Source organism: Suncus etruscus, chromosome 11, assembly GCF_024139225.1.
Source record: "Suncus etruscus isolate mSunEtr1 chromosome 11, mSunEtr1.pri.cur, whole genome shotgun sequence".
Taxonomy (NCBI): Eukaryota; Metazoa; Chordata; class Mammalia; order Eulipotyphla; family Soricidae; genus Suncus; species Suncus etruscus.
This window is the reverse complement of record NC_064858.1, coordinates 84,615,907-84,685,931: the sequence shown is the minus strand read 5'-3', so window position 1 is coordinate 84,685,931 and position 70,025 is coordinate 84,615,907. Positions and strand designations below refer to the sequence as shown.

At 47.2% G+C, this 70,025-nt stretch overlaps 2 protein-coding genes, 1 non-coding gene and 2 pseudogenes across 3 annotated transcripts; 1 reads left to right on the top strand and 4 right to left on the bottom strand.

The window, feature by feature from the left end:
• Positions 1-18,782: 18,782 nt before the first annotated feature.
• On the bottom strand, positions 18,783-19,120 carry LOC126023053 (SRA stem-loop-interacting RNA-binding protein, mitochondrial-like; annotated as a pseudogene).
• Positions 19,121-27,704: 8,584 nt separating this feature from the next.
• On the bottom strand, positions 27,705-30,085 carry RPS26 (ribosomal protein S26). Its single transcript, XM_049783000.1, has 4 exons — positions 29,947-30,085; positions 29,198-29,443; positions 28,045-28,175; positions 27,705-27,823 (listed from the first exon to the last, which is right to left on the bottom strand). Exons 1-4 carry the CDS (start codon positions 30,083-30,085, stop codon positions 27,788-27,790), a joined length of 552 nt encoding a protein of 183 aa, XP_049638957.1. The 3' UTR covers positions 27,705-27,787.
• A 3,034-nt stretch (positions 30,086-33,119) lies between these two features.
• IKZF4 (IKAROS family zinc finger 4) lies at positions 33,120-54,027 on the bottom strand. The gene is made up of 8 exons (XM_049783999.1): positions 53,782-54,027; positions 51,808-51,901; positions 50,213-50,317; positions 48,756-49,016; positions 45,779-45,946; positions 39,478-39,627; positions 37,916-38,047; positions 33,120-36,141 (listed from the first exon to the last, which is right to left on the bottom strand). The coding sequence occupies exons 1-8, from the start codon at positions 53,866-53,868 to the stop codon at positions 35,381-35,383; spliced, it is 1,758 nt and encodes a 585-aa protein (XP_049639956.1). The 5' UTR covers positions 53,869-54,027; the 3' UTR covers positions 33,120-35,380.
• On the bottom strand, positions 46,650-46,756 carry LOC126023597 (U6 spliceosomal RNA). The gene has a single exon (XR_007500710.1). It is a non-coding gene; the product is annotated as a U6 spliceosomal RNA (small nuclear RNA).
• Positions 54,028-62,975: 8,948 nt separating the features above from the next.
• LOC126022152 (60S ribosomal protein L27a-like) lies at positions 62,976-67,740 on the top strand (annotated as a pseudogene).
• Positions 67,741-70,025: the final 2,285 nt, after the last annotated feature.

The following is a 70,025-nucleotide window of genomic DNA, read 5'->3' as shown; positions in this document are numbered from 1 at the left end:
GAGCGATTTCTGAAAGTAGAGCCAGGAGTAACTCCTGCTGGGTGTGACCCAAAAACTAACAACAACAACAACAATAATAATATGGGGCCGGAGAGATAGCACAGTGGCGTTTGCTTTGCAAGCAGCCGATCCAGGACCTAAAGTGGTTGGTTTGAATCCCGGCGTTCCCATATGGTCCCCCATACCTGCCAGGAGTTATTTCTGAGCAGACAGCTTGGAGTAAGCCCTGAGCACCGCTGGGTGTGGCCCCCCAAAAAATAATAATAATTAAATGTTGGGGCCGAAGTGGTGGCGCTAGCAGTAAGGCATTTGCCTTGAAAGAGCTAATCTAGGACTGACCTAGGTTCCATCCCCTGGTGTCCCATATGGTCCCCAAGCCAGGGGCGATTTCTGAGCACATAGCCAAGAATAACCCCTGAGTGTCACTGGGTGTGGCCCAAAAACCAAAAAAAAAAAAAAAAAATTACAGCCTCAGGCCTATGTGATAGCACACGGCAAACCAACTGGGTTCAACCCCCAGCATCCCATACGGTTCCCCCTCCCCAATAATTTCTCAGCACTGAGCCAGGAGTAACCCCTGATGTCAGCCAGGTGTAGCCCAAATTAAAACACACACACACACACACACAAAAAAAAAAAAAAAAAAAAAAAAAACACACCCACCCACACACACACCCACCCACACACACACACACACACACACACACCCACCCACACACACACACACACACACACACACAGAGTTCAGTTTTGGGCCACACACTGTGCTCAGGACACTTAGGGATCACTCCTGGCAGGCTCAGAATGACTATATGGGTCTGGGGAACAAACACAGGTCCGTACTTGCAAAGCAATTGCCCTACACACTATTATTTCTCTGGTCTATCCTGTTGAATCTTGATAAGATTACAAATCAGAAATGTTCTTTCTTTGTGTGTGTGTGTGTGTGTGTGTGTGTGTGTGTGTGTGGTTTTTGGGTCACACCCGGCAGTGCTCAGGGTTTATTCCTGGCTCCAGGCTCAGAAATTGCTCCTGGCAGGCACGGGGGACCATATGGGCACCGGGATTCGAACCGATGACCTCCTGCATGAAAGACAAACGCCTTACCTCCATACTATCTCTCCGGCCCCTAAATCAGAAATGTTCTAAAAATAATTGGGGGGGGGGGCACTAGTACTGTGAATAGTGCAGTTGCCTTGAAGGTGAATAACCTGTGTTCCATCCCCCTCACCCCCATGCCCCATACAGTTTCCTGAGCACTGCAGGAGTAATTCCTGAGTACAGAGCCAGGAGCAAACCCTGAAGAAGCCATTCATCTTATATTCACTGAGCTAAGTCTAATGGTTCTGAAAGTTTTATTATTGTTTTAGTTTAGTTGGTCTTGCTATTTTTTGGGTATAGAAAAATGGGCTAGAACTGAGCTCTTTGAATACAAAGCATGTAGTTTGCCTTTGACTGACTGCCCTAACAGGGGACCTGGTTCTGAAGGTTGAGGCATTCCTTAATATTTCTTTTGGGAAAGCCACACTTAGCAGCCTTTAGGGCTTCCTCCTGGCTCTGCAGGGATCTCCCATGGAGGGTTTAGGGGATCTATACAGGGTGCCAGTCATCGAACTTGGGTCTGCTGTATGTAAGGCAAACACCCTATCTGCTGTATTATCACTTAGATCTGTTGCCCTCTTTTATTTATTTGTTTATTTGGGTTTTTTTAATTTTTGTTTTTGGGCCACACCTGGCATTGCTCAGGGGTTACTCCTGGCTGTCTGCTCAGAAATAGCTCCTGGCAGGCACAGGGGACCATATGGGACACCGGGATTCCAACCAACCACCTTTGGCAAATGCCACTGTGCTATCTCTCCGGGCCCTATTTTATTTGGTTTTTGGGTTACACTCAGCAGCGCTCAGGGATTACTCCTGGCTCTACTCTCAGAAATCGCTTCTCTCAGGCTTAGGGGACCATATGGGATCCATGGATTCAAACGACCGTCCTTTTTTTTTTTTTTTTCCTTCTATTTAAACAGCTTGATTACAAATATGGTTGTAGAGGCCGGCGAGGTGGCGCTAGAGGTAAGGTGTCTGCCTTGCAAGTGCTAGCCAAGGAAGGACCGCGGTTTGATCCCCCTGCGTCCCATATGGTCCACCCAAGCCAGGGCGATTTCTGAGCGCTTAGCCAGGAGTAACTCCTGAGCATCAAATGGGTGTGGCCCGAAAACCAAAAAAAAAAAAAAAAAACAAGAAAAACAAAAAACAAATACAAATAAGGTTGTAGTTGGGTTTCAATCATGCAAAGAACACCACCCTTCACCAGTGCAACATTCCCATCACCAATGTCCCAGATCTCCCTCCTCCCAACCCCACCCCCGCCTGTACTCTAGACAGGCTTTTACTTCCCTCGTTCATTCACATTGTTATGATAGTTCTCAATGTAGTTATTTCTCTAACTGCACTCATCACTCTTTGTGGTAAGCTTCTTGTCGTGAGCTGCACCTTCCCACCCTCATCTCTTTTTTCTCTGAAAATTATTGCAAAAATGTCTTTCTTTTTTCTTAAAACCCATAGATGAGTGAGACTATTCTGCATCTATCTCTCTCCCTCTGACTTATTTCACTCAGCATAATAGATTCCATTTACAGGAAAATTTCATGACTTCATCTCTCCTGATGGCTGCATAATATTCCATTATGTATATGTACTACAGTCTCTTTGGCCATTTATCTGTTGAAGGGCATCTTGGTTGTTTCCAGAGTCTGGCTTTTTATTGTAAATAGTACTGCAACAAATATAGGTGTGATGAAGGGATTTTTGTATTGCATTTTAGTGGTATAGCTGGATCGATCGTATGGGAGCTCAATTTCCAGTTTTTGGAGGAACCTCCATAATGCTTTCCATAAAGGTTGGACTAGATGGCATTCTCACCAGCAGTGAATATGAGTTCCTTTCTCAAACCACCATCCTTCTGCATGCAAGGCAAATGCTCTACCTCCATACTATCTCTCCAACCCCACCCTCTTTTATTTTTTTTTAAATAATTACTTTTACTTACAAGATTGTTCTGATTTGATTTGTTTTGTTTTGTTTTTGTGGTTTTTGGGTCACACCCGGCAGTGCTCAGGGGTTACTCCTGGCTCCATGTTCAGAAATTGCTCCTGGCAGGCACGGGGGACCATATGGGACGCCGGGATTCGAACCGATGACCTTCTGCATGAAAGGCAAATGCCTTACCTCCATCCTATCTCTCCGGCCCCAAGATTGTTCTGATTTGAGTGAGGGCGACAGATAGAACTGCAGGCAGGTGCTTGCCTTGCATGTGGCTGACCTGGGTTCTTCCCCAACATTCATATGTTCCTCTGAGCACCACAAGGAGTTTTCCTAAAGCACAGAGTCAGGAGTAAATCCTAAGCACGGGATTTCCCCCCTCAAAAACAAAAAACCAAAGAAGTGAGAGATTTTTTATGTAATGAGGAAAAGAACATACTGCTCTTTCTGTGTTGTGCTTGATCCATAAGAAGTTTTTAGAGTGAAGCTGGAGAGATAGAGATAGTCTAACGGGTAGGTTTCTTGCCTTGCAAGCAGTCGTCTGAGGTTCAATCTCTAGCATCTCCTGTGATTCCCAGAGCACCATCAGGAGTAATTCCTGAGTGCAAGTCAGGCTTAACCCCGGAGCATTGCTAGGTGTGGCGCCCAAAACAAAAGATTTCAGACAGTTAGGAAGATACAGCAGGAGTTCAGGTATTTTTTTTTTGGGGGGGCCACACCCAGCAGTGCTCAGGGGTTACTCCTGGCTGTCTGCTCAGAAATAGCTCTTGGCAGGCACGGGGGACCATATGGGACACCGGGATTCGAACCAACCACCTTTGGTCCTGGATCGGCTGCTTGCAAGGCAAACGCCGCTGCGCTATCTCTCCGGGCCCTGGGGGGGTTCAGGCATTTGTCTTACATGTGGCAAACCCCAGTTTGATTCCTGACACTGCACAAGGTCCTACTAAACACTGAGCACTGCCAAGATGCCCCTGAGCACAGACAGAGCCAGGAGTAAACTACCTGTGTACCCTCAACCCCTCCATATCACTCCCACCACCACCACCCCTCCACAAAAACTTTCAGTGCCCAGTACTTAGTTCAAAGGGCTGGTGGACATGTTTTATACACAGAAGGCCCTGGTTAGGGCCCCACACCACCTCTCCAACCACCCACCTACTCACCCACACATACATTGTTCAATGCCTACCAGAGAACAGTGCCTGGAACAGTCCCTGAGCACTGCAAAGTGTGACACCAAAACAAAACAAAAAGCATCTTGAGGGGCCGGAGAGATAGCATGGAGGTAAGGCGTTTGCCTTTCATGCAGAAGGTCATAAGTTCGAATCCGGCTTCCCATATGGTCCCCCGTGCCTGCTAGGAGCAATTTCTGAGCATGGAGCCAGGAGTTTCCCCTGAGACTGCTGGGTGTGACCCAAAAACCACACACACACACACACACACACAAAAAAACTAAAAACATCTTGCAATGAATTCTAGTTGTGTTTATCACCCGTCCCTACCACCACCACCTCAGTCCTCTCCCTTCCTACATACCTAGTGCACTTCTTAGGATTGTCTAAGTATACTTTGGTATTCTTTGCTACTCTGGGAAACACTATAGTCAGTCAACATCAGGACACAAACCCTGGAGAAAGCTGACAGGAAAGCAGTTATTCTATTGGATGCTAGTCTGAGTGAGTAAATCAAGGGAGGCTTCATTTATATAAGCTCACAGCTAGTCTTGATCTTTTTCTTTTTTATTTTTTAGGGCCATACTCAAAGTGCCTAACCTCAAGGGTTACTCCTGGCTCCACACTCAAAAATAGCTCCTGAGAGCAATGCCTTGCATGGAGGACGGTGGTTTGAATCCCGGCATCCTATATGGTTCCCTGAGCCTGCCAGGAGCGATTTCTGAGTATAGAACCAGGAATAACCCCAGAGCGCTGCTGGATGTGACCCAAAAACAAAAACAAAACAAACAAACAAAAAAAAGAAATTGCTTTCGAGCTGGAGAGCTAGCACAGTGGTAAGGTGTTTGCCTTGCACGCGGCTGACCCAGGAAGGATGGTGGTTCAATTCCCAGCATCCCATATGGTCCCCTAAGCCTGCCAGGAGCAATTTCTTCAGTGTCCATTTCCCCCACCAATGTCTCTAGTTTCCTTCCTACCCCTCAGTCTGTCTTTATGACAGGCACCATTTTTTTCTCTCTCTTTTAGGCTCTGTGGTTTACAATACTCTTATTGGTAGAGTTTCATGCATAACACTTTACCTCCTATAAGCACCCCCTTCTCCAGAGTGACCACTTTTCTTTCTTTTCTTCACCGAGTTCCCTTCCTCATCCTGTCATATGCCCTCCCCCAGAGTAAGCTTCTTAATGAAGTTTTTATTGCCTTTGGGCATTTGTTTATCCAGCCTATGAAAGATCATTCTGTGTCTGTCCCTCTCCCTCCCAGTTGCTCTTTTATATTATTGGGCCACCCTCAGCAATGCACAGGAGTTATTCTTGGCTTTGCACTCTGGCAGTGCTCAGAAAACCATATAGGATGCAGGGGATGGAACCCGGGTCAGATGCATGCAAGACAAACATCCTACTGACTGTTCTATTACTGGCTCCAAGTTGCCTTTGTTTGTTTGTTTGTTTGTTTTTGGGTCACACCCGGCATCGCTCAGGGGTTACTCATTGGCTCTATGCTCAGAAATAGCTCCTGGCTGGCTCAGGGGAACCATATGGGATGCTGGGATTCAAACCACCGTCCTTCTGCATGCAAGTGCTACTAGATGTGGCCCAAGAGCCAACAAAAGCCAACAAAACCAACAAACCAAAACAAAAACTGACATCTGGGACTAAAGTGATAGTAAAGCAGGTAGGGTTTTTGCCTTGCATGCAGCCCACCCAGGTTCCCTGAGCACTGCTGGAGTGATTCCTGAGCAGAGCCAGGTGTAAACCCTGAGCACTGCCAGCTCTGGTCCAAAAACAAACAAATATGACTTTCATTTGATTGGTTATTTGTTTGTTTTGTGTTTACCCCCAGTTGTGTTCGGGAGTTACTCCTGGCTCTCCTCTTAGGAATCAGGTATCATGTCTGGCAGGTTTGGGGAGCTCTATGGCATGCCAAGTATTGAATCTAGGTCAACTGTATACAAGGCCCACAGATTGAAAATTTTGAAGATTTTCTTTCCCATCCTTGAGGCGTATTATTGAAGTATAATTGCCATATAATTGACATACAATAAATAAACTATATAATTAATGTTAAAAATCATGAGTTTTGACATAGTTTCATAACTAGAACCACAATCAAGATAACAAGTATGTCCATCACCCATGAAATGAGCCTTTTGGTAATCCCTTTCCTACCAGTTACATAATATGCCTTTTCCTGACACCATCTTGTGTATATCAGTAGCTTGTGTGGACAGCATTAGCTTTTGAGAGCTCTTATTATTTTCATTTTGTTTGGTTTGGTTTGGTTTTTGGGCCACACCTGGCGGTGCTCAGGGGTTACTCCTGGCTCTGCACTCAGTGGTCGCTCCTAGCAGGCTCGGGGGACTAGATGGAAGGCCAGGAATTGAACCTGGGTTTATCCCTGGTTGGCCACATGCAAGGCAAACAACTTACCACTGTGCTATATCGCCTTCCTGAGAGCTCTTATTATTTAAATTGAATTAATTACAGTAATTTTTTTTTTTACTTTTGGCCAATATCTGGTGGTATTCAAGGGTTACTTCTTTTTTTTGTTTGTTTGTTTGTTTGTTTTTGGTTTTTGGGCCACACCCGGTAACGTTCCGGGGTTACTCCTGGCTATGTGCTCAGAAGTTGCTCCTGGCTTGGGGGACCATATGGGACACCGGGGGATCGAACCGCGGTCCGTCCAAAGCTAGCGCAGGCAAGGCAGGCACCTTACCTCTAGCGCCACCGCCCGGCCCCTCAGGGTTACTTCTAGCTAAGGTTTGAGTCATTCCTACTGGTGCTTGGGGGAACCAAGGGCTGTTGGAGATCCTCCCTTCCTCCCTCCCTCCCTTCCTTCCTTCCTTCCTTCCTCCCTCCCTCCCTTCCTCCCTCCCTCCCTCCCTCCCTTCCTCCCTCCCTCCCTTCCTCCCTCCCTCCCTCCCTTCCTCCCTCCCTCCCTCCCTTCCTCCCTCCCTCCCTCCCTTCCTCCCTCCCTCCCTTCCTTCCTTCCTCCCTCCCTCCCTCCCTCCCTCCCTCCCTCCCTCCCTCCCTCCCTCCCTCCCTTCCTCTCTCCCTCCCTTCCTCCTGTCATATCTGGCAGTTCACAGGGGACCATATGGGTTTCTGGGAATTGAAGCCATGTTAGTGGTGTGCCAGGTAAGCACCATGCCAGCTGTACTACTTCTCAATCCTCTCATTCTATTTGTTTGTTTGGTTTTTGTTTGGGGGGTCGCGCCCAGTGGCACTCAGAGCTTACTCTCAGTTCCATACTCAGGGATCACTCCTGGCGGCACTCATGGTGCTAGGGATGGAGCACTGGTTGGCGGCTTGCAAGGCAAGCACCCTCCTCAAAGCTATGTGTATTGCCGTCTCATCCAGGCAACTAAAAACATATCCTAAAAAAAGGCTTATAGTGTAACCGCACAAATGCCAAAAATTATAATGCTTTGGTTTTTGTTCTTTAATTTTCATATAATCAGTAGAACCTGGGATCACAAAGGACAAGGTTTCTAGATTGTGTTCAGTGCAAGCTGGCAGCTTCTTGCTTGTGAGGTGGATTTCTTGCCGGTGAACCACATGCAGGGGCTTAATAGTAATCAATCGAAAGTCTGTGTATATGGTTTGGGGCAGTGGTCGGCAAGCCTCGGATCACAAGCCACATGTGGCTCTTCTGTGTTGTCAGGCGGCCGCTCCAGGAGTTAGGACTCTGCTCCTAGCCTCTGTCAGTGAGCGCCCTGTGTGGCTCTCAAAATAAATTTTAATCGTGGTTTTGGCAAGATTTGGCTCAGTTGGAAAAAAAGGTTGCCCACCACTGGTTTAGGGTATGCCTGGTGGTGGTGATGAGGGGACACTCAAAATCAGTGATTGGGGGCCGGCGAGGTGGCGCTAGAGGTAAGGTGTCTGCCTTGCAAGCGTTAGCCAAGGAAGGACAGCAATTCAATCCCCGGCGTCCCATATGGTCCCTGGAAGCCAGGGGCGATTTCTGAGCGCTTAGCCAGGAGTAACCCCTGAGCATCAAACGGGTGTAGCCTGAAAAACCCAAAAATAATAAATAAATAAATAAATAAATAAATAAATAAATAAATAAATAAATCAGTGATTGGCAGTTGCTACTGATGGTACTTGTGGTACTCTAAGGTTTTGGGGATCATGTATAGACATCATGAATGCAAAGCATATGTTTACATTCTTTGAGCCATTTCCCCAGGCCTAGTAAGAGAATTTTGGTGAGGGGGTGTAAAGTGGGGTGGGGGGTGGAGCACCTGTGGTGCTCAGTGCTTATCCCTATTTCAGAACTGAGTTCAGAAATCACACCTGGAGATGAGACCTCAGGGGACCATATGAGGTGCTGAGGATAGAACCTGGTTCTGGCACTTGCAAGACAAGGATCCTCCCTGCTAAACTGTTGCTTTGTTGTTGCTTTTAAAGTAAAAATAAGGGCCGGAGAGATAGCACAGCAGTAGGGCTTTTGCCTTGCAAGCAGTCAACCTAGGATCAAGGTGGTTCAAATCCCTGCAACCCATATGGTCCCCCCAGGCCTGCCAGGAGCGATTTCTGAGCAGAGAGCCAGGAGTAACCCCTGAGTGCCGCCGGGTGTGGCTAATAAACAAACCAACAAATAAAAATAAAGTAATTAGGGCCCAGAGAGATAGCACAGGTGTTTGCCTTGCAAGCAGCCGATCCAGGACCAAAGGTGGTTGGTTCGAATTCCAGTGTCCCGTATGGTCCCCCGTGCCTGCCAGGAGCTATTTCTGAGCAGACAGCCAGGAGTAACCCCTGAGTACCGCTGAGTGTGGCCCAAAAACTAAAAAAAATAAAATAAAAATTTTAAGATAAGAGGTCAAAGAGATAGCACAGAGGTAGGGCATTTCTCATGTAGGGCCAGGAGAAACCCCTGAGTACTGCCGGGTGTGACCCAAAAACCAACCAACCAAACAAACAAACAAAACAAAGTTTTTAAGTGAGGCCAGAGAAATAACATGGAGGTAGGGCATTTGTCTTGCATACAGAAGTTCGGTTGTTCAAATCCCTGCATCCCATATGGTCCCCTGAGCCTGCCAGGAGTGATTTCTGAGCATAGAGAGCCAGGAGTAATCCCTGAGAGCTGCTGGGTGTGACCCAAAAACCAAAAAAAAAAAAAAAAAAAAAAGTTTTTAAGTGAGGCCGGAGTGGTGGTGCAGGCAGTAGGGCATTTGCCTTGCACACACTAACCTAGGATGAACTGTTTGATTCCCTGGTGTTCCATATGGTCCCCAAGCCAGGGACGATTTCTGAGCCAGGTGTAACCCCTAAGCGTCACTGGGTGTAGCCCAAAAATTAAAAAAAAAAAACGTTTTTAAGTAAATTTTAAGTAAAAATGTTGGAGCTGGGGTCGGAGTGATAGCACAGCAGTAAGGCGTTTGCTTTGAACTTTAACCTGGGTTCGATTTCTGGCATCTCATATGGTCCCCCAAGCCTACCAGGAGCAACTTTTGAGCACAGAGCCAGGAGTAACTCCTGAGTGCCACTGGACATGACCCAAAAACCAAAAACAAACAAAAAAATAATGTAGGAGTTGGAGAGATAGTACAGTGTTTAAGGTACTTCCTTTACACTCAGCCAACCTGGGTTCAATCCCCAGCACTCCATATGGTCTCTGAAAACTTCCAGGAGTGATTCCTGAGCACGGAGCCCAAGAGTAAGCTTTAAGCACCTTTGGTGTGGCCCAAAAACAAAACAAACAAAGTTGGTTTATTTTGACAAGAGGAGGCATCTCCAGCAGTGCTAGAGATCACCAGAGCTTTTCCCAGGAAGCTTGGAAGGCCCGAGCAGTCCCGGAGATGAACCCAGGTCTCCGATCATGCTGAGAATGACCCTCCCTTCCACCTGTGTTGCCAGCCCTAAAGTGAATAATTCAGTGGCATTTAGATTAGTCACCAAGTTGGCAACCATCACTTTCCTACACTTACAAAACATCTTAATTACCCCACAATAAAGTTCCATATGCATTAAGCAATTACTCCTTCACCATATTTTCATATTCCAACCTCTGCAACCTCTAATCTTTGTTTTTATTTACTTATTTACAGAAACAGGATAGCACAGGAGGTAAGGCGTTTGTCTTGTACGTGGCCAATCTGGGACTGACCCAGGTTCAATACCTGGCATCCCATATGGTCCCTAAGCCTGCCAGGAGCGATTTCTGAGAGCAGAAACAGGAGTAACCCCTAAGCCACTGTTTGGTGTGGCCCTAAAATGAAACAAAACAAGCAAACAAACAAAAACAGAAATAGGATCATATAATATGTGATGTTCTTTTTCACTTAGGGTGTTTTCAAGATTTATTCACATTGTAGCATATATTAATTCTTCATTCTCACAGGAACAATAGCACAGTGGTAGGTCATTTGCCCTGCACACAGCCCACCCAGATGGACCTGGATTCCATTCCTGGCATCCCATATGGTCCCTGCCAGGAGCGATTTCTGAGTGCAGAGCCAGAAATAACCGTTGAGAGCCTGAGAGCCACCAGGTGTGCCCCCTCCCCAAAAAAGAAAAGAAACAAAAAGAAAATTCCTGATACATAATTCCATATTAATTAAAAGCTCAGAAAAGGGCCAGAGAGATAGCATGAAGGTAAGGCATTTGCCTTGCATGCAGAAGGTTGGTGGTTGGAATCCCTGAATCCCATATGGTCTCCCGAGTCTGCCAGAAGAGAGAGCAGAGCCAGGAATAACCCCTAAACGCTGCCGGGTGTGACTGAAAAAAAAAAAAAAAAAGCTCAGAAAAGAATAATCTGGGTTTAAAAGCTCGTACAAAGGTTAAAGTGTTCGCTTAGCCTCAACCCATTCTAATACTAGCACCATATATGGGCCTCCTGAGCACTGCTAGGAATGGTCCCTGAGCACAGAACCTCATGTGGTTTAATGCCCCCCTAAACAAGTCCCCACACACCCTAAATAAAAAGGCATTCAGGACCAGAGCTACACAGTACAGTGGGTAGGACATTTGTCTTGTACGTCGCTCTAGGTTCGATCTCCGGCACCCCATATAGCCCCCCCACCCAAGTCTGCCAGGAGTGATTCCTGAGTATTGCCAGATATAATGAGGTGTGTGTGTGTGTATGAGAGAGAGAGAGAGCAAAAGAGAGCAAGAGAGAGAGAGAAAGATTCTATAGAGACCAAATAATAATAATAATAATATAATAAATGCTTTGAACTAGGGGAGAGGTACAACAATTAAATGTGTTATGAGTTGATTCATCATGGTGTGAAGAAAATATTCTAAAACTGGACTGTGGTCACTTGTTCTAAATGTTCTTAAACTGGCTGTGGTTGCTTAGATCTCAAAGTACTGAATACCTTTGAATCATAGGCTATATAGAGGAAACTCAACAGGCCAGAGCACCTGCTTTGCTCCACAGGGTCCCCTAAGTACTGCCAGCAACAATCCCAGAGCACCTAGAGGGAATCACTACTATACATCACTGTGCATGGTCTGAAAACAAAAGCAAAACAAAATAAATAAAACACATTGGATTGTAGGGACAAAAGAGGTAGCATGGAGGTAGGGATTTTGTCTTGCATGCAGAAGGACGGTGGTTGGAATCCCGGCGTTCCATATAGTCCCCCGAGCCTGCCAGGAGTAATCCCTGAGCGGTGTGACCCAAACCCCCAAAAAAAGTTTAAAAAAAAAAATTAAAAAAAATTAGGGGCTGGAGAGATAGCATGGAGGTAAGGTGTTTATCTTTCATGCAGAAGGTCATCGGTTAGAATCCTGGTGTCCCATATGGTCCCCCGTGCCTGCCAGGAGTGATTTCTGAGCACGGAGCCAGGAAAAACCCCTGAGCACTGCCAGGTGTGACCCCCCCCCCCAAAAAAAAAAAACACAAAAAAAATTTTTTTAATTAAAGAAAATAAACACATTGGATTGTAGCAGCCAGAGGAGATAGTACAGTGGATAGGGTGTTTGCTTTGCATGTGACTGACCTGATTTCAATCCCTGACACTCAGGATCCCACCAGGAACGATTCATGAGTGCAGTCAGAAGTAACTCCAGGCTGGAGAGATAACACAGCTGTAGGGCATTTGACTTGCATGTGGCCAACCCACCACGGATCTGGGTCTGATTCTTTTTTTTATTTTTATTTTTTTTGTTTTTGGGCCACACCCGGCGATGCTCAGGGGTTACTCCTGGCTGTCTGCTCAGAAATAGCTCCTGGCAGGCACGGGGGACCATATGGGACACCGGGATTCGAACCAACCACTTTAGGTCCTGGATCAGCTGTTTGCAAGGCAAACGCCGCTGTGCTATCTCTCCGGGCTGGGTCTGATTCTTGGCATTCCATATGGTCTCCCAAGCTTGCCAGGAGCGATTTCTAAGTGCAGAGTCAGGAGTAACCCCTGAGCACTGCCAGGTGTGGCCTGCCCCCCCCAAAAAGGAAGTAATTCCTAAGCACTGGTTCAGTGCTTGAGAGCTGCTTCTCATGAACCTAAGGGGGACTGATCAGGACCAGGGTTCAAACTGGGGTTGGTTGCATGCAAGCCAAGCTCTTTACCCTGTTCTCTCTCTGACCCTAGACTATACACTTTTGCGGTGTGGGGGTTAGGTCACACCTGGCAGTGCTCAGGGGTTACTCCTTGCTCTGCATTCAGAAATCGCTCCTGGCAGGCTCCCAGCATCGGGAATTGAACCAGGGTCCGTCCTGGTTGAATGCATACAAGACAAATACCCTACTACTGTGCTATTGCTCCGGCCCTAGACAATACACTTTGAGTGGATTTGAATTGTATGCTATATCAGTTAAATCTCAATCATGCTATTTGTTCTTTTCTCTTGTTGTTGCAATGACCAGGTATTGTCCATTTTACTAGTGGTACTAACACACAATTGATTGTGACTCCAGGGATCACTAACAGCAGTGACCCAAGTTTGCATACAACATGGGACACTCGGAGAGATAGCACAGCGGTGTTTGCCTTGCAAACAGCCGATCCAGGACCAAAGGTGGTTGGTTCGAATCCCGGTGTCCCATATGGTCCCCCGTGCCTGCCAGGAGCTATTTCTGAGCAGACAGCCAGGAGTAACCCCTGAGCACTGCCGGGTGTGGCCCAAAACCAAAAAAAAAAAAAACAAAACAAAAAAAAAAACACTTGAGTTGTCTTTGGGTCCCAGAAAAGCACTTCAAGAAAAGTGGTTGGGGCTAAAGAGCTAGTAAAGCAGGTTCAATCCTGCCATCACATATGGTCTCTCAAGTGTTGCCAGGAGTGATCCCTGAGCACAGATCCAGGAGTAAGCCCTTCATTTCATCAGTGTCATTATGCATAGTGTATGTGATTTGCCTTTTCCACAAGAGTTGGATTTTTGTGTGTGCTTTAGGAGGAGGGTTTGGGCCACACCCAGTATTGCAGGGGCTTACTCCTGGAGGCCTCAGGGGACCCTATGGGGAACTTGAATCAGTCATGAGCAAGTCATGTCCTACCCTCTGTACTATCACCTCAGAGCACAAAAAGAAAATTTTAAATAAATGGATACCAAAAATACTAGTTGAAGCTTTTAGAAAAAAAGCAGCATTTTGGAAACCTGGAAGCATCTGTTTATGGCAGATACCTGAAGTGAGATGGAAAGTGATAAAAGATAAAATTGGATGTGTTGGGCCATCCTAGATATTACCTTTAGACCAGTTAAGCAGTTTGTACTTTACCTTGAGGGTAAGCAAAATTCTTCAAAAATTTTGCTTTGTTTTGTTTTCAAACTACACTGGCAATGCTCAGGGTTTCTTCAGGAATTACTCTTGTCAGTGCCTGGGGGAACATATGGAATACCTGAGATTGAACCTAGTCATGCCCTGTACTCTCTCTGGCCCCTCTCAGAATATTTTAAGGAAAGGAGTGAGCTGATTGGATTTTTGATCTGATCTGATCTGATCAATTTAGGAGCTCATCCCTAAGCACTGAGTTAGCCCTGAGCATTGTTAGGTGTGTAAAGAAAAGTTTTCTTTTGTTTTTTTGGGGGGCTATTTTTGTTTTTTTGTTTTTTTGCTTGAAGGATTCTCCTCACTGTGCTGGGAAACAAACCCAGACCTCTGGAATGTAAAGCATGAACTCCAGCAAGTCCTTCAACAAAAATTCATGTGGGATCAAAAAGATAGTATAGCTGTGAGAGAGCTTGCCTTACCGGTGGTCAATGTGGGTTTTATCTCTGCCATCTTATATGGTCCCTCAAGCCCCACCAGGGGCATGAGTATAAGCCCTGAGTGTAGGTGAGAGTGGCTCCGAAACAAACAAACAGGAGCCAAAGAAATAGTACAGAGGTAGGGTGCTTATTATCTTGTACACAGTCAATCTAAGTTCAAATTCTGACATGCCATATGGTCCCCCAGGCCTTCCAGGAGTGATCCTTGAACCTAGAACTAAGAATAAGCCCTGAGCATTGACCATTGCTGCATGTGGCCAAAAAAAAAAAAAAAAAAGCAAACAACAAAAACAAGATCCATCCCAGGGCCCCGTATTCTGCAAAAGCCAGGAGTTAGATGATCTGCAATAGAATTTGTTTTTTTCTTGTTTGTTTGTTTTATCTTCTTGGGTCCAGCAATGCTTAGTGCTAATCCCTAACCCTGGCTGTGCTCTGGAATCCATATGGGATACCAGGGATCGAACTCGGGTCAGCCATCTTCAGCCATGTGCAAGGCAAGTGCCTTATTTGATGTATCATTGCTCTGACTACAGACTTGCAATGGAGGTTATGAGTCACCTGGGGTACTCCTCTGGTAAAAGCCACTCTCTCATTTGCCACAGTATTCTTTTTGTTTTGTTTTGTTTTGTTTTTGAGTCACACCGGTGTTGTTCAGGGGTTACTCCTGGCTCTGTGCTCAGCATGGAGGGTAAGGCGTTTGCCTTTCATGCAGAAGGTCATCGGTTCAAATCCTGGCATCCCATATGGTCCCCCGAGCCTGCCAGGAGTAATCTCTGAGCTATGCCAGGTGTGACCCCCCCCAAAAAAAAAAAACCAAAAAAAAAAAAAAGAAATCACTCCTGGGGCCGGAGAGATAGCATGGAGGTAAGGCATTTGCCTTGCATGCAGAAGGATGGTGGTTCGAACCCTGGCATCCCATATGGTCCCCCAAGCCTGCCAGGAGTGATTTCTGAGCATGGAGCCGGGAGTAATCCCTGAGCAATGCCGGGTGTGACCCCCCCCCCAAAAAAAAAGAAATTGCTCCTAGGGCCGGAGAGATAGCATGGAGGTAAGGCATTTGCAGAAGGACGGTGGTTCGAATCCTGGCATCCCATATGGTCCCCCGTGCCTGCGAGGAGCGATTTCTGAGCGTAAAGCCAGGAGTAACCCTTGAGTGCTGGCGAGTGTGACCCAAAAACTACAAGAAAGAAAGAAAAGAAAAGAAAGAAAGAAAGAAAGAAAGAAAGAAAGAAAGAAAGAAAGAAAGAAAGAAAGAAAGAAAGAAAGAAAGAAAGAAAGAAATGAGGAAGGGAGAGAGGGAGGGAGGAAGGGAGGAAGGAGGAAGGAAGGAAGAAGAAAGGAAGAAAGAAAGAAGAAAGAGAGGAAGAAAAAGAAAGAAAGAAAGAAAGAAAGAAAGAAAGAAAGAAAGAAAGAAAGAAAGAAAGAAAGAAAGAAAGAAAGAAAGAAGAAAGAAAGAAAGAAAGAAAGAAAGAAAGAAAGAAAGAAAGAAAGAAAGAAAGAAAGAAAGAAAGAAAGAAAGAAAGAAAGAAAAAGAGGGGCCGGGTAGGTGGCGCTGGAGGTAAGGTGTCTGCCTTGCAAGCGCTAGCCAAGGAAGGACCGCGGTTCGATCCCCCGGCGTCCCATATGGTCCCCCCAAGCCAGGGGCGATTTCTGAGCACATAGCCAGGAGTAACCCCTGAGTGTCAAACGGGTGTGGCCCAAAAAAAAACCAAAAAAAAAAAAAAAAAAAGAGAAAGAAAAAGAAAGAGAGAGAAAGAAAGAAAGAAAGAAAGAAAGAAAGAAAGAAGGAAGGAAGGAAGGAAGGAAGGAAGGAAAGGAAGGAAGGAAGGAAGAAAGAAAGAAAAAGAAAGAAAGAGAGAGAAAGAAAGAAAGAAAGAAAGAAAGAAAGAAAGAAAGAAAGAAAGAAAGAAAGAAAGAAAGAAAGAAAGAAAGAAAGAAAGAAAGAAAGAAAGAAAGAAAGAAAGAAAGAAAGAAAGAGAAAGAAAGAAAGAAAGAAAGAAAAGAAAAAGAAAAAAAGAAATCACTCCTGGCAGGGTCGGGGGACCTTATAGTATGCTGGGAATCAAACTCAGGTCTGTCCTGGGTTGGCTGCGTGCAGGCAAATACCCTACTGCCACACCTCATGAAGCTCAGGGGTTATTCCTGGTCTGTGTTCAGAAATCGCTCCTGGCTGGGGGACCATAAGGGATGCCAGGGAATCGAACTGCGGTCCGTCCTAAGCTGCAAATGGCTGCGCTGTCACTCCTGCCCCATTCTCTCTCTCTCTCTCTCTCTCTCTCTCTCTCTCTCTCTCTCTCTCTCTTCTCTCTCTCTCTCTCCTCTCTCTCTCTCTCTCTCTCTCTCTCTCACTCTCTCTCTCTCTCTCTCTCTCTCTCTCTCTCTCTCCATCTCTCTCCTCCCTCTCTCTCTCTCATCTCTCTCTCTCTCTCTCTCTCTCTCTCTCTCTCTCTCTCTCTCTCTCTCTCTCTCTCTCTCTCTCTCTCTCTCTCTCTCTTTTGGTTTTTGGGTCACACCCGACAGCGCTCAGGAGTTACTCCTGGCTCTATGCTCAGAAATTGCTCCTGGCAGGCTCGGGAAACCATATGGGATGCTGGGATTCTAACCACCGTCCTTCAGAATGCAAGGCTGCTTACCTCCATGCTGTCCCTAACTCTCTCTCTCTCTCTCTTTTTTTTTTTTTTTTGGTTTTTGGACCACACCCAGCGGTGCTCAGGGGTTACTCCTGGTAGGCACGGGGGACCATTTGGGACACCGGGATTCGAACCAACAACCTTAGGTCCTGGATCGGCTGCTTGCAAGGCAAACGCCGCTGTGCTATCTCTCCTGGCCCCTCTCTCTCTTTTTTAAGGTATAAAGGTTTGTTGAGGGGCCGGCGAGGTGGCGCTAGAGGTAAGGTGTCTGCCTTGCAAGTGCTAGCCAAGGAAGGACTGCTGTTCGATCCCCCAGCGTCCCATATGGTCCCCCCAAGCCAGGGGCAATTTCTGAGCACTTAGCCAGGAGTAACCCCTGAGCATCAAACGGGTGTGCCCCCCCCCCAAAAAAAAAAAGTTTGTTGAAAGAAAAGGAGAAGAAAAGAAACTTCCCACAGGGGAAAAACTTGAACTTAGTGTAGGACTACGTTCCTGCCATAATATTCTTTAGACAAAGGGGCCAGAGGGATAGCATAGTGGGTAGGGAGTTTGCCTTGCACGTGGACGACCCAGGATGGACCTGTGTTCAATTCCTGGAATCCCGTATGGTTACCAGATGCTACCAGGAAAAAAACACACCAAAAACAGGATCTAGTCATAAATATTCTTTAGATAAAGCCCTCAAAAGTAGGCTGCTGAATCTTTTTCCTTTTTCAGTGCTAGACCTCAACCCAGGGTCTGATATGCCACAGGCAAGAGCTTTTTCACTGACTATATCCTTGGATATTTTGCATCATTTTGTTAATTTTTATTATTTTTGATGGTATTTTGGGTCATAACTAGTAGTGCTCTGGAGCTGCTCCTGCCACTAGTTAACTTGCATGGGACTGGTCCAGGTTAAAAGTCCCAGCACTGCCAATGACCATTCCTGAGAACATAGCCAGAAATAATTACCAAGTGTTACCAGGTATCACCCCCCCTAAAAAAAAAAAAAAAAAAACCTAAAGGAGTGTGACCATTAGCAAGCATATATGCAAGTACTGCAACCAGATATAAGATTCCTGATAAGTACCAAAGCAGTGAGTATACACTACCAAAAGAGGAAGATGGGGCTGGAGTGATAGTCCATGTGTAAGGATTTTGCTTTGCACTTGGCTGACCTGGGTTGATCCCTAGAATCTTCTATGGTTTCTTGAGCCCCTCTAGGGGAGCACAGAGCCAAGTGGAAGACCTGTGTACTACCTGTTCTGACCCCAAAACCAACCAACAAACCAAACAAACAAATAAACCAACAACAAACCAACCAACCAACCAACCAAAATCTATGGTTGAGCTAAAAAGAGTAGGCAACTTTTTTTTTCCCTCTTATGGTTTTTGGACCAAACCCAATGGTGCTCAGCAATTACTTCTGGCTCTGCACTCAGAAATTACTCCTGGTAGGCTCAGGGAACCATATGGGATGCCGGAAATCAAACCTGGGTTGGCCGTGGGCAAGACAAAAGCCCTCCCTGCTCTGCTATCACTTCAGCCTGAGAGCAGATAACTTTTTGTTTGTTTTGTTTACTTTGATATACAGTGACAATCTTAAAAATATTTCTCTAGGGCCCGGAGAGATAGCACAGTGGCGTTTGCCTTTCAAGCAGCCGATCCAGGACTAAAGGTGGTTGGTTCGAATCCTGGTGTCCCATATGGTCCCCTGTGCCTGCCAGGAGCTATTTCTGAGCAGACAGTCAGGAGTAACCCCTGAGCACCGCCGGGTGTGGCCCAAAAACCAAAAAAAAAAAAAAAAATTTCTTTTCATCGGTTGTTTGTTTTGGTCTTTGAGCTTGAACCTGGAGCTTTACTTCATCAATAATTTGATAATAATCAATAATTCATCAATGATTTTCCTGTTGTAATGCATTATGAAGTTCTTCTTCTGTAGAAAATTGAATCCAGCCTATACCTCTGTGAAAGCCAGCCTCTCTATCAAAAGTAGGGTGCACTTCTGTATGTGACCAAACTGACCAAAGTGTTTTCTCAACTCACTGGCGGCTGCTGTCCAGAGAATTTTTCAAACAAAAGTAATGTGCCGGCCCAAACTTGTAGGCACCGTCATAGCGGCCCTTCCAGTTGAGGCTGCCATCTTTTTTGTTTTTTTTTTTTTTGGTTTTTTGGTCACACCCAGCAGCGCCCAGGGTCTACACCTGGCAAACGCCCTACCTCCATGCTATCTCTCTGGCCCCTAGCAGGTAACTTTTATTTTATTTTATTTTATTTCTGTTTTGTTTTTGTTTTAGGGTTACACACGGCAGCACTCAGTGGTTACTCCTGGCTCTACACTCAGAAATTGCTCCTGGCAGGCCCGGGGGACCATATGGGATGCTGGGATTCGAACCACTGCATGGAAGGCAAATATCTTACCTCTATGCTATCTCTCCGCCCCATTAGCAGGTAGCTTTTTTGTTTGTTTGCTTGTTTTTGGGTCACACCCGACAGCACTCAGGGGTTACTCCTGGCTCTACGCTCAGAAATAGCTCCTGGCAGACTCGGGGACCATATGAGATGCCGGGACTCGAACCACCGTCCTTCTGCATGCAAGACAAATGCCTTACCTTCATGCTATTTCTCCGGCCCTGGTAACTTTTAATGAACAAATTAAACTTCTTTTTTTCAGTGCCATGTATTGAACCCACGGTTTCTATTTTATTTATTTTTATGGGGGAAGAGATGGTCCGAGATGGTCCAAAAACTAGAACAAAAACTTAGATGGTCAATTTGAACAATAAGTAGATAGCCAAAAAAAAAAGGGGGGGGGGGCAGTGAGGTGGCGTAGAGGTAAGGTGTCTGCCTTGCAAGCACTAGCCTAGAACGGATTGCAGTTCGATCTCCTGGCATTCCATATGGTCCCCCCAAGGCAGGGGTGATTTCTGAGTGCTTAGCCAGGAGTAACCCCTGAGCATCAAATGGGTGTGGCCCGAAAAATGAAACAAAACAAAACAAAAAAGTAGATATATTTGTCCAAAAACACTGGAATTAGGAGCGCGAATGGTGGCACAGGACATAAGGCGTCTGACTTGCACGTGCTAGCCTAGGATGGACCAACCGCAGTTCGATCCCCGGCATCCCATATGATCCCCCAAGCCAGGGGCGATTTCTGAGCGCATAGACAGGAGTAACTTCTGAGCGTCAAATGGGTATGGCCCAATAAGCCAAAAAATTTAATAAAAAAAAAAAACAAGGAAGGAAGGAAGGAAAGAAGGGAGGGAGAGAGGGAATGCCTCCATCCAATAAAACCCAAAACAAAACAAAACAAATTGTTCAGATTTAGAGAAACAACTTAAATCTAACAATGCTTACTGGCATTTGGAAAGACATTTGGCAAATTCCTTTCCTTCCTTTCTCTCTCTTATCCTTATCTCTCCTTATCCCCCTTTTCCCTGTTTTTGGCCACACCAGGTGTTGCTCTCTGTCAGGTGGTACTCCGGAGTATTCCTAGCAGTGCTCAAAGGATCATGAAATGTTGGAGATCAAAACCAAGCCTTAGGTGCTGGAGTGATAACACCAAATGGGTAGTGGGTTTGTCTGCCGAGCCAGATTAGATCTCCCAAGCCTACCAGGAGTGATTTCAGAGTGCAGAGCCAGGAGTAACACCTGAGTGCTACAGAGTGTGGCCCAAAACAACAACAACAACAAACAAACCAAACAAAAAACAAAACTTCCAAAACCAAGCTTTGTACATTCAAAGATCTGCACCTGTTATTTTTATTTTTTTATTTTTTGGGCAACACCCTGTGACACTCAGGGGTTACTCCTGGCTATGCGCTCAGAAATCGCCCCTGGCTTGGGAGACGATATGGGAGGCCAAGGGATCAAACCGAGGTTCAGCCTAGTTCAGCCTAGGTCAACCTTGTGCAAGGTAAACGCCCACCACCGCTCTGGCCCCTAACTGTTATTTTTGAGCCAAACTCTATAAAGAATTTGAATTTATCTTTTGCAGCAAGAAATGGTGGTGGTCGTGGGGTGTTTTGAGGTCACACCTGACTGGGATCCAGGGTTCACAGAGGGTGCTGAGAAACAAACGTAGGTTGGCTGTGTGCAAGGCACGTGCCCTACCCATTGTACTATGTAGGGAGGACCTATTCCTGGCTCTGTGCTCAAAAGGGACCTCTGGTGGTGCTAGGGATGAAATTTGGGTTGCTTCTCTGCAGGACAGGCTTTTCTCCCTCCCCTCCCCTTCCCTCCCTTGTTCTCTCTTTCCCTCTCCTCTCCCCTCTTCCCTCCCCTCCCTCCTCTCTCCTCTCTTCCTTCTCCTCCCCACTCCCCTCCCTTCCCCTCCCCTATCTGTCCTCCTCTCTCCTCTCCCATCCCCTCCCCTCTCCTCTCTCTCCTCTCCTCTCTCCTTTCTCTTTTTTTCCTTTCTTCTCTCGGTCCTCTCTGTCTGTCTGTCTGTCTGTCTGTCTGTCTGTCTGTCTGTCTGTCTGTCTGTCTGTCTGTCTCTGTCTCCCTCTCCTGCACTCAAGAATTACTCCTGGCTATGGTGTGTGTGTGTGTGTGTGTGTGTGTGTGTGTGTGTGTGTGTGTATGTGTGTGTGGTGGACCCTATGGGATGCTTGGGGCCACACTTGGTGATGCTCAGGGGATACTCCTGGCTTGGGAGACCATATGGGACGCCGGGGGATCGAACCGCAGTTCGTCCTAGGTCAGTGTGAGCAAGGCAAACGTCCTACCGCTTTCACCACCATTCAGCTCCCAGAGTGATTTCTGAACGCAGAGCCAGGAGTAACCCCCGAGCATCACCGGTTGTGGCCCCAAAATCAAAAAGGGGGGTGGAGCGGTGGCGCAAGCGGTAGGGCATTTGCCTTGCACGGACCTGGGTTTGATTCTTGGCATCCCATATGGTTCCCTGAGCCTGCCAGGAGCAATTTCTGAGCATAGAGCCAGGAGTAAACTCTCAGCGCTACCAGGTGTGACCCTAAAACAAAAAAGAAGAAAAAAAAAAAAAGAAACTGTGGTACATATACACATATACACAATAGAATATTATGCAGCCATCAGGAGAGATGAAGTCATGAAATTTTCCTGCATGTGGATGTACTAGTACGCTGAGTGAAATAAGTCAGAGGGAGATAGACTCAGAATAGTCTCACTCATCTATGGGTGGGTTTTTTTTTTTTTTTTTTTTTTGGTTTTTGGGGCACACCCAGTTGCGCTCAGGGGTTACTCCTGGCTCTATGTTCAGAAATCGCTCCTGGCAGGCTCAGCTCAGGGGACCATATGAGATATATGGAATGCCAGGATTTGAATCGCCATCCTTCTGCATGCAAGGCAAACACCTTACCTCCATGCTATCTCTCCGGCCTGGGTTTTAAGAAAAATTAAGGACATTATGGTAAAAATACTCAGAGACAATAGAGATGAGGGCTGGAAGGACGGCTCACAATACGAAGCTCACCACAGAGTAGTTAGGGCAATAACTACACTAACAACTATCATGACAATCTTAATGAGAGAAGTAGAATACCTGTCTCAAATACATGTAGGGGTTGTGGGAGAAGGGAGATAGGGGGCATTGGTGGGAATGTTGCACTGATGAAGGGTGGTGTTCTTTTTTTGGTTTTTGGGTCACACCTGGCAGCGCTCAGGGGCTTTGATCCACTGTCCTTCTGCATGCAAGGCAAACACCCTACCTCCATGCTATCTCTCTGGCCCCATGGGTGATCTTTTTGTGACTAAAATCCAACTATAGTCATGTTTTTAATCATGGTGTTTAAATAAAGATATTGGGGGGGGGGCGGAGAGATAGCATGGAGGTAAGGCGTTTGCCTTTCATGCAGGAGGTCATCGGTTCGAATCCCGGCGCCCCATATGGTCCCCCGTGCCTGCCAGGAGCAATTTCTGAGCCTGGAGCCAGGAATAACCCCTGAGCACTGCCGGGTGTGACCCAAAAACCACACCAAAAAAAAAAAAAAAAGATATTTGGGGGCCAGAGAGATAGCATGGAGGTAGGGTGTTTGCCTTACATGCAGGATGGTGATTCAAATCCCAGCACCCCATATGGTCCCCTGAGCGTGCCAGGAACTATTTCTGAGCATAGAGCCAGGAGAAACCCGAGAGCTGCTGGGTGTGACCTAAAAACCAAAAATAATAAATAAATAAACAAATATATATATTTTTAAAAATAACAGGCTGGATTACCTTTTTATTTGGGGGCTTTGAGCCACACCTGGCAATGTTCAAGGCTTATTCTTGGCACTTCCCTCAGGGATCACTCCTGGTGGAGCTTGAGGGAACCCTATGAAGTGCTGGGTTTTGAACCGGGAGATGCTGAATGAAAGGCAAGTGCCCTTTTCCAATATTATTGCTCTGCCCCCTGAAATGTTATTTTATTTATTTATTTATTTTTTTTGTTTTTGGGCCACACCCGGCGCTGCTCAGGGGTTACTCCTGGCTGTCTGCTCAGAAATAGTTCCTGGCAGGCACGGGGGACCATATGGGACACCGGGATTCGAATCAGCCACCTTTGGTCCTGGATCGGCTGCTTGCAAGGCAAACACCGCTGTGCTATCTCTCCGGGCCCTGAAATGTTATTTATTTATTTATTTATTTTTTGTGGTTTTTGGGTCACACCCGGCAGTGCTCAGGGGTTATTCCTGGCTCCAGGCTCAGAAATTGCTCCTGGCAGGCACGGGGGACCATATGGGACGCCGGGATTCGAACAGATGACCTCCTGCATGAAAGGCAAACGCTTTACCTCCATGCTATCTCTCCAGCCCCTGAAATGTTATTTTTAATAACCAATCTTGTAATAGTGAATTGGTGGAAGGCGAGAGTAGGGGTAAGGTGAGGCCACTAAGTAACCTAGGTAAGAACTGGTTGTGACTTGGGATCACTGTCTTTTTTGTGGGGAGCAGCTGGGTTTTGGGTCACACCAGGCGGCGTTCAGGGCTTACTCCTGGTCTGTGCTCAGAAATTGCTCCTGGCAGGCTCAGGACCAAGGATCAAACATGAGCCTGCCCTGGGTAGTCTGCATGCAAGGCAAATACTCTACTGCTGTGCTAATTAATGCTCAGGCCCCTAGTATCTTAGTACTGAAAAAGAGCACTACCCTACTACCTGCCCCGTGGTAGGTTCTCTCGTGAGACAATCACTTTTTTAATTTTTTTTTTTTTGGGGTCACACCCAGCAGTGCTCAGGGATTATTCCTGGCTCTACGCTCAGAAATCGCACCTGGCAGGCACGGGGGACCATATGGGACGCCGGGATTCGAACCACTGTCCTTCTGCATGAAAGGCAAACGCCTTACCTCCATGCTATCTCTCTGGCCCCCACTTTTTTAATTTTATAGTTTGGTTTTCAGGTCACACTGTCGGTGCTCAGGGGTTACTGCTGGCGCGCTCAGAAATCGCTCCTGGGACAGTGGTAAGGCGTCTGCCTTGCCAGTGCTAGCCTAAGACAGACCACAGTTTGATCCCCCAGCATCCCACGTGGTTCCCAAGTCAGCAGCAATTTCTGAGCTCATAGCCAGGAGTAACCTCTGAGTGTCACCGGGTGTGCTCCCCCCAAAACACCCCTGGCAGGCTTGGGGAACCATATGGGATGCCATATGGGATTCCAACCACTGTCCGTCCTGTACATGCTGCATGCAAGGCAAATGCCCTATCCGAGATAGCAATCTTTTGTTTGTCTTGTTTTTGAGCCACACCCAGTGACACTCAGGAGTTACTCCTGGCTCTGTGCTCAGAAATCACTCCCAACTTGGGGGACCATATGGGATGCCGGGGAATCGAACCATGGTCCGTCCTGGGTCAGCCATTTGTAAGGCAAACATCCTATCGCTGTGTCACCACTCTGGCCCCCAGAATTTTTTTCTTTTTGGTGCTTGGGCCACACCCAGTATAGCTCAGGGGTTACAGGGGTCCTGGCTATGTGCTCAGAAATCGCTCCTGGCTTGGGGGACCATATGGGATGCTGGGGGATCACACTGTGGTCCTAGGTTAGCGCATGCAAGGCAAACACCCTAACGCTTGCGCCACTGCCCAGGTCCAATCTTTTTTGTTTGTATGTTTTTGGGTCATACCTGGTGGCGCTCAGAGATTACTCCTGGGTCTATAGTCAGAAGTTGCTCCTAGGTTTTTAGGATACAGCATCAGTAGAGACCATTCCTCATAATGCTGAGGACCATGTGGAGTGGTAGGGATCAAACCAGGGTTCAATGTATGCTGAGTAAGCACTTTTATGTCTGGTCTACCTTCCAGTAGAACCCTATTTTCAGCAGACTCCTTTGAGGTAGGATAATTTGCATTTAAGAGTGCACAAACTGGGGCCGGAGAGAAGCATGGAGATAGAGTATTTACCTTCCATGCAGAAGGACGGTAGTTCGAATCCCAGTGTCCCATATGGTCTCCTGAGCCTGCCAGGAGTGATTTCTGAGTGTAGAGCCAGAATTAACCCCTGAGCAAGGCGGTGTGACCCCCCCCCCCCCAAAAGAAGCACAAACTGGGGCTGGAGAGATAGTATGGAGGTAAGGCGTTTGCCTTGCATGCAGGTCATTGGTTCAAATCCTAACATCCCATATGGTCTCCAAGCCTGCCAGGATCGATTTCTGAGCATAGAGCCAGGAGTAACCCCTGAGCGCTGCAGGGTGTGACCCAAATATCAAAATAAAGGAATGCACAAACTGGGGGCCGGAGAGATAGCATGGAGGTAGGGCATTTGCCTTGCATGCAGGACTTGTGGTTCAAATCTCAGCATTCCATATGGTTCCCCCTCCCCCCCAGCCTGCCAGGAGTAACCCCTGAGCACTGCTGGGCATGATCCAAAAACAAAAAACAAAACAAAAACAAAACCAAGAATGCACAAACTGGGGCTTGAGTGGTAGCATAGTGGTAGGGCAATTACCTTGCACGTGACAGACCCAGGACTGATGCAAGTTTGATCCCCAACAAACCATATGGTCCTACAAGCCGAGAGTAACCTGAGTACCGCTAGGTGGCAAAAAAAAAAAAAAAAAAAAGGCAAGAACTGGGTCTAGAGCAATAGTGGGTAGGGTTGTTTGCCTTGCATGTAGCAAACTGGATTCAATCTAGCATTCATGTGAGATCCCATGAGCACTACTTCCAGGAGTGATTCCTGAGTGAGGAGCTAGGGTAACCCTTGAGCACTTCAGTGGTGTGGCCCAAACACAAATAAGCAACAAAAAAAACCTTAGGCAAGGAAGCTTGCCTTGCATGCAGCAAACCCAGGTCGGATTCTCAACATCTCACATCCCATATGGTACCCTATGCCTGCCATGGAGTAATTCCTGAGTGCAGAGCCAGGAGTAACCAGAGCATAAAAGTACAAGTTGGGCACTTGCTTACATGTTATCTACCAAAATTCAATCTCGCTATCCTATATGGCATCCTTAAGAACCTCTAGGAGGGCTGGAGAGATAACACAGTGGCAGGGAGTTTGCCTTGCACACCCATGAAGGTGGTTTGAATCCCTGTATCCCATATGGTCCCTGAGCCTGCAGGAGCAATTTCTGAGCGCAGAAACAGGAGTAACCTGAGTGCCACTGGTGTAACCCAAAAACCAAACCAAACCCCTAGTGATTCCCGAGTCAGACACTGACAAGCGTGGCCCAAAAACAAAAGTGCACATCCCCACCCCCAAAAGGATGAACATACTAGGAACAGGTTACAACAGGTAGGACATTTGCCTTGCTGACTAGGGTTCAATTCCCTGTACCCTATACCCTGTGAAGAGCCAGGAAGTCAGCTCCCAGCATCACTAACAAGGTTCAAATTATGCTCATAAAGTGCCATAGAAAAGAAACTGTAGAACAAGTATAGAGTATCTACCTTGCATGAAGGAAACTGGGTTTCAATCCCCAGCATTCCATATGGTACTGAGACCCCAGGAGTGACAAATGTCCCCAAAAGGAATTTTGTAAAAACCAGTATTCACATGACCCTGGGTTGGAGCATTAATTGCCTTGCATGCATTCAACCCAGGACAGAACCTGGTTTCATTTCTGGGATCCCCAGAGCCTGCTAGGGGTGATTTCTCAACGCACCAGAAATAATTCCTGAGGGCCGCTGGTTGTGGCCCAAAACCAAGAGTATTTACATGACCCAGATTTGAGGATCTTCTGGCTTTGATTTATGGGGCTTAAACCTGGGCCTATACCTGTAGTGCCCAGGGCTTTGTTCTGGTCAGAGACTGATAAAGATTGGCTGCAATGCAAGATAAGTATGCTAAGCTCCTGAATTCCTGCACCACCAAGTATACAGCTGGGTATGGCCCTAAACTCTTTTTTTTTTTTTGTGGTTTTTGGGTCACACCTGGCAGTGCTCAGGGGTTATTCCTGGCTCCAGGCTCAGAAATTGCTCCTGGCAGGCACGGGAGGACCATATATGGGACGCCGGGATTCGAACCGATGACCTCCTGCATGAGAGGCAAACGCCTTACCTCCATGCTATCTCTCCGGCCCCGGCCCTAAACTCTTAAGTGGTGGACTCAAGTTCAAGGGTTTTACCTGGCTTTGTACTCATGAATCATGCCTAGTGGTGCTAGAGATGTAACCTGGTTTTGTCATTGCTCTGGCCCCTGCCTGGACTTAAGTTCTTGATCTTGGCAAAAAAAAAAAAAGACTGCTACTCCATAGTATCTGAGTAGTTGGCATAAAATTACAACCCTAGCAATATACACAAACCCAGCATTATCTGAAACAGACACTCAACACGATATATTAAGTATTAATTTCCATTTTATTTCCCCTCAGAGGACTTTTGACTTTGTCTTCAATTCTTAAATGTTTTTAGCTGCTTTACATAGGTTTTGGTGGAGGTCTTGGGGCAGCACCCTAAAAGGCAAAGGAGATTAAATTAAAAACCATCAGAAAAGTCCATCTTTCCCATAATAATGTATTCGGATTGTAAACTATGGGAAAAAGCCATCCCACCACTTTATAAATCTCTAAAAGTGTCCCGATTGACTTTACTATTCAACTGACCTGAATTTAAAAACATTTAGGTTCCCACGCCCCTTTGTTCTTTCTCCCATAAATCCCTGAAGACAACTTACTGCAGGTCTGAACCTTGGTGGAGGTGTTCGGTCCTTGCGGGCCTCGCGAGAGCGATTCCTTACTACCTTGCTGTGAATGGCACAACTCACACAGTAGTGCAACTTCACATACAGCTTGGGAAGTACATAAGCTAAACAGAGAAACAAAAGGGTTATCATGTGCAGGTTTAGGTAAAAAAACATAGTAATAGAAACCCACCCTAAGAGACATTTTCCTTTAAAAGCCAATGATTTAACATTTCGGCCAAAGAGCCTATCTGGTGGTGTTAATGACCTTTATTATCAAAAATGTTCATCTCTCCCCCTATGTTTATAAAAAGTGAATGCCCACCAAATGCTGACATAATGAACTTATACACACACATATAAAACCCTTCACCAGTGTAACATTGCCATCACCAATGTTCCTAGTGTCCCTCCTCCCACCCCACACTGGCCTGTACTCTAGGACAGGCTTTCTACTTCCCTCATTGTCACATTTTGTTATGGTTTTCAGTGTAATTATTCCTGTGACTGTACCCATCACTCTCTGTGGTGAGCTTCATGTTGAGCTGGACCTTCCAGTCCTCTATTTTGTCTCTGAGAATCATTACACAAATGTTTTTCATTTTTCTCAAAACCCATAGATGAGTGAGACCATTCTGCGATTATCTCTCTCCCTCTTATTTCATTCAGCATAATGGATTCCATATACATCGATGTATAGGATAATTCCATTACTTCATCTCTTCTGACAGCTGCATAATATTCCATTGTGTGTGTGTATATATATATATGTATATATATATAGAGAGAGATGTACAACAGTTTCTTTGGATCTATTGAGAGGCATCTAGGCTGTTTCCAGAATCAGGTTAGCGTAAACGGCGCTGCAATGAATATGGGTGAGCAAGGAATTTTTGTATTGTATTTTTGTGTTCCTAGGGTGCATCCCTAGGAGTGGTCTAGCTGGATCGTATGGGAGCTCAACTGTTGAGCTCCCAGACATAAGGAACTTTTGGCATTTACAAGCTAGCAAAAAAACACCTATAGCCCACCGCAGGGATCAACACTGTCAACTCCCGGAATGAACCTTAAAAAATAAATGCAGTTGAGGCAGAGGGCCCAGAAATGACCCCACGATCTGCCAGGATGCCATTCATTCATGACTCACCATCGAAGACGCTGGCTTCGGAAATGTCCCTCACGGCAGCGGCCTCCACGATGTTCCTAATGACAAACTTCTTGATGGCCTTGTCCTTGGGCACGCAGCGGGCACAGTTGGTGCAGCGGATGGGCTGCACGTGCCCGCGGCCCTTCTTGGCCCGCCCGTTGTTCCTTCTTTTCTTGGTCTGCAAATGAACGAAAAGGCCGTTGCAGCGGGTGAAGGGGAGGAGGGTGGGGAGGCCTGGGACTACGCCTGGGACTAAGCCTGGACGTTGAGCTCCTCGCTTGCACCTAATTGAACCCCAGGCTTGCAGAACCCCTAGCAACGCGCGCCTGCCTTCTGCAGCCCTTCCACAAACACACGCAGACTCTTTCTTTCCCCATCATGTGGATCCCGCACACGAGCCCAAACCCACCATCTTGGAAAGAAGACTCGAAAGAGGATCCGGCTCCCGACTCGACTCTCTTATATAGTGCCATATTCTTCCGCGCACACCGGAAGTATGTCTAGGATATGAATGCCCATCGCAAGAACTCACTTTCGCTCCTATTCCTTCCTTCCTTAGCCTTTCTGCTGAAATGCGTATTTCAAAAGGTGATTTTAGAGCTATTTAGGTGTATTTTCATGGCATAATGGGACTATTTTTCCTGCTCGCGGAAGGACATTAGAGTGATCGTTTTACCCAGAAAGCCGCGCGGCACTTTACCCCGGAAGTGATTCTGCGCGGTTAGAAGCCATTTTGAGATTTCACATACGGAAGTAGTCCTCGAGCGTGCGCCTAAGATTCCAGCCAAAGGGAGGCCAGAGTGGGAGAGGTGCATGATGGGAGTTGTAGTTCGAAGCAAACAGGCCTCTGGCCCTGTGGGCTTGTTCTGCGCCGCCTGGGGACGCCATGGGATCATCTCTTAGATGTTTCTTGGCCTAAAAGTGACTGTGGATTGAAAGGAAGGGAAGACTTGAGGAAAATTTCTCAATTTTTCTTTGGCTATAGGAGAAACTTTCTCCACTGAGGAACCCAAGGAAACCTGAGAGCTTTGGTGCTAGGCTATCTGTCATTAAGGGAGAGGGGCTTGGAGGCTGGGATAGGTGTAGGTAACACATCCGATGGTGCTCATAGGTCTCTTTTTTTAGGGGGAGCAGAGCAAACACGGAGATGCCCAGGGGTTATTTCTGACTCTTGGGGGAGCATATAGGATGCTGGGGATCGAATCCGAGTGGGCCTTGTGTAAGGCAAACGCCCCACCCGCTGTGCTATATATCTCCTTTTGTTATGACAGATCTAACCTGGGTTAGTAGCATGCAAGACAAGCGACAAGCACCTTAATTCTAAATGTATTTATCTCTTTGGCTCCTTCATTCACCCATTTTTTTGGGGGGGTTGGGTTTTTGTGTCACACTTGGCGACGCTCAAGGGTTACTCCTGGCTCTGCGCTCAAAAATCACCCCTAGTAGGCTCAGGGAACCATATGGGATGCAGGGATTTGAACCAAGATTGGTACTGAGTTGCCTGCTTGCAAGGCAAACGCCCTACCGGCTGTGCTCTCTTCGGACCCTCATTCACCTTTCAATTCCAAGACTCCGGGGCTGGAGAGATAACACAGCTGGAAGGGCGTTTGTCTTGCACGCAGCTGGCCCAGGACTGACCAGGTTTGATCCTCGGCATCCCATATGCCACCCCCCCCCATCTTCCAGGAGCGATTTCTGAATGCAAAGTCTGGTATGCCTCCCCCAAAAAATAAAAGGTTCCAAGATTGTGTTAGCACAGTGGTAGACACTGCAGTAAATATTTTTGTAAATAGCAACTCATTTATTTAACCTTCATCAAGCCTGTAAAGTAGTTAGTGACTGTTATTATTTTCAAGTTGAAAACCGAAACACAGAGGTTTTTACTTGGTTGCTTGAGGTCGCAAAGAAGTACTAAAAAGGGGCCGGGTAGGTGGCGCTGGAGGTAAGGTGTCTGCCTTGCAAGCGCTAGCCAAGGAAGGACCGCGGTTCGATCCCCCGGCGTCCCATATGGTCCCCCCAAGCCAGGGGCGATTTCTGAGCACATAGCCAGGAGTAACCCCTGAGCGTCAAGCGGGTGTGGCCCAAAAACCAAAAAAAAAAAAAAAAAAAAAAGAAGTACTAAAAAGTGATTTGGGGGCTGCAACGGTGGCGCAAACAGTAAAGCATCTGCCTTGCACACGCTAGCCTAGAACAGACCGCGCGGTTCTATTCCCTGGTCCCCCAAGCCAAGAACAACTTCTGAGCGCATAGCCAGGAGTAACCCGTGAGCATCATCAGGTGTGGCCCAAAAAACAAAACAAAACAGGGGCCGGAGAGATAGCATGGAAGTAAGGTGTTTGCCTTGCATGCAGAAGGATGGTGGTTCGAATCCTGGCATCCCGACCCTGCCATGAGCGACTTTTGAGCAGAACCCCTGAGCGCTGCTGGGTGTGACTCCAAAACCAGAAAAAAAAAAAAAAAAAGAAAGAAAAAAAAAGAAAATTAATTTGTGGGGGCTGGAGAGATAGCACAGCGGTAGGGCATTTGCTTTGCAAGCAGCCGATCCAGAATGGAAGGTGGTTTGAATCCCAGCATCCCATAAGGTCCCCTGTGCCTGCCAAGAGTGATTTCTGAGCGCAGAGCCTGGAAGTAACTCTGAGCGCCATCGTGTATGGCCCAAAACAATCAAACAAACAAAATAAATGTTAATTTCCAAAAAAAAGTTCAGGGCCAGGGGCCAGGGAGATAGTAGAGTAGGTAAGGCACTATTTTATGCATGGCTGACCTGGGTTCAATCCCTGGTATCCTAGATGGTCCCCCTGAGCACTGCTGGGTGTGACCCAAAAACAAAAACAAACAAACAAAAAATTCCAAGTCAGAGAGAGCTCAACATGCTTTGCAAGTGGGAAGCCAAGTTTTCATCCTTGGCCCAGCATGAATCACTGAACACTGCCAGAAGTGACATCCAGGGACAGAACTAGGAGCAGCCTCTAAGCACTGCTGGTGCTTAGACCAAAAATGACAAAAAAATTTTAGTTAGTATAATATGCTGAAATCCCCCCCCCCCCGCTTTGTTCTCTCCCTCCCTAGCCCTTCCTTGATAAACAAGGCAGAGAAAATCTGGGAAATCAACCAGGGGTGTTAAATTACTCATGTTTATTTATAACAGACCTTCAGCCAGTACAGTACAAAACTTACAGTAGTATATCTCCGTTACACAAATATTTACTTACAATATATTACATATACAAAATGCTTTGCAATAATTCTCAAAAGCTAGTTTAACTCCCTTTGAGGAAGGAGAAAAACTCTTTTTTTAAAAAAAAAAAATGGGTAGAGGGGACCCAGAAGAAGAGGGGAAGTCAAGGGACAGGTCAAGGAGACACCAAGCAGAGGCTACATATGAAACCCTGGGAGAGAAGAGAGGTGATATTGCACTTGCTTCTGTGTTTTATTTTTTTGTTCTTCATAACTTCTGATTAAAAATATATATATAATATATATATATTATGTACACAAGGAAAGCAGCTGCCAGAACTATTACAAAATCCCATTGACAGCTTGAACGCTGACGAAAAAAAAAACAACAACCCACAAAGGTCTGGAAAAGTGTCTATTTAGAAAGTTTTTGGGGTGTGGTGTTGATTTTGATATCAGTATAAAAGGAAAACACCTCTTTTCTCCATGTGGGTTTCAATGTATTCTTTTCCTTTATTTTTTCTCATTTTCTTCTGCAAAAGGAGCTGGGAAAGAGCATGAGGATGTTTGAAGCTCCAGAGCTGAGGACTCTGGGAAGTAGGATTTTGTACCTAAGACCCTGGTTAAAGTGCAATGATGGTCTGGAGGGAGACAGTGGCACTTCTCTCCCCTCCTTAGCACCTGGTCTTGCCCTTCCAGGCTCTGCTCTCACTGACTCACCTACTCATAACCTGAACTCATAACCTGAATGTGGTCTTTTCTATTCTAGGAGGTCACAAGTGCCAGAGTTGACAGGGGTGGGGCTGGGGCATGCTAAGGCTCTGATACCCCAGAAGGGATGAGTCCTTATGAGGTGTCACTAAATATACAGCAGTGTAGAAAAGGTGGTAGAGGGACAGGGCTAATGGAAGGGGCTCAGTTACCAGAACAGTTGAGGAGAACCCCAGACATTCTCTGCTCTGCTGCCATCCTGAAACAGAGCCAGTTTCCCAAGGGAAGATGCCCCTTTTGTAGCGCCCCCATTCCTCTGAGCAAACTCCCCCCATTCTCAGACCTAGGCAGCATCTGTTTATTGCTACTGCTAAGGAGGAAAGATGGGCAATGTCCTCTCTGCCATTCTGGTTCTCTTCAGGAGACTATGCATGGGGGGGAAGAAAGAGGAGGAGAAAGCAAATTGTCTTAGGGTCTCTCTTCCCATCAGAAGTTAGATGGGCTCTTTGTAGAGCCCTTAAAAGCCCCAATTCTAGGGTCTGTTCCTTAGCCAACCCTTTATCATCCCCCCAAATTATCCCTGATAGGGAGTAAGAAAAGTAGGAGGCAAAAGAGCCAATAAGGAAAGAACATGTGGAAAGGAAGATGGAAGGGAAGAGAAAAGGAGAGACAGGAGGACCAAGTGTTAGAACTTGTTGAGGTGTTGTGTTTGGTTTTTACTTTCTGTTTTTTATTTTTTCTTTAATACTATAGAAAAACAGCCTTTGGTTTGAATCTCAAGGAAGCAGAGAATGGGATGGCTGCGGCCCGGGGCAGGGAATTCACCCCCAAAAGAGCCCTCTGCCTGCAGGAGCTGCACTTGCTCCTGCGCCCTTTCACTGATCTTCATTACCCAAATAGTCAAGGGGGTCTGTGCAGCAGCCAGGAGGACAGCGCCCCCTTCTGCACATGTCTGAGAGCTGAGAGTAGAAGAGAGGAGTAAAGGATGACACACCCGCAGTTCTGCTGTGCTCATCCCATTCTTGCAGGGAACAAGAATGAAATGGGGGTGCCGGGCATTGGGCTTTGCACATCCTGGGGGTAATTTTTGGTTCTACTGAAAATTAGAAGAAAGAAAGGAGAAACCCTTTTCTCCTGGCCACTGCTCCTGCGAACAGGGCCTGGGAGCCTTGGAAGAAGGGTACATCCTGTTGGAGGGTGGGGGAGGAAGAAGGCAGCATGACTGAGGGCTGAGGTATCCCCAATCACTGGCAGAAACCCACCAGTTTCTCAAAAGATGGGGACTGCTGGAGCCCCTGAGCGCCTCGGAGAGTCACATGTGTGACAGAGTGTGAGCGGTGGCAGAGGGAGAATGGGAATCCCCCTTCTCATGTCCGGGGTCCCAGTGAGGCACCTGTGGCTCTCAGCATGTCACACAGAGGGTTTGTGGTCCCAGTGCTGGCCCCTGAGAATAGAACTGGGGCCCTCCCGGGGGAGAGAGAGAGACCACCATTGAACAGAGTGGCAGGCGAGAGAGTAGAGGGCGAGGGCATCACTCGTGGGGAGGGGAGAGATCAGCCACATCCTACAGGGAGATCCTGAATGTAGGCTTTGAGGGATTCATATTTCAGGGGGACCATCATGGGACCCTCCATCCCACAGTGCCAGGAGAGAATTTCTTCAGCCCCTCCTACTTGCAAGTGAGGAAATTCTTCATACGGTCAAGGATAGTGCAAGCTGCCTAAAGTGAGAGGGCACAAGAGGTATGGAGTACCAGGCTGAAGGGTCCCAGAGAGAGAGAGGAGATTTAATGCCACAGGGCCAAGGGAGGGCCCCAGGGAATTATGGACAGCAAAGGAAGAATCATATCACGTCAAAGGTGAGGACTGGAAGTAAGAAGCTTGAGGACTCTCAGGTCTGAGATGAGCTTCTTACCCCTGGGGCTATCGGAGAAAGCTGAGTCAGGGAGAGAAAAATGAGGCCAGAAGTGAAGGAGACTGAGGATGGGCAAGTGATATATATGGTTTTTTTTTTTAAAGACAAAAGTATCAGCTAACTATATTAATAAATAACTCAGTAATGTACTAGGATGAGCGGAAAAAAGAAAAAGGGAGAAACCCAAGCCCAAAAGACAGGTTTCACCACAACACTGAATTTAGTCAGAGAAGAGGAGGAGAGAGGTGAGGAGGGGCGGAGGTCAGGTGTAAGGTTAGGGAGCAAAGTGGTGGGGCTATGAAGCAAAACTTGAGACACGAGGGACAGGGCTCACCTCCTGTCGGAGGGCAATGAAGTGGGAAGGACCGGTGAGGGAGGATGCTAGCCCACCTTGTGCTCCCCCCGGACAATGTGCGATGAGAACTCGTACCGGTCCTGGCTGTGGTAACCACAGATGTTGCACTCGAAAGGGTCTCTGAAGCCGTGGCAGCCCATGTGTATGGTGAACATGACGTGATCCAGGAAGAGGATGCGGCAGTGCTCACACTTGAAGGCCTTCACAGGCTCCCCACTCTCGCCCACCACCCGGAGAACTTCCTTGGAGGGACCTGGGGTGCCCCGCAAGAGCCCCTCCTGTGGCTTGGGGTCCTCTTTGGCGTAGGCAGGACTGGGCCGGCCCACCACAATGGTGGGAGGTGGCTGGGGCGGGGGACCCTGAGGGAGGGAGACCACCCCCCCAACCCGATCTTCGTGGTTGCTCTCTGTATCTGTGGAGTCCTGGCAGCCATTGCTGGGGGAGGCCCCCGGGTCAGTCAGGGGGCCCCGGGCCCGATAGAGAAGGGGACCTCCATCGGCCAGGTCCTCAGGTCCCTCACCTGCTTCGCGGGATCCTGGGAGCTCCAGTCGACCAGGAAGGGGTTGCATCTGGGTGTAGACAGAACTGATGACGGGTGTGAGTTCTGAGATGCAATTGGTAGGCGGAAGGCGAAGGGGACGCAGGTGCTCTGTACCCACAAAGGCCAGAGAACCCCCAAAGCTAGGCTCCAGGCTATGGTGTGTCACCAACTCCACATCTTTCTCATAGCCACCAGAGTTCACATCATAGGGGAGATCAGAGAGGCTGAAGCGCATTTGCTTTTCACCTGTGGAGAGCAGGGTCTCAGTGGGCTGGGGCTGAAGAAACCCTCTGCTCCTTGCATGTCTGCTTTTTCCCTATTCATAGGGATGGCTGTGAGACTGGCTACCCTCAGGTCTTCCAGGAATAAAGTCCCTGGCTCTAAGACTCAGTCTCAGAACATTATCTTCTGTCTGTCTGTCTATTATCTATCTATCTATCTATCTATCTATCTATCTATCTATCTATCTATCTATCTATCTATCTATCTATCTATCTATCTATCTATCTATCATCTATATCTAGCTAGGCTTTGCGACCACACCTAGTGTGCTTAGGGGTTACTCTTAGCCCTGCACTCAGAAATCACTCCTGGAGTTGTTCAAGGGGACTATATGGGATGCCAGGATCAAATCCAAATCAGCTGTGTGCCTTACTTTACCTGCTGTACTATCACTCCAGTCCCAGAGCCCATTATCTTTAATACTTCATTACTTTCTAGAAAAGATGGGGAGACCTACATTCACTACTCCTCCTCTAGCTCTAAGGGCCAGGCTCTCAGGTCCTTTAGCTTGAAGACCTTGTACATCTTCTCTTTTTTGGGGGGGTGGGGGTCACACCCAGCTGTGCTCAGAAATTGCTCCTGGCAGGTACAGGGACCATATGGGATGCTGGGATTCAAACCACCATCCGTCTTGGGTTGGCTGCATGCAAGGCAAACCCCCTACCTCATGCTATCTCTCCGGCCCCAACCTTGTACTTCTTACAAATTGGGAAAACCTGAGTGCTTGATCGCTTCCTCCTCCAATCACCACTGATGCTCCACACTGAGCCCTCCTGACCCTCTCAGTGAACAATCTTCCTTCCTTTTCCCCTCCTTGTTCTACAGAGAGATTCTCAACGCTGGAGTTGGCCTTTCCACATTCCTTTGGTCAGCCCTCAGACCTACTTGGTCTAAGGTCTAGCAGAGGTCAGTTTATTTTATTATTATTTCTTTTGGGGGTCACATCTGGCATTGCTCAGGGGTTACTCCTGGCTTTGCGCTTAGAAATTGTTCCTGGCAGGGCTGGAGAGATAGCATGGAGGTAAGGCATTTGACTCCCATGCAGAAGGTCAGTGGTTCGAACCCTGGCATCCCATATGGTCCCCCGAGCCTGCCAGGAGCCATTTCTGAGTGTAGAGCCAGAAGTGACCCCTGAGCTCTGCTGGGTGTGACCCAAAAAACACAAACAAACAAATAAAAAAAAAAGTAAAAAAAAAAAATTGTTCCTGGCAGGCTCAGGGGACCATATGGGATGCCTGGATTCCAACCACTGTCCATCCTGAATTGGCTGTGTGCAGGGCAAATGCCTACTGCTGTGCTATCTTTCTGGTTCCCAGAGGTGAAGTTTAGATTAGCAGATAATCTGTGGCTGAAGACTGGCATCTCCCTTTTTTTTTTGGTTTTGTTTTGTTTGTTTTTGGGCCATACCCAGTGATGCTCAGAAGTCACTCCTGGCTATGGTGTCCATATGGGATGCCAGGAATCAAACCAGGTTCGTCCTGGATTGGCCACGTGCAAGGCAAATGCCCTATCGCTCTGACCCTGGACTCTCCTTTTCACTGAACTCTCTTTTGAGGGGACAGTAGTGGAGTTGGGGGCCACACTCAAGGTGCACAACTCAGAGCCTGCTCTTGCCTGTACAATTAGACACAACTCCTGTCCAAATGGGATGCCAGGGATCACACTGCATCAGCCATATGCAAGGTGAGTGCCCTACCCCACTGTTCTAGCTCTCTGGCCCCTGCAACTGGACTCTTACCTACAAACTTCTGAGGGGTAGTCCGCTTGCGCTTGGTGAGGCTGTTGGTCAGACGATCGATAAAAGTTGGCCGCTCAGAGGCTGAGTGCAGCATGGAATCTGGTACCATCTCCAGGTCACGAATCTCATCACCTGGTAGGAGAGTGGTAGAGACAGGGAGCAGTGGCTGAGTGGGAGCAGTCCTGGCCTAGGAGCTGATGCCACAGCCAGAACTAGCAAGTCAATAGCTAAGGAAGGTCAGGGCCAGTGTCTGGGAAAATGGGACTTATCCAACTATTTGCAATCATTTAGGAGCAAAGTACACTGTTTTTATTTTATTTTATTTTATTTTATTTTATTTTATTTTATTTTTGTTGTTTGTTTTTGAGCTCACCTGTCAGTGCTCAGGGCTTACTCCTGGCAGGCTTAGAGGACTATAGGGTGCTGAAGATCTAACTCAGGTTGGCCATGCATAAGGTAAGTAGTCTGGGGCTGGAGAGATAGCATGGAGGTAAGGCATTTGCCTTTCATGCAGAAGGGTGGTGGTTCAAATCCCAGCATCCCATATGGTCCCCTGTGCCTGCAAAGGGCGATTTTCTGAGCATGGAGCCAGAAGTGGCCCCTGAGCACTGCCGGGTGTGACCCAAAAACCAAAAACCAAAAAAAAAAAAAAAAAAAAGTAAGTAGTCTACGTATTGTCACTCTGGATCCAAACTGTATATACATTTGATACCTCGTTTTTGTTTTTGTTTTCTTTCTTTTTTGGGTCACACCCAGCAGTGCTCAGGGGTCTTTTGACAAATTTTATTTTATTTTATTTGTGGGGGCACACTCATTGATGCTCAGGGACGCTCCTGGCTATGCGCTCAGAAATCGCTCCTGGCTTGGGGGCCCACACGGGATATTGGGGGATTGAACCATGGTCCGTCCTAGGCTAGCACTTGCAAGACAGACACCTTACCTTTAGCACCATCACTCTGGCCCTCTTTTGACAATTTTTTTTTTTTTTTTTTTGGTTTTTGGACCACACCTGGTGGTGCTCAGGGGTTACTTCTGGTTGTCTGCTCAGAAATAGCTCCTGGCAGGCATGGGGGACCATATGGGACACCAGGATTCGAACCAACCACCTTTGGTCCTGGATCGGCTGCTTACAAGGCAAATGCTGCTGTGCTATTTCTCCAGGCCCTTTTGATAAAGTTTAAAGGTTTTTTTTCTATTGTTTGTTTGTTTTTTTAAATTTTTTTTTAATTTTAAAGGTTTTGAACCACACTCAGTAGTGTTGAGGGATCATTCTGGTAGGACTCAGGGGTCTTATTGGGGTGCTGGGAACTGAATTCAGGATGCCTGCATACCTACTTGCTATATGTCTCTTCTCCTCCCCTTTTCTTTTTGACTGATCACAGCCTTCAGGATCTCCGGATCTCTTTGTCACACCTACTCTGGGCTCTGCACCCACTGAAGGTACAGATTTATGAAGGCACCTGTGTCTTTTCCCAGGCTTTCCCCTCTCGGTGGGGAAATGTGCTGCCCATGCACTGCCTCTGGCCCTCCCCATTAGCACACAGTCCTGCTTCCAGCCCCACCTGGTTGGCCAGCCATCCCTTGGGCTTCAGTGCTAAGACTCTGTAGGTAGTTGTGGCAGCGCTCCTTGTGCTCCTCCAGGGTGCTCTGCTGCTTATAGCTCCGGCCACAGTAGTTACACTTGTAGGGCTTGCCCACCGTGGGAGAGGAGACTGCAGGAGAGAGGTGAGAATTGTACCACGGTTACTAGCTCTTAGTGCCTCGATACATGGCATCACCCGGGAGCAAAAAGTACACTGACATGAAGATGAGTGGATCGATACTCATTATGACTTACCCTGCTTGGCTTTCCTTCATAAACTGTGAGCATGGTGAGACAACCAAGTCTTAGAAGAGAGAGCAGTGCACGGGGCCAGAGAGAGAGAGCGAGCATAGTGGTAGGGTGTGCCTTGCAGACCCAGGACTAACAGAGGTTTGAATCCCGGCATCCCACATGGTGCCCTGAGCCTGCCAGAAGTGATTTCTGAGCTTAGAGCCAGGAGTAACTCCTGAGTACCACCACATGTGGCTCAAAAACCAAAACCAAACAAAACCAAAACAAAACACACAAAAGAACAAAGACTAAAAAGAAGAGGGGGTCCGGAGAGATAGGATAATGATAGGGTATTTGCCTTGAACGCAGCTAATTCAGGACAGATGGTGGTTCTATTCCCGGCATCCCATAGGGTCCTCTGAGCCTGCCATGAGCAATTTCTGAGCGCAGAGCCAGGAGAAACCCCTGAGCACTAGCCGGGTGTGGACCCCCCACTCCAAATAAAAAGAAAGAAAGAGAGCAGTGCATAGTGTCTTTGGGTAGCACCAGGGGATTCAAGGCATTTAGCTTTGGATAACTGGTGGCCCTCCAGATTAAATTGATGCTCAAAAGATGGGAGAACCCAGGGACTTTATTTTTTCGTTTTTGTTTTTTTGGGGCCACACCCAATGGCACTTAGTGTTACTCCTGGCTCTCTGTTCAGAAATCACTTCTGGCAGGCACAGGGGACCATATGGGATGCCAGGATTCAAACCACCCTTGGTCCTGGGTCTATTTGCAAGGCAAACAGCCTACAGCTGTGCTATCTCTCCGGCCCAAGGGACTTTTATTTATTTATTTATTTATTTATTTATTTATTTATTTATTTATTTATTTATTTATTGTTTTTTTGGGCCACACCCGGCGGTGCTCAGGGGTTACTCCTGGCTGTCTGCTCAGAAATAGCTCCTGGCAGGCACGGGGGACCATATGGGACACCGGGATTCGAACCAACAACCTTTGGTCCTGGATCGGCTGCTTGCAAGGCAAACACCGCTGTGCTATCTCTCTGGGCCCTATTTATTTATTTATTTTTGCTGTTTTTTTTTTTTTTTTTTTTTTTTTTTTAGTATTTAGGCCATACCTAATGGTGCTTAGGGCTTATTCCTGGCTTTGAGGTCAGGGTCACTCCTGGTGATGATTAAGTGGCCACAGGGGGTGCTAGGGATAGACTCACTCTGGCCCTGTACAAGGCCTTATCCATTATACTACCTTATCCATTATACTACCTCTCTAGTTCCCAACCCAGGGACTCTGGAGGCGATCACTGGGCTGCCTCCCCTCCCCAGATCTCAGAGTCTAGGGCCTAGACTGTGGTTTAACCTTTCCAGTTGGCAGGTGGGGAGCGGTGCTGTTTATCAGACAAGGGGATTTTTGTGCTTATGAACTACCTGTTTTGGTTTGGGGGAAACTGTTGGGCTGGGGTGACAGAAATGAGAACCCTTAGATCTACCAGTGTGGGGAGGGGTAATTTTCACTGACCTTTACTTCTATTTTTATCTCCATTCCCATTCTGGTTTTTCTGCTTATTTCTCTTTCTGTCTCTACAGTGTAATACTAGAGTCCCCAGAAAAACCATTACTGACAAGAGAGATTCTGATAAGAGAAAAAGAATAACAGAGGAAAAAAATACTGAAGAGCAAAAGAAGTCAAAAGAACACCGATTTTGGTGGTATTTATCTAACAATTTTGTTTGTGGTGCCAAAAATGAAACCCAGAGCCTTCAATATGCAAAGTATAAGTGACACTGGCCTTGGTGACACTTTTCAAATAAAGGACAATGTCTGAAGATTTGGTTCCTACTAATGGAGAAAGACTGCTAATAACTCAGATTGATACTTTATTATTTTTTTTGGAGGGGGCACATTTGGGGGGGGGGCAGTGCTCAGGGCTGACTCCTGGCTCTGCATTCAAGCATCACTCCTGGCTGGCTTGGAGGACCATATGTAATGCTGGAGATTGAATCCAGGTTGGCTGTGTGCAGGCAAGCGCCGTACCAACTGTATTATCACACTGGCCCTCAATACTTCTTTCAAAGTCAACTTTTGCAAGATATTTGTAAGAGGAAAAACAAGGTACTGTACATTTTACTTGATCTTGGTACTGCTGAGCAGGGAGATGGGAGAATTGAACTCTAGGAGGCTGGTAAATGTTCCCCCTCTCCAACACACACCTGAACTGGACCTTGAGTCAGCCTTTTACTCTTGTTCAAGAGATGTTAGGACTTAGGAGATAAGATAAACATCAGGGTCTACAATTGCTCAAGATTCTCAGGAAACAGTTTAAAATCTAGAGATAAATCTCTTTTTTGGTTGTTGTTTTGAGCCACATCCGGTGGTGCTCCGGGCTTAGGGATCACTTCTGGCAGAACTTGGAGGACCTATGGGGTACTGGGGAACAAATCTGAGTTGGGTGCATCCAAAGCAAGTGCCTTATTCACTGTACTATCTCCCCAACCCTTAAAAACCTTTTTTAATTTTTATTATTGTTTATTTTGGGGGGCATACAAGGTGATGTTTAGGATTTCTCTTGTCTCTGTTCAGATATTATTCCTGTAGGTTCTTGGGGGACCATAAGTGGTGCTAGGGACTAAACTCGGGTCAGCCATATGCAAGGCTGGCCCTACCTGTTGTACGATGTCTCCATCTAAAAATGTCTCTCTCTTTCTCTCTTGCTACATGGTTTGTATTTGGGAGACATCACTTTTGGGGTATTTCAGGGTATCATGTGGCATGTTATTCAGGGGATAAACCAAGGCTTCTGGTATGTAAAGCATAAACTCAGTTCATGGAATTATCTCTCTGATCCCTGAAGTGAAATAGTTTACTTTTTTTGTTTGTTTGCTTTTGGGCTACATTCAGGAGTACTCAGGTCTTATCCTGGCTATGTACTTAATGATCTGCAATGGAATACTGGAGGGACTATTTGAAGTGCTGAGTATTGAATGTGGATAGGCCTTGTGCAAGGCAAGCACCTATCTGCTGTACTATTGCTCTGCTTCTGACGTGAAGTAGTTTTATTTATGAACTCTGAGTGAGACAAGAAAGTCCCTTAAAATAAAAGAAAGATGGGGCTGAAGTGGTGGTGCAGAGGTAGGGCGTTTGCCTTGTACATGGCTGACCTAGGACAGACCACGGTTCGATCCCCTGGTGTACCATATGGCCCCCCAAGTCAGGAGTGATTTCTGAATGTATAACCAGGAGAAACCCCTGAGCGTCACCCCCCAAAAAAAATAAAAGAAAGGGGGGGGCTGAGAGATAGCATGGAGGTAGGGCATTAGCCTTGCATGCAGAAGGATGGTGGTTTGAATTCCGGCATCCCATATGGTCCCCCGAGACTGCCAGAAGTGATTTCTGAGTGTAGAGCCAGGAGTAACCCTTGAGCGCTGCTGGGTGTGACCCCCCAAAAACAACAACAACAACAACAAAAGAAATAAAAGAAACTATGTACCTCAAGTTGGGAAGTAACAATACCAGGGTGGCTGGGGCCGGAGTGTGGCACAAATGGTAAGGCATCTGCCTTGTCTGCACTAGCCTAGGACGGACCACGGTTCAATCACACAACATCCCATATGGTCCCCCAAGCCAGGGACTATTTCTGAATGCATAGCAAGGAGTAACTCCTGAGCATTACCGGTGTGGCCCAAAAACAAACAAACAAAACCAAACAAACCCCAATTCCAGGCTGAAATGTACTGGAACTACATTTATTTATTTATTTATTTATTTATTTTTGGTTTTCGGGTCACACCCAGTAGCACTCAGGGGTTACTCCTGGCTCTACACTCAGAAATCGCCCCTGGCAGGCTCAGGGGACCATATGGGATGCCGGGATTCGAACCACCATCCTTCTGCATGTAAGGCAAATGCCTCACCTCCATGCTATCTCTCCAGCCCCAAGAACTACATTTTTTTTTATTGTATGGTGTGTAACAGACAGCATCTAACAGAAATAAAACCCAATAGTATATCTGTCTGCTTCTGTTTCTAATAATCTACAGAAAAACATTCAAAATCTACCCGCTGGGCCAGAGAGATAGTACAGAAGATATCTTGAGGATGCTTGTCTTGTACTTAGCCAACCTAGATTTGACTTCCCAGCACCCTATATAATTCCCCGAGCCTGCCCTGAGTGCAAAGCCAGGAGTAAGCCCTGAGTGCCACTAAATGTGCTGTCCCCTCAAACACATATACACACACAAGAAAGAAAAAACCCTACCCACTGTTGATAGAATTTCTGGGGCCAGGCAAACTTTGTTCCAAAGCAACCAGTGCAACCACCCCTTTTCTGAAGAAAAAGGGAACTCGTCTTTGGCACAGGGCCTTAATGGAGGGGTGAGGCTGCAGGATATGTGTGACAAGCAAATGTCTTTCCCATCCCTGGAGCTCTAGTCTCCTAGTCAGCATAGTGGGACCAACATCTACCTTACACTTGGGGCAGGGGGAAGAAAAGACACACATGAATGAAAGCCACAAGAAGCATGATTCTATGGGACCTGTCCCTACTTCCCCATGTCCAGATAAAAGAGGTCCCAAACTCTCAAACAGGGAGATGACTGGAAACTACAGAGGGAGGGAGGTGGCTTGATTGCTGGATGCCTTCATTTTATATTTTTATTTCTGTACATTATTTCCTCTATGGAACAATGTCCTACATATCAGGGCCCATATCTGAGTCACCTTTATGATTTGATTGAATGATTGGCTCAGCTGAATGAGGGAAATATTTTGCATTCGCATAGAAAGCTTTGAACATGACAACATCTTGAGCCAAGAGAGCTAAGCTTCTATTTGCTTTTTTATTTTTATATATAGAGCCACACCCAGCAGTGCTAGGGAGTGTCAGACCAACTCCCGTGATGCTCCACCTGGTACTGTGGGCCTGGGAGGTTCTGATGATCAGTCCTAGAGGTGAGGTACTTGGGGGTCACCAGGGCCACACCTAGTATTACTCCAGGGGCCATATGGTGCTAGAGATCAAACTGGCACTAGGTAGGTGCTCTACCACATGAACCCCAGATCCAACCCTGCTCTGTTGCTTTAAGTCCTGTTTCAGAAAAATTCAGGAAAAGAGAAAAACAGCAAGGAAACTTTCCAGGAACAGATCCTACTAATCCATTCCTCTTCTCTGCCCTTTTCCCTGACTTTTCCAATCATGAGTTCCTTCTTTCTTGCCAGCACACACAGCTCCTGGCCTCTTCCCAAGTCCAAGTTAACAACTTAAAATAGTAGAATGCTTCAAAGGTGCTATTAGTTTAGTTGATTTAGGCATGCTTCTCACATAGCCTAACTAACCCTGTTAGGTTAGTTCCCAACACACTAGTCCAGGCACCCTCTGGACTAACTTGGAAATGTGAGGCCTTCTCAGGAAGAGAACATATGTGGAGGTCAAGGTTTTCCTTCTTTGAGTGTGTGGGGGCCCATGGACATTTAGAAGAACTAGCAGGTGGGGCTGGAGCAATGGTGCAGCAGTAGGGCATTTGCCTTGCATGTAGCTAACCTAGGTCTCCCAAGCCAGGAGCGATTTCTGAGTGCAATGCCAGGAATAACCCCAGAGCGTCACTGGTGTGACCCAAAAACAAACAAGCAAAAAAAAAATTGAGAAGAAGAACCAGCAGGAAGTCAAGCAGAGGGTAAAAAACAATGGCTTGGGAACTCTAGAGTTCCAAGCAGAAGTGAAAAGGGTGGCAGGATGGGGCTGGGGTCAATGGAAGGGGAAGGAGGGTCTCCCCAGCACTCAGAAGTGGGGGAAGATAGGGCACAGACGGTTCTGGCATGAACTTTATAAAACAAAGTCAAGGACATTTCCATGCTCCTTGTTTCAGAGTGTGGCGAGGGCACAATCTCCCATCAGAGACTCCAGGGTTCCCCATGGGCCCGGCTGTTGAGAGGTGGCACTCTGCCCTCCTCTCCCTCTTCTGTAGCTGACATGGAAGACTAGAGAAGCCCCTGAGCTCTCTCTCCTGGCTGCACAGGGTCCTGCCCCTCCTCTCCCAGGGGACAGTCACTGACCTGAGTGTGTGCGGAGGTGGCCGGTGAGCGCATCCCGCCGGCGGCAGGCGTAGTTGCAGAAGGGACATTTGAAGGGCTTCTCTCCGGAATGCAGCTTGATGTGGCGCAGCAGGTTCCCCTTCTGGGTGAAAGAGGCGCCACACTGGTTGCAGTGGAAGGGCCTTTCACCTGCAAGTGAAGGAGTCACCCCACAGGACGGGGTGTGAGGATAATGGAAGAATGATACTAGTCCTCCACCTTCTGGTCCCCCACTCCACACTCCAGGTGCTCAGAGCACATTTCTTTTTTTGTTTTGGGGCTACTCCCAGTGGTACTCAAGAATTAGTCCTGGCAGTGCTTGGAAAAGCCATATGGGATGCTGAGGATTGAACCAAGGTCAGCCGTGTGTGCAAGGCAAATGCTTTACCCACTGGATTGTCTCTCCAGTCCCAGAACACCTTTCTTTTTTCTTCTCTCTCTCTCTCTCTCTCTCTCTCTCTCTCTCTCTCTCTCTCTCTCTCTCTCTCTTTCGTTTTTGGGGCCGCACCCATTTGATGCTCAGGGGTTACTCCTGGCTAAGTGCTCAGAAATTGCCCCTGACTTGGGGGGACCATATGGGACGCCGGGGAATCGAACTGCGGTCCTTTCTTGGCTAGCGCTTGCAAGGCAGACAGACACCTTACCTCTAGCGCCACCTTACCAGCCCCCTTTCTTTCTTTCTTTCTTTCTTTCTTTCTTTCTTTCTTTCTTTCTTTCTTTCTTTCTTTCTTTCTTTCCCTTTCTTTCTTTCTTTCTTTCTTTCTTTCTTTCTTTTCTTTCTTTCTTTCTTTCTTTCTTCTTTCTTTCTTTCTTTCTTTCTTCTTTCTTTCTTTCTTTCTTTCTTTCTTTCTTTTTAAATATGGAACGCTTCACGAATTTGCGTGACATCCTTGCGCAGGGACCATGCTAATCTTGTCTGCATCATTCCAATTTTAGTATATGTGCTGTCGAAGCGAGCACCCTAGAACACATTTCTAAGCACAGGACACATAAATCCAGCGTTATAAAAGATGTTTGGGGTTCGGAGAGATAGCATGGAGGTAGGGCATTTGCTTTACATGCAGAAGGACGGTGGTCCGAATCCCAGCATCCCATATGGTCCCCTGAGCCTGCCAGGAGTGATTTCTGAGCACTGCTGGGTGTGACCCAAAAACCAAAAAAAAAAAAAAAAAAAAAAAAAGAGGGGCCTGGAGAGATAGCATGGAAGTAAGATGTTTGCCTCACATGCAGAAGGACAGTGGTTCGAATCCCGGCATCCCATATGATCCCTTGAGCCTGCCAGGAGTGATTTCTGAGTGTAGAGCCAGAAGTAACCGCTGAGTGCTGCCGGGTGTGACCCCCCCCCCCAAAAAAAAAAATGAATCCTGCAGGTCAGAAAGAGTACTGTACCTGATAGTTCTTGGCTCTCCTGCCTCCTGATTAATGACAAAAAGAAACCAGGCTTTGGGCTTCTGGGGCAGCATGGGCCCAGCTAGGTTTGATTTTGGAGATCAATCTTTTAGCCCCCTATTCCAGGCCTGGTGCCCTCCTTGCTGCCACACACCTAGAATCGTGCTCTACCACGGCAAGATTGTTCCCAAACAGGGGTTACTCCTGGCTTTACTCTCAGAAGTTGCTTCTGGCAGGCTCAGGGGACCATATGGGATGCCAGGATTTGAACCAATAACCTTCTGCATGCAAGGCAAACACCTTACCACCATGCTATCTCTCCAGCCCCTTTCCAGGCCCCTCTTGAAGAACTCTTGAGGCAGGCACTCCTTCCCTCTTTCATCTCATCATCAGCTTGGCTGGAGCAAAAGTACAGCAGGTAGGCCGCTTGCCTTGCACATGGCTGATCTGCGTTCAATTCCCAGGACCCTATATGATGTGATCCCCATGAGTGATCTCTAAGAGCAGAGCTAGAAGTAAACCCTGAACACTGCCCGGTGTGGCCCAAAAACAAAAACAAAAAATCAAAACAAAAATCAGCTTTTCTTCATGACCACAGCTGAAAAGACTGCCAGGAAGCACAGTGTTGATTGAGTTCAAGTTTCATTCTTTTTTTTTTTTTTTTTTGTGGGGGGGAGCATACCCAGCAATGCTCAGGGGTTACTTCTGACTCTGCACTCAGAAATTACTCTTGGCAGGCTCGGGGGACCATATGGGAGAATGGGGATGAAACCCGGGTCAGCCACGTATAAGGCAAATGCCTACCTGCTTTGCTATTACTCCAGCCCTCACAAGTTCCATTCTTGAAGAATAGAATGCAAAAATACTAGTGAATTTCTAGTATTCACTAGAAAATGTTCTGGGCCATACCCTTTATTTATTTATTTATTTATTTATTTATTTATTTATTTATTTATTTATTTTTGGCTTTTGGGCCACACCCAGTGGTGCTCAGGGGTTACTTCTGGTTATGTGTTCAGAAATAGCTTCTGGCAGACACAGGGGACCATATGGGGTGCCGGGATTCAAACCAACCACCTTAGGTCCTGGATCGGCTGCTTGCAAGGCAAACACCGCTGTGCTATCTCTCCAGCCCCTATTTATTTTATTTTTATTTATTTTTGGTTTTATTTTCACCCTGCGGTGACCTGGAGTTACTCCTGGCTCTGTGCTCAGCAATTGCTCCTGGCAGACTCGGAGGACCATATAGGATGCCGGGATTCGAACCAGGGTTCATCCTGTGTTGGCTGTGTGCAAGGCAAACACCTTACTGCTGTGCTATCATTCCGGTCCCCCATTTTTTATTTTTTAATTTATTTTTAATCTGGGGGGTTAGGTAGAGCCACTCCTAACAGTGATTAGGGGAACTATGCAGCGCCAGATATTGAACCTGGGGCTCCTACATGCTCTGCATGCACCCCAGCCCTGCGAGGCCTCTCCCTGGCCCACTTCTTCCTGAGGCTCCCTCACTCAGGCCTGATCTCCTTCTCCAGCCTGCTAGGGCTCTTCCTGGACCTTTTGGCTCACTTACCAGTGTGACTGCGCTTGTGCACCATGAGCACGTTGGGCCCAATGCAGACCATGCCGCACACGTCACACTTGAGCTTGCCATTGGGGAGCCGGATACCGCCAGGGGAATGAGGCTCTGGCCCACTTCCATCACAGTAGCCCAACGGCTCCGACAGTGAGTCTTCAACGATGACACTATCGTCCTTTTCCAGAAGCCGCTCATCTGGCCCCAGCAGTCTGCTCGATTCTTCATCACTGTACATCTCCACCTTGATGGAGTTGGCTGGAGGATGGGACAGTGTTTAGGAGAGCAGCCAGCAAGGGAAGACCCTGCCCCTGAGCCGGTATGGCACTCCCCAAGTCCAGAAGGCAAGTCTCCAAAGCCCGGAGACTTTTAGGCGTTAAATAAAGGACACAATACCCTGAGTTTACTGGGTGATGCCAGAATCCTGTTGAGTAACCTTTTCTTTCCATCCCACCAACCAGGCAGATAGCCTTCAAGAGTAAAAATGGGTTCTTTATATGACTGAAACCCAACTACAATCATATTTGTAATCAAGGTGTTTAAATTAAAATATTAAATAAAAAAGGAGTAAAAATGGAGGGGGGGGCAGTTTACATAGGACTTTTCTTCTGTCACCAAGAAGAGAAAGAAGCTAAGGGGAGTCTTTTTCTCAACTCTGTTGTCATTAAGAAAGATGTCTGGCTTGGCCCTGGGCAGGAAGCCAGCAACTAACAGTGGCGGGAAAATGCTTTTCGGAAGAATGAAGATACAGCAGTTTAGACAGAGAGAGAGAGCAGAGGAGGAAAAAGACATGGCACCCATTGTCCCCACCCTGTACACCTCCTCTCCTGCCTGCCACCAAATTCTGTAAAGGGGCATGGAGGAGGGAGGAGCTATCGAGGAGAAAACCTTGGCTTTAGCTCTGACCTACATTCCTGGCCATTCCAACCATTTAGAGAATGTCACAGATCTAGGGCCAGCTAAGGAGGGGCATCCACAGGGACCCTGTCTGGGCAGGAGAGCAGTAGGGGGTGACAAGGAGAACCTTCAGAGCTCTGTTTCCTGAGAGCTAATGAATGTTTCTATCTACTTGCTCCTCCACCTCCAAAATTTCTCTCCTGGGCCTTTACCTTGCCCCTTACTATTTCCCCACCCCACCCCCATCCTCTGCTAGTATTGGGAATCGAGCCCAGGGCCTTACTCATGCAAGGTAAAGAAAGGATCTGCCACTGAGCTACATTCCTGGGTTCTTCTTTTGGGCCTCTTTAATTCCACCCTACTTGGCAATGCCTCTTCCCTCTCCTTTCATCATCTGGGAAGAACTGTGACAATGATCTCCGCAGTGCTTCAGAAACTCTGAGCCGGAAACCAAAGTTGGAGACAGCAGCAGGAAAATGGCTGCCAAAGGACAGTGACTTGAGGGCCAGGCACCTAGAGGGAGCTTAGTGCCAGGGAAGGGTGGAGGTTGCACTTACCACTGAGTGAGCGGCTGGGAGAAGAGTGCTGGCTATTGGGGGTGCTCACCGAGGGCCCCACTGGGGCCCCGAGGAACTCCTTCTCCAAAGATGAGTCCCCGCTACCTTGGAGGAGAAAACAAGAGGGCAGATGAAATGGCGGGGAGAGCCACTGACTATCCATAGCATAACTGCTTCCAAATTCCTTCCCATTTCACAAGACTTTGAGTTTGCAGCCATGAACAAGGCCATGTCATAAGCTGGGCACCATACCTTGTGCCCTTGCCCGCCTGGTGCCCGGTGCTGACTTCTGCGAGCTCCGTGGCTGGGCCTTGCCCACCCTACCTTTATCTAGGCTGAGGGGAAGAGCATCACTGCCTGACGTCCACAGGAAGCAGGGCTGGGGCTGGGCGGGCCAGGGTGGAGAGGAACATGGGGGCCTCAGGAGGGAGATGGTTCAGGACAGGCGTTCTTCCCTACTGTTCCTCTCCGGAGTGCCCAACACCAGGATCAGGATCTGCAGGATGGGCAGCTGGAATTGTCCCTGAATCTAATGATAATAATAGTAATAATAACGATAGCAGCTAACATGAAGCGAGTGCTTATGCGCCAGGCATGGTTCTATGCATGTTCAGTAAATGCGTCATCTCAATCATTCTTCACAATAGCTTTACACAGTAGGTGTCAATATTATCTCCATTGTGCAGATGAGGAAACAAAGGCACAAAAGAGGCAACGTTACTTGCTAAGGTCTCCTCACTGGCAGTAGTCAGAACCAGGACCTCTTTAGAAGTAAGAAGGGCCCCGGTCCTTCCTCACTACCTACACAATCAATTGAGAGCCATGGCTTTAGTAGGGGAGAGGAGGGCCCATTAGCCTTTAAAAAAGGGCTCGGAGAGATAGCACAGTGGCATTTGCCTTGCAATCAGCCAATCCAGGACCTAAGGTGGTTGGTTTGAATCCCGGTGTCCCACATGGTCCCCAGTGCCTGCCAGGAGCTATTTCTGAGCAGACAGCCAGGAGTAACCCCTGAGCACCGCTGGGTGTGGCCCAAAAACCAAAAAAAAAAAAAAAAAAACCTTAAAAAATAGCACAAAAAATCATTTGCTCTAGAAATCTATTGATATAATTCCAATCATATATTTACCACTTAAGTGTTTGTTCCTTTGCTGGTGATATAATCAGTTCAGCTCATTCTCAATATATTCATTCTAATGTGTTGACAGATAACTTTGCAAAAATGGTTTTTAGTTTCAGGCTATTAAAAATCAGATAACGTACCTGGTGATCTGAATCATGTTTTTATTTTTAACTTAAAAAAAAAAAAAAGCCCTCCACCCCACCAAAAACAGAGGCGAAATAAAACACATAATAGATGTAAATAACACAAGTACAGACACAGGTCACATATGTAAACACATACACAGAGAGTATCCCTACTGGAATACTCTGGGGATACCCAGAGACTTTTACATTGTCTCATAACATGAACATGCATGGATAAGTGCACACAGGCCTATATGTAGGTGAGAGACAGACAGACAAAACCCTACAGTTCATTCCTAAAGTTGACCTAGTAGTACTTTACCCAGTTCCCCAGCTAGGTACATACTTACTTTCACAAAATAAAGATTCCATTATAAAATGGTTGGCGTCTTGGGCCTGAGGCAAGAAATCCGGAACACACCCTCCTGAGGGATCCCTCTCCAGCTTTGGTCAGTGGGAAGAAAACAACCACTCAGGACTTTGGGACCATTTCCCATTCCCATTTTCTTCTAAAAGTCCCCCATTTTCCCCAACCTATCCCATAGAAGCCTAAGCAAATATGTTCCCCATCTATAGTAGACAAAGCCTTGTGGCTTGAAACTGAATTTCCCCCATTGGGGCTCTTTTCGCAAGCAGGGGTAATGTAAAAGTTATCCCAAATCAGAACCACACACTTATCACCAGTGAGCTTCTTGGAGTTGGGAGCTGAGATGTGCAGCCTTGACCCCATCTTTAAAATGTCCTTTAATTAAGTGTAAGGTTTCCCAAGACTAGAAGGACTGAAAGGGGATCTTCTTGTTCATTTTCAAACTGTTAGTGCTAACTTGCCCTAAATCACTTGATTGAGAGCAGTCTGGGAATAAACACAGGCCCTGGGCCCCAGGCAGAATTCTCAATCCTTTAGGGGTGAATGAGCTTGTGGAAGTCTACAGTTGAATTCATACTGTAAGACTGAGATTGTTTTTTGGGGCCACGGACTTGACATATTGGGAAAGATAACCTTCAGGGAATATTGAGGGGCACGAAGAGGAAAACATCCTTTGTGGCTCCCTGCTACCACTTGGGAAAGAGAAGGTACCTCTAGAGCCACTCTGGTATTATTTTGAGAGACTCTGTGATCCCCTTGTCTTAGCATTTTTTCCTTAGAAAATAAAATGACTTTAGTTTACATCACTGGGGTTTATACAAAATAATGAATTCATTGTCAGGGTCAGAATGTTTCTGAGGGACCCCTGAGATTTTGAGTTCTACCCGCAGGTGATGGGACGAGAGTCAGATTGGGAAGTTGAGCCATTCCCCCCACTTAGTCCCAGAAACCCCAGTGAGGGAATTTCAAATGCTTGGGACTCCCAAGAAATCCCCAAACTGTCACAAAGCCAGCAACTCAAGCTGGTTTCAGGGACTCGGAGAAATTTCCTTGGTCAGAGTCAGTCACAGATGCGCTGAACTCCCAGAGGGCAAAGCCAAATCAGGAGGTTCAGACATCAGAGGACCTGGAAGGTGGGTAAAGGGTAGAGAAGCAGGAGGGAGAGAAAGGAACCAGGAAAACACCCCACAGGATAAAGGTGCTTTGCAGGCTGACTGCAAACAGCCCTCTGCTCCCGCTGCTGCCCTTCCTCACCCCCGTCAAAGAGTGGGGTATCCCAGGCACTCGCCCTGAGCTCCAAGCACCTCTACAATCCTTGTCCAGGGGCCTCCCTCATCCTAATTGCTTTCCCTGTCTTGACCATGAGCTCGAGGGTGGCAGGTCGCTAGCTAGCCGACTAGCCTAACGTGGAACAGTGGGTAGAGAAGCAAAGAAAAGAAAAGACACCCATCCCCAGTTCTATTGTGGGGGGGAGCCCCTTTATATCCCGGGCAGAGATCCTCTTCCTCTTGATTCTCTCTTACCCCCTTCCCACCCAGGCCCATCTCAGTCTCAGCATTTTCTTCCCAGGCAGCTCTCCAGCTGTCCCCAAGGCCTAATCAAGATGTCACCATGAGCTCCCACTGTCCAAGTCGCAGGCTTGCTTAGCAACATCAAAAACCCTTTTCCCATCCTCTGTGAGTGCAGAGAGGAACGCCCCCTCCCCTGCTCTCTGTCTCTCTCTCTCTGTCTCTCTCTCTCTCTCTCTCTCTCTCTCTCTCTCTCTCTCTCTCTCTCACACACACATACACACACACACACACACACACACACACACACACACACACACACACACACACAGAGCCCCCATCCTCTCCCTCTCCCCAGGTTTTGGGAGTTGTTCCTGAATTGGCTCCCTGCACCCCAGCACCTCCCTGCACCCCCCTCCACTAGCCAGCCACCTTCTGCCTGAACTTACATTCTCCTTCCCTGGCCGGTGAGACCCTGGGGTGCGAACGCGGCCGCCGCCTTGGAAACGGCGAGGGAGTGCGGGCGGTGTGTGCATGTCTGCGTCTGGGTGGCAGGCAGGGGTGAGCCCAGCCACTCACCTTCCAGGAAGCGTGGATTCCTGGAAGTGAGGGGAACCGCCGTCATTTCGCAGGCAGCGGCAGCGGCACGGTGAGCAGGGCCCACGGCTGCAGCCGGCAAGAGCAGCTCAGCTCAGCCCAGCGTGCGTGTGTGTGTGTGTGTGTGTGTGTGTGTGATTGTGTGTGAATGTGTATGTGTGTGTGTGTGAGAGAGAGAGAGGAGAAAGAAAAAGGGGAGAGGGAGAGAGAGAGAGAGAGAGAGAGAGAGAGAGAGAGAGAGAGAGAGAGAGAGAGAGAGAGAGAGAGAGAGAGAGAGAGAGAGAGAGAGAGGCAGGCGGAGAGGGAGAGGAGAGGGAGAGCATAAGCAAGAGAACAGGGCACGCTTGGATGTGTTTGGGGAGGGGCCTGAGAACAGGGAATGTGTGTTGGGGGTACTGGGGGGCTTAGGCCTCTAACATCCTTTTCCCAAGCCCGTGAAGGGCTGGAACTGGGAGGTGTGTACGGGAAGAGGGAGACAGATAGATGCCCGGTGCCCTCGTGCCCAGCAGACAAAGAGGAACTGCATGCACACAACAAATGCCTGAAAGAGACAACAGTGTGTGCAAGAGAGAGAGAGAGAGAGAGATGGACCCACAGGGTGGGTGGAGGAAAGGGGGGGCCTCAGGGAAGATCCAATCCTCTGCCAGCTGGAGACACCAAGGCCCCAGAGGTCATGGGGCCCAGGACTTGGGGCAGCTAGCTTCAAGGCTCTGTGATCTGCATGGCCCCTCCTCCATCTGACCCCCTCCTTCCTCTCTTCCCCCTCCTCTTCCCCCCCTTTAGAGGAAGGCTGCTCCCTAGATCTGGGGATCGACAGCTCCCCTCCTTCCCAGCAGCAAGTGGGCTCAGCACAGACTATTCTCAGGCTAAGGCTTCTCTGTGGCTCAGAGGCCTTCCCCATCCCAGGCAAAATACCAGTACTGGCTCCCCACCTCCTCTCCTGTCCTGAGCCCCTGGGGCCCCAGTAGTAATCCTACAAGGCTTCGCTGCTCCTTCCCTTCCAGAGGAGCCTGCGCTCACAGCATGCTGACCTACTTTGGAAGACTAGATTTTCTGATTCCAAGAATTTGGGGGTGGGCGGGGCCCTGAAACTTTTGCTGCCTCCTCCTGGCTCCTTTCTACTAAGCTTCCCTGAAACATTTCCCGGTCCCAGACAACTCAGAGCCAGTTTTGAATCCACAAATCCATGAATCGCAGGGGCGAGTTCTGAGGAACTGTCTTCCCTCCTTGAAAGGAGTGGGCTGGGGGTGGGAAGAAACACGGATGCCCCTCATCCCTGTCTGCTCCCCCAGTCATCTTGAGTGAGCTGCACTGTTTGAAGAGTGACAGGAGGGAAGATGGATGGTCCAGTCTGGTCAGGGTCTGTGAGGTGGGAAATCTCTGTGAGGAATCAGAGAGATTCCTTTCCTCATCAAGTGGCCAGACTAGGGGAGGCCATTGTGTGGAAGCAGAAACACCATCATGACCTTGCAGGGGTCTTGGGGTGCTCTAAGAGAGCTGTCCAAGGCACCTCTGACTGAAGCTCTCCTGCAACCACTGGCATAGATGGTCTTTGAGGAGCATTCAGAGACCTGCAAGGTGGCTCTATCATGCCCCATCCTGCGGGGCTATTTTCCAGAGTACATGCCTTGCCTGCCCCTTATCTTTCAGGTAGCTGCTGCTAACTTCTAGACATCCCAAAATATTAATGAGGGGTTTCTAGCCTCAACCTCCATTTGAAAGCCATCCTGGGCAAAGGATACTTCTCACCGAGAAAATTACAAATCTACAAGGGGAAGGCTTGCGATTATAGCTAATATCCTCCGTTTATTCTGATAACCAGTGTTCTCCAGGGAAGAGAGAAAAAAGCACCGGGGTATACTTCTCTAAACATCTTCCTAATTTCTCCTTTGCTCTCCTGGTTTTAGGTCAGGGATTGGTTTTCACTGGAGTGTTCCCCAATACTGAAGCAGGGTCCTGAATTTAAACATGGCTCAATGATGATTTTCTGAAAAGACTTAACAGATTGCTTGGGAGGTAGAAGGATTGTCTGGTTACTCAAAAAGGCCAAGACTTTAGTTTAATTCAGTCCCTTTCAGAGCCAGAGAGACAGTATAGTTGGGAAGGTGCCTGCATGTCGCCGACCTGGGTTCAATTCCTGGCACTTTGAAACTTCCTGGTGTGTCCCCAGAAAACCTTCAGGAGTGATCCCTGAGCACAGAATCAGGAAAAATAAACCCTGAACACTACTTGGTGTGACTCCCAAACAAAATTCAATAAAACAAACAAAAAAACCAATATCCTTTCAATTGAATACTTCTTCTTTTTGCTGTTTTTTTTTTTTGGGGGGGGGCCACACCCGGCGATGCTCAGGGATTACTCCTGGCTATCTGCTCAGAAATAGCCCTTGGCAGGCACGGGGGACCATATGGGATGCCGGGATTCGAACCAACCACCTTAGGTCCTGGGTCGGCTGGGCTGCTTGCAAGGCAAATGCTGCTGTGCTATCTCTCCGGCCCTTCAATTGAATACTTCTATTTTATTCTGGTGACTTTGTCAAGGATATGGCAAATATTAAGCCCAGTCCAGACAGATTTTTTTCTCCTTACAGGAGAAAGGGGTCAGTCATGGCCTAACCTGATCAAGGTGTGGACAATGATGCTGACTTGTGCCTGAGCCATCTTGTTCTCCCCTTAGCACATGCCCAGAATTATACTGGTTTATTTTAGGATTAAAAAAAAAAGTTGCGGGGCCGGGAAGGTGGCGCTAGAGGTAAGGTGTCTGCCTTACAAGCGCTAGCCAAGGAACGGACCGCGGTTCGATCCCCCGGCGTCCCATATGGTCCCCCCAAGCCAGGGGCGATTTCTGAGCACATAGCCAGGAGTAACCCCTGAGCGTCAAACGGGTGTGGCCCAAAAACCAAAAAAAAAAAAAAAAAAAGTTGCAGTAGAAGCTGGAGTGATAGAACAGCGAGTAAAACATATGTCTTGCACATGACCCCAACCTGAGTATGATCCCCAGCATCCCATATGGTCCCCTGAACCTGCCAGGAGTTATTTTTGAAGGCAGAGCCAGGAGTAATGCTTGAGCGCCACCACGTGTGACCCAAAAACAAAAAGTTATTTCTGCAATGATCCTTGGGTTTATGTTGGATTTATGGTAAAGATAATCATCATGGGGCCGGGCGGTGGCGCTAGAGGTAAGGTGCCTGCATTGCCTGCGCTAGCCTACGACGAACCGCGGTTCAATCCCCCGGTGTCCCATATGGTCCCCCAAGCCAGGAGCGACTTCTGAGCGCATAGCCAGGAGTAACCCCTGAGCATCACCGGGTGTGGCCCAAAAACCCAAAAACCCAAAAAAAAAAAAAAAAAAGATAATCATCATGTCAAAAACCAGTTCTGTGAAAGCCATGTAGATGGCTCCATGGGCTGGATCACATGCTTAGCTTGCAGAAAGCCCAGGTTTGATCCTCAGTACTACAAGGTCTTCTCAAGCACTACCAGGAGGATTTATGAGCACTCAACTGAGGGTAACTTTGAGTACTGCCAAGTGTGGCCCCCTCATCAAAATAAAAACAAAAATATCCACGCAAATTTTGGTCTTCCTTACACTTTTTTCTTGGGGGGGGGGGGAGGTGTTTGGATGGGTTGATCCTGGCTCTGCACTCAGAATTTGCTCCTTGCAGGCTTGGGGGACCATATGGGATGCCGGAATCGAATCTGGGTCTGTCCCAGGTTGGCCACATGCAAGGCAAACTCCTTACAACTGTGCTATCTATCCAGCCCTTCTCTTCCCTTATTATTTGTTTGTTTTGGTTTTGGGCAATACTTGGCAATGTTCAGGGCTTACTCCTGGCTTAGGGATCACTCCTGTTGGGTTCAGGGAACCAAGGATCTAACCCTAGTCAGCCTCATGAAAGGCAAGTGCTTTTACTCATTGTACGATTATTCTGGCCTGCAGATAACTTTGTTAAATTTGATAAAACCTGGGGCTCGTGTGATAGTACAGTAGATAGGGCATTTAAATGCCTTGCACATGGCTGACCTGGGTTCAATCCCTAGCTTCCTATATGGTCTCCTGAGCACTACAGGGTATAGTCCTCCATAAAAACAAACAAAAATAAAACAAAAACAACAACAAAATTTGATAAACCTTGTTAAAACTTGGAGCTGATTTGAATACTTGATTATTTTTGTATTTCTTTTTATTTGTTTGTTTGTTTTTGGGTCACACTCAGTGGTGCTCAGAGGTTACTATTGGCTCTATGCTCAGAAATCGCTCCTAGCAGACACAGAGGACTATATGGGATGCTGCGTTTCGAATCACCATCCATCCTGGATCGGCTGCTTGCTATCTTTGCCCTATTTTTGTATTTCTAAAGTCATCCTTTTTGTTTGTTTGTTTTTGGGCCACACCTGGTGGGTGGCGCTCAGAGGTTACTTCCTGCTGTGCTCTGAATTCACTCCTGCCAGGCTGGGGGACCATTTGGGATGCCAGGGATTGAACTCAGGTTGACTATGCAAGGCAAACGCCATATCCACTGTGCCATCTCTTCGGCCCATAAATCCATTCTTATTACTAGCAATGATCTCTCTGTAAGACCATTTCACATATACAAAAATGTATAAAATGCTATGACAAAGGAAAATGATCGGAGGAAATGAGAATTGCAGTCTAAATCTGTTTCCAAGGTACAAACTGTCAACCCATTGGCTGAACCTAGGGCCTCATAAATGAAAGACATGATGTGCTATATCACTGAGTCACATCCTCTGGCCCCAAGTCATAGTTTTAAGTGGAGACTTCTGTTTTTTCCACACTGGTGATGCTGGTGAGGTTACTCCTGCTTCTCCACTCATTAATTACTCCTGTTGTTTCTGGGAAATGGGGGCAGGACTAAATGAGATGCTGGGGCTTAAACCCAGGTCAGCCAGCTATGTGTAATTTAAGCACCCTAATGGCTCTGCTATCTCTCTAACCCATAAGTGGAGAGATTTCATAAACAATCCTAATTTTTTTGTTTGATTTTTGGGCTGCACCAGGGGATGTTTAGGGTTTACTTCTGGCTGTGCATGCAGGAATTACTACTGGCAGTGTTGGGGTGGGGGGATATGGGATGCCCTCAAAAACCTGAATTTCTGATTTCTCTTGAACCCATGAAAGTTTGAGTCCCTCTGGATCCATTTGCCCTCATGGCAATGACTGCTAATCATGGATGAGACACACAACTTGAAGCAGGACATGTGTTTGTGATCATTATCCCATTGATCTAACCCCCTGGTCCCAGTAAGCTTTGGTGGTTTGAAATCCTGTTACATGCTACTGGGTGGGGACAGATTGTCATGTCTGGCCAGTAAACTCAGACAGAGCCTGAGAGAAGAAACATTTTCCTCCCACTCTTTGCATCAATTACCCCAAACCTCTCATCCCAAATCTCCCTTTGTGACCCCTTCCCATTCCCCGTCCCTTCCTTTATCTTCCAAGAGGATAGAAGAGAGAAGGACTCTTTAGGGAACACAAAATGACCAAATTAAATGCACATGACCAAGCACCATCAAGCATGCATGTCACTTCTGGGACCAGAGCTGTCAAGGGTTAGGGGTAGGCTAGAATCTCTCTACTCTGCTCACAGGAGAACTCTCCCAGCCCCTTATAATTAGAACATGGAGAGGGCATACCGGACATATAGGAGCGCCCATTGCAGTCATCTATGTCCATCTTAAAGAGACTGTGCTGAAAGAGAAAAGAGCTGCTATTAGAATCTTCATGGAGAGGGAGGATGTCTTTGCCATTTGGGAGTGCACAAGAAGCCTAACAAATCACTGACATGTGCTCTGACACTATCCTAAGAAAGAAAAATCTTACATTCATTTTTTTGGGGAAGGGCACACTCAGTGACGCTCAGGGGTTACTCATGGTTGGTTATGCACTCAGATATCGCTCCTGGCTTGGGGGATCATATGGGATGCCGGGGATTGAACTTAGTTCCTTCCTGGGTCAGCCGTGTGCAAGACAAGCACCCTATTGCTGTGCTATTGCTCCGGCCCCAACATCTTTTTTTTTTAATTTATAATATCTTTATTTAAGCATCTTGACTACAAATATGATTGTGATTAGGTTTCAGTCATGTAAAGAACACCCCCCTTCACCAGTGCAACATTCCCACCACCAATGTCCCAAATCTCCCTCCATCCCACGGCCCCAACATCTTATATTCTTTTTAGGTGAAAAAACGACTGCGACTTTACAAAACTCAAAGTCTTCTCCTACTCAGCACTTCTACAGGCTTCCCCAGCCTCTAGGGTGCCGATAGTGTCTTATTCAGATGATACGGATTGTGTAGTGGTTTGAGAGTAGCTTCTCTGCCCGTAGGTAGAGCCCATGCTAAAGTAAAACAGACAGGATTCTTCTGAGCCCTCGGGAGGCAAAGAAACAGTCCCACAGAGGCTCTATTCCTTGTTAAGGATGAGGCAGTAATAAGAGGAAGAAGCTGGATTCCCGCACTCAGGAGATTCATTTGTGGTGTGTGTTGGTAGAGAGCCGAAGAGGAGGCAGAGGGCAGCCCACCTCAGGGTTCACTAATAAATCCTCTCCAGAAGATGTCATAAGCAAATTAAACCTTTAAGCGGCTTCCCCCACCTTCTTGTCAATTGCTTTGCTTATGTTTATTTTTTCTGGGGGAGTGGAATTTAAAAAATGCAGGTTAGTCTACTGGAAGGAAGGCAAGCAGTAATTGGCGGCAGAGTTTAAACAATCAAGAACTGAGAACAATTAAAAGTGGTAATTTGTTGCAATGAATTATCTCCTTAGGAGTCCCTGGGAGAAGGAAAAAAGTCTATTTGGTGGGAATTTACATACATCCAAAATTGCTTTCACCAGTTTTCTGTTTGTTTTTTGTTTTTTTGTGGTTTTTGGGTCACACCCGGCAGTGCTCAGGGGTTATTTCTGGTTCCAGGCTCAGAAATTGCTCCTGGCAGGCACAGGGGACCATATGGGGCACCGGGATTTGAACCGATGACCTCCTGCATGAAAGGAAAACGCCTTACCTCCATGCTATCTCTCCGGCCCCCTTTCACCAGTTTTCTAATGAAAAATACAGGCCCTAGAGGCAGACTTTGGGGAGCAAGGGATCAGAGTGAGCTGCCACCAGGATTCTCCAATTTTTTGTAGGATCTAATGGAGACTGATGAGTGAAAAATTCAGTTTGCTGTTTGTAATAATATTCCAGCTAAAATGTTAGAAATGGGGGGGGGGTCAAAGAGATGAAAGGATAGAGTAAAGCACTAGCCTTACACACAGCTGACAGGGTTGATTCCCAGCATCTCACATGGTCCCCTAGGACTTCAGGGGTGATTCCTGAGTGCAGAGCCAGGAGTAATTTCTAAGCACTGCTAGGGTATACCCCAAAAACAAAGAAACAAACAAGATGAGAATGGGGTTGAGGGAAAATATGATACATCCTTTTTCTTTCCCACCATCCTGACATTACTTATCGTATCTGGGAGGATGAAACCCAGGATCATTTTGTGTGTGTGTGTGTGTGTGTGTGTGTGTGTGTGTGTGTGTGTGTGTGTGTGTATGACCACAGGATGCAGTGCTGCTTTGGGATCACCTGAGACATCCTGATGGTCGTGAGGGACATCCAAAGACACACCTGGTGGTGCTTGATAGCACCCAGGGCTAGACCTGGTGATGCACAGGGGACCGTATATAGGTCTGGGGATCAAACCCAGGCTGGTTGGGGCCAGAGAGATAGCATGGAGGTAAGACATTTGCCTTGCATGCTGAAGGATGGCAGTTTGAATTCCGGCATCCCATATGGTCCCCCGAGCCTGCCAGGAGCAATTGCGGAGCATAGAGCCAGGAGTAACCCCTGACCCAAACCCCCTCCCCCCCCCCCAAAAAAAAACAGGCTGGTTGTATGCAAGACATGCACTTTTTGTTATTTTTAAGCCATACCCAGTAATGCTTGGGTGTTACTCCTGGATCCTCACTCAGGAATTACTCCTGGTGGTGCTCAGGGAACTGTATGGGATACCTGGGACTAAACCCAGGTGGGTCACATGCAAGGCAATCACCCTACTCACTGTACTATCTCTCTAGCTGCCCCCCCCCATTTTTTTTTGGTTTTGGGGCCACCCCAACTGCAACTGCACTCAGGTGTTACTCCTGGCGCTGTGCTTAGAAATGGCTCCTGGCAGGCTTGGGGACCATGCGAGATGCCAGGAATCGAACCCAGGTCCGTCCTGGGTTGGACTCGTGCAAGGCAAACACCCTACTGCTGTGCTGTCTTCAGCCCCTCTCTAGCCCCTTACATTTGTTTGTTTAGGCCATACCCAATGGCACTCAGGGGTTACTCCTGGCTCTTCATTCAGAAATTGCTCCTGTCAGGCATGGGGGACTATATAGGATGCTAAGATTCGAACCACTGTTCTGGATCAGTCGCTTGCAAGGCAAATGTGCTACCGCTGTGCTCTCTCCATCCTCAAGCCCCTTACATGTTTCTTTTTGTTTGTTTTGTTTTGTTTTGGGGGTCACATCTGACAGTGCTCCTAGCTCTGATCTCAGTGATCAATCCTGGTAGTGCTCAGGGGACCATATTGGGGTGCTGAGATAGAACCCTGAGTCAGCTATGTGCGAGGCAAGTACCTTATCTGCTACAACCTTTCCAGGCTCATAAGACATGCACCTTACTCCATATAATCTCTCTTGCCCCAAACCCAGGGTCTTAAAGATGCAAAACCACTAAAACCCAGTCTCCCCTTGTTCATTCTTTTTTTTTTTTTTTTTTTTTGGTTTTTGGGCCACACCCGGTTGACGCTCAGGGGTTACTCCTGGCTATGTGCTCAGAAATTGCCCCTGGCTTGGGGGGGACCATATGGGACGCCGGGGGATCGAACCACGGTCCTTCCTTGGCTAGCGCTTGCAAGGCAGACACCTTACCTCCAGCGCCACCTACCCGGCCCCCCCTTGTTCATTCTTGCCTACTGCTGAGATACTAACATTCATGATATTTAACATTAAAGAAAATAAGACTGGGGCCCACCATCTTTTGTCTCTGATCAAAATGCCGTCCAGACTGAGGGAGATCTCAAAACTTAGGAGCCATGTGACCACAGCCAGGACCACATTGGCAAGCACCAGAAACACCCAGTAGGTCAGGGTCATGCTGGTGCCATGCATCGGCACAGGATTAACGTTGACAAATATCATTTAGACTACTTTGGAAAAGGGGGATTTATCTCTTAGAGAGAAATCAAAGCTTCTGCCCAATTGTCAGTGAACAAACTGTGAACCTTGGTCAGTGATCAGTAGGTTAATGCTGCCAAAACCAAAAACACTGAAGTGTGATCTGACTCCTCCAAAGTTCTGGGGAAGGGAAAGCTCCAGAAGAAACCAGTCACTGTGAAAAACAAATTCTTCAGAAGAGCTGAGGAGCCAATTAATGAAGTGGGAGGGGCCGGTAGCTTGAAGCTACCTAAGGGAAGTTTCAACTACCTTTTTTTTTTTTTTTTTTTTGGTTTTTGGGCCACACCCAGTAACGCTCAGGGGTTACTCCTGGCTATGTGCTCAGAAGTTGCTCCTGGCTTGGGGGACCATATGGGACACCGGGGGATCGAACCGCGGTCCGTCCAAGGTTAGCGCAGGCAAGGTAGGCACCTTACCTTTAGCGCCACCGCCCGGCCCCTACCTTTCTTTTAAAACAAAACAAAAGCAACAACAACAAAAGGAAGAAAGGAGAGGCTGGAGAGATAGCATGGAGGTAAGGCATTTGCCTGTCATGCAGAAGGTCATTGGTTCGAATCCCGGCATCCCATATGGTCCCCCAAGTCTGCCAGGAGTGATTTCTAAGCATAGAGCCAGGAGTAACCCCTGAGCGCTGCCGGGTGTGACCCAAAAACCAATAAATAAATAAATAAAATAAAGGCCAGTGGGTATGGTTCTCCAAGTACTTCCAGGAGTGATTCCTGAGTGCAGAGCCAGAAGTAACCTCTGAACATCACCAGGTGTGGCCCAAAAGCCAAAATAAATAGATAGATAAATAAGTAATAGAGTCCCATGACGGGCCAGAAAGCTAGAAGGCACGCTTTGTATAGGGTTTAATCCCTGGCACTGCTTAGTTCTCTAGCACCAATGGGAACCACACACCCTCACTTCAACCTCCCATAGCCCTGGTGGGTAGGTATGTATGACTCTCAGACAAAAGAAAACAGAGTCTTGGTGCTGTACAGACAGCATGGAGGTAGGATATTTGTCTTGCATGCAGAAGGTCGGTGGTTCGAATTCTGGCATCCCATATGGTCCCCTGAGCCTGCCAGGAGTGTTTTTTTTTTTTTTTGTGGTTTTTGGGTCACACCCGGCAGTGCTCAGGGGTTATTCCTGGCTCCAGGCTCAGAAATTGCTCCTGGCAGGCACAGGGGACCATAAGGGGTGCCGGGATTCGAACCGATGACCTCCTGCATGAAAGGCAAACGCCTTACCTCCATGCTATCTCTCCGGCCCCCAGGAGCGATTTCTGAGTGTAGAGCCAGGAGTAACCCCCTGAGCGCTGCTGGGTGTTACCCAAAACACACACATACAAAAAAAAAAAGAAAAGAAAAGAAAACAGAGTCTCATGAGAAAGCCCAAAACAAAGGGTTTTCTTTTAATTTCTTTTTTTTTGGGGGGGGGGCACACCCAGTGATGCTCAGGGGGTTACTCCTGGCTATGTGCTCAGAAATTGCTTCTGGCTTGGAGGACCATTTGGGATGCCGGAGGATCAAACTTCGGTCTGTCCCAGGCTAGCGCGTGCAAGGCAGACGCCTTACACCCTGCACCACTGCTCTGGCCCCTCCTTTAATTTCTGAAGCTGCTTTCCTTTACATTTCATTATAGAGTTTCCTTGTCTCAACTCACATTCCTTGAGAAGCTTGCACAAGAAAATAAAGTCTCTAAGTTTATTTTTCACTCCTCTCTTTTTTTGGGGACATTTTCTCTGGGAGAAACTGAGGACCTAACTGCCGGACAGAAACCACGATAGTAAGTGGTTCCTTGAAGATTCCCTTAGGGACAATGGAAAGTGCCCAAGTCCACCGGGCTAGCAGATCCATACCTTTTGAAAACTAGCCATCGAATGTGTGGTGGTCAGAGCCAAATGAGGGAGAGTGGTCTGGGGCTCATGAGACTCTTTCATTTCCAAGTCATTAGTGCCATAATTGCCCTTGGGGAGTTTTCGAAACTCCTGCAACACTCAAAGTACCACCGGAACTTCCCTCTCACACACACCGAAGCAGTCCAATGACTGAAGTCTTAGGTCTGGAAAGAGGTAGATCTGGAAGAGGAAAAGAATGCAAACCTCTTGCCTCTTGGAGGAGAGCCCTTTTTATGAATCCATGTTTCCCTTCAAAAGACAGGCTGCCCAAGGCTTTTGTGGCTTCCATGTGTATGTTTTCCCCTGGTTCTAACATCAATTAAGCCATCTTTTCCTTTGCTCTGATACCTGTGGGAATGGGATCTGTTACTTAAAAAGGAAGAATAAGTTGAATAAGCTCCAGTGGGAGATATCCCTCCCAAGTATCTGTGTGGGGGTCGGTGGGTGAGTTTAAAAAGAGAGAGAATGAGTGTAAGAGATGAGAGCAAGAGAGGGCCAGAGAATGAGACTATACTGATAATTCAGCAGTAGGGTGTTTGTCTTGCATGTGGCCAATCTGGGTTTGATCCCCAGTGTTACATAACAGCCCTTAAAGGGGCTGACTGATGGAGGGATGGAGGATGAAGTCTTTCTCCTCCAGCGCGGACCACGACAGCGGTTCTAAGGTGAAAGCGGCGGGTAGAAAGCTGTCAGGCTTCAGAAGATATCAGTTTTATTCAGTGGAATGCCAGGATTTGAACCACCATCGGTCCTGGGTCAGCTGCTTGCAAGACAAACAGTTTACTACTGTGTTATCTCTCAGGTCCCTTCCCATTTCTTGATGACTCAGAACAGGTGCTCCCTGATACACTTCAGGCAAAACCAGCTTGTAGCAACTTCCCACTGGTCTAAATGCCAAGCTGATAACTTGACAAGTGAAAGGGGATTGAGATCGGCTGTGCCACTCTTGGAGTTCTGAGAGCTAGAAGCAAATCAATACTTTCACTTCATTGTTTGCTCAAGTCTCCAGGCAGCACTTCCTCTCTCAACCTTCCCTCTCCTCACCCCTCACAGTGCATCCTCCCTGCCAGGCCCGGCAGGCCAAATATTAGAATCTCTTTAGAGGAACTGGGTCAAATTAAGCAGTGCCAATTGGAACCACAACACAGTGCCACAGTGTGAGAGGGGGAGGACACACAAGGAGAGGGAATTAGTTTCACAAGACAGGTTTGGCTCCAAGATCTTGGAAGGAGACTGGCTTTATAGCCACACAGATGTTATTGAGTGAAGGAGGTTGGCACATTTATAGTAAATTCTGAATACAAACGCCATCAAGCTGAATACAAAGCAACTAGAAGCCACCAGTGTCCCAGTTCAAAGAGAAGTGTCTGCGAAAAGGGAAAAAGAGCTGGTCATTGTACCTTTGTGGATAAAGATATTCTTTTGGATTTTGCTTGGCATAACAAGAGTCCTTCATGATCCTATTAACATGCTATAACTTTTGGACAGAAATGGGCAGCCCTTCCAGCCTGATTTCCTACCACGGCACTTGAGGACATATTCCAAGGGTAGGTCAAGCATCAGCTACCACCATTTCCATCTTTCTATTTTCCCCAGCTGCATTCCCACAGCTCAAAATATTGGTGCTAGGGGCCAGATAGTACAGTGAGTAGGAAGCTTGTCTTGCATGGGGCTAACCCAGACTTGATCATCCTATATGGTTTCTTGAGCCTGTCAGGAGAGATCCCTGAATAACCCCTAAGCACTGTGGGGTGTAGGCCAAAGACACACACACACACACACACACACACACACACACACACACACACACAAAGAAAAATTAATCAGTGACAAAAATATCAGTCGTGTTTTCTCTCTGTGAGCCTGAAATCCTGAAATAAGATGAATATCACCAATATATCCTTCAAGTTCCCCAAAGAAATCTTGTTAGGTAGAGTGAGATTCTAAGTATGCTGGCACTTAACAGCATACTCTATGGTGCCTGGTGGGTGGGAAGGCAGAGAGGAGAATGTTGGAAAGAGGATGGAAGTGGAGAAAGCAGCTGGGATCTATGTCATCTTTTTTTTTTTTTTTTTGGTCATTCCCAAACTGCTACAAGGAGTTGTGGAAATTTCTCCTTTGGCTTCCCTTAGGACCGGAAGCTGAGCACAATGATTAGAAATAAGACAGAACTCCCCATCTACCTAGAGAATGTTCCATTTTAGTACGACAAATACACTAAATCCACAGTCAGTCCTCTTCAGTCTCGGGCTTCCTGAAGTGAATGAAATCTGAGCAAATCCACATGGGCTCACAGAGCTGCTTGTATTCATTTTGTCAGGGCTTTACATAATTGGGTACGGGGGGGGGGCTGTTAAGAGTTGGGGGGAGAGGAATGGGAGCTAAATTATGTAGGTAAGGCATCTGTCTTGGACATGGCAGACCCATGTTTGATCCGCTCAGGAGTGAGGAGTGATCTCTGAGCACAGAGCCAGAGTAAGCTTTGAGTACCACTGGTTGTGGCCCCAAAACAAAACAAACAGACTAAAATAAATAGTTGGATGGGGAGAGAATTAAGCACTGTCTGCATCTGTCTGCACATTCCTTTCCAGGATACAGACCTTGATGATGGTAGTTCTGCAACATCCTTAAAGTCACCTTAGTGCCCTCTGAAGGAAACCCACCAACCTTCATTCATCTTGTGTCTGTCTATACAGGCTAAAGAGTTTTTCATGGCTGTAAATAGTGACACCCTATTAATATAGAAGAATTGACATGCAATATAGCTCAGCTTCATTATCCAAGTGCTGGGATAAGGGTGCAGAGGGGATGAACTCTCAAGTCATTCTGCAAATAGCCAGTCTCTAAAATAAAAGTGGGCAAGATGCTGGAAATTCAACCTCTGAACAGTAGGAAAATAATACCCCATTGTCTCCTTTTAGATCTAAGTTGGATGGGGTTTTCCTACTGGTATTTGTGCTTCCCTGTCATCCCCAGGTAGACTGTGGAAGAGAGAGAAGGCCAAGGGTTATAGGTGAGAGAAGACACAATCTTAGCCCTCCCTGTCTCATTTTGGGACTCAAGAAACCAAGAAAAGGACCAAACTAGATAGATTCAATTATTAGTTGTGTGATGTACTTGAGAGGATAGTTTTATTTTTGTCTTTTGTTTGTTTGTTTGTTTGATGGGGGACAGTCAGGGAGGTTTATACTTAAGCCAACAATTCTGTGTTTAAAGAAAGGTCCACAAGATCAATAATGTTGAGCTGTGTGCTTGGTAAAGGCTGGGGAAAGGAGAACAGAGAAGTTCAATATGTGGGCCAGAGTGATAAGGTAGCGTACTTGCCTTGCACACAGCCAACTGGGTTTCAATCCTTGACACCCCAGTTGGTCTCCCGAGCTTGCCAGGAAGAGTAACCCCTGAGCACTGCTGGGTGTGGCCCAAATACACACACACACACACACACACACACACACACACACACACACACACACACACACACACAAAGAGGAAGTTTGGGGCCGGGAAGGTGGCGCTAGAGGTAAGGTGTCTGCCTTGCAAGCGCTAGCATAGGACGGACCGAGGTTTGATCCCCGGCGTCCCATATGATCCCCCCAAGCCAGTGGTGATTTCTGAGCTCATAGCCAGGAGTAACTCTGTGTTGTGTATGTAAATATTTTGGGGGATTACTATGTTGCTCACCCTAATCTGATTAGGTGATTGTGCCCTACCCTAGGGTGTGACCTGGCATTCTGCCCCCACCCTAGGGTAGGACCTGATTCTGCTTCCACCATTGGTTGGTATCTGATCCCACCATTGGGTGGGACCTGACTCTGGACTATAAGAGCAAGGGTCTGTGGAAGGCGAGAGGCTTTTGCTGGCTGGAACTGAATCGGAGTCTTTGGACTTCAGTTTTGTCCATCCGAATAAAGCAAATATTTCCACGAGCCTGATTGTCTGCGAGCTGTTTACCCGCCGTTTCACCTCAGAACCGTGGGCTAGACAGGGTGGCAGACACGTGCTACGAGCTGGAAGAAAAGGGCCTCATTCTCCATCCCTCCATCAGTCAACCTCTTCAGGGGCTGTCCTGCTACATAATGACGCCCGGACAGGGACCTGAACCCTGGACCCTCAGAACTGTAAGTGAAATATTTCATTGGAAATTTCCTATGCTGACCATCAAATGGTTTCTGTGGTTAGTCATGTGGATTTTACCACCCTTAGTCTTACGCATTGGTGCTCTAGTATACAAGTGGATCATTCCATTTTGTTTAAAACTAATTGGTTTTGATCTAAGGACAATCACTGCAGTTGGATGGTTGTGGTCTATATTTCAAATGAAAAGTGTAGTGTCTCTAGCCATCATAGTTTGTGGAATTTCTGTGTTGACTAACGTTATTATTATGAGCATAGTTATTTGCTGTTATTTCTATTTAGGAAATAGAAAGTGTAGAAATGGTGAGGCTAAAACCAGTATAGATAATAATGAAATTTATCTGACGAAAACTCAGACCAAGGTGCAGGCTGACGAATCCAGCCCCACCATCAACAATATAGAAATTTTTGCTGGAAGAAAAACAACTCAGAATGTTAAGCCTGATTCTAGTGAATTGCTTGACAGTAGTGACTCAGATAATGATCTACCTCCAGTGCTAACTCCACGAAGTATGCCTCCTTCTAGTCACAAAATTGAATCGCAGAGCAGAGCAGATTCAAAAAATGAACCACATGCTCAGTCTCAGAGCTCTATTCAGAGTAATTTTGCTAATCAGGCCTTATCCCCTATAGACGGGGTAAATGTTTCTAACTATGTACCCTATCAGATGGAAGAATTAGATCGGTTTAAAAGATCATGTAAAGAAAATGGGCCAAAATCGCCATACAGTGTGGAGTTATTAAGACTTTGGAGTCATAACTCATCTTGGACTTTGTATGATTTTAAAAGAATCGCTGAAATATGCCTGTCGTCTAAACAGCGAACTGAATGGGAAATGTACTATTCAGAAG

What these genes read in the sequence shown, in the direction of transcription:
- IKZF4 (XM_049783999.1), bottom strand. Translation starts at nt 53,868, where the DNA reads ATGCACACACCGCCCGCACTCCCTCGCCGTTTCCAAGGCGGCGGCCGC. An exon ending in ACCGGCCAGGGAAGGAGAAT is followed by an intron (nt 51,902 to 53,781) that starts GTAAGTTCAGGC and finishes CACTGACCAAAG; the next exon opens with CTGGAGAGGGATCCCTCAGG. An exon ending in GGAATCTTTATTTTGTGAAA is followed by an intron (nt 50,318 to 51,807) that starts GTAAGTATGTAC and finishes TTCTCCTCCAAG; the next exon opens with GTAGCGGGGACTCATCTTTG.
- RPS26 (XM_049783000.1), bottom strand. Translation starts at nt 30,085, where the DNA reads ATGGCGTCCCCAGGCGGCGCAGAACAAGCCCACAGGGCCAGAGGCCTG. An exon ending in CACGCTCGAGGACTACTTCC is followed by an intron (nt 29,444 to 29,946) that starts GTATGTGAAATC and finishes GCTTAGTCCCAG; the next exon opens with GCGTAGTCCCAGGCCTCCCC. An exon ending in CGAAGCCAGCGTCTTCGATG is followed by an intron (nt 28,176 to 29,197) that starts GTGAGTCATGAA and finishes TTCTCTGTTTAG; the next exon opens with CTTATGTACTTCCCAAGCTG.